Genomic DNA, 63,163 nt, shown 5'->3' with positions numbered 1-63,163 from the left:
CATCTCTGCAGAAGTCCAAGTCAGAGGCAAGTTTCCTGCAGTGTCCCCCTGAGGGCCAGCACTGACACAGCCTCCCTTGGAGCTCGTTAGAGCCGAACACTGGAGGCAGTGAGGACAAGGAGACAAAGGCAGTGTGAAGGTGACACTGAGGTGTAGGAAAACTGGATGTGTGTCAGCAAGCACAAGGGTCAGGCCTTGACCCATGTTCCCTAGGAAGGAGATCCTTTCCCTTTACAGGTTGCTCAGGGCTCTTTGTGGGGCAGTAGGAGATGGGGATGTGCATTGCCAAGTGCAGGAGAATATTATGACCCCTGACTTGTATGTGGTTGGAGGTGAGGAGGCAATGGGGCCCTGGTGCTTTAACAATAAGCTGTGCCCTCATAGGCCTCAGTGGCAGAGACAACAGCCATAGCCATGGACACACAGACCTGCATCCTGTTGGGACTTTCAGCCTTGGTAGAGCTCTTGCTCCTCTCCACACCAGGCTGTCCTAGGGACTTTCAGACTTGTACCTCTTTCCCTGTTGGCTGTAGAACCCTCTCTGAGTGCTGTCACACCACATCTGAGCTAAGCCTGACAAATCACATTTTCTTGGTGGCCATGCTCCTCAGAAGGCAGCTCTGTAGGAAGCTGGCCTGGTTCCACTGCTCGTATGGCATCCCTCATGGTGCCCAGGCTCTCCTCCTCCTGGGCGCTGCTCACTCGGCAGGGTCCCAGTCTGCCCTGATGTGTAGGGTTCCTCTTCCTCGGCTACAGGAGTAGCTTCTCCTCCTTGTAAATGCCAAGAGGTTTTTGTCGTCAAATTCATGCATGTTCTCAAGCTTCCCCTGCACAGAAGCTCCATTCTGTCAGCTGTTAATATCTGCAGGCAGATGGCTCACACTGACTGTGCTGTCTCTCACAAGATAATGTACTTAGTGCATGCTTTACCTCCGTTTTTAACAGCAAGACCAGTTGTTCCCCTGGTACTCTGCCTTCTGAGCTGGTAGATAAGGACCTTGAACAGAATGAAGCTCTCATAATCCATGAGGAAATGGTTAGAGAATTCCTTTGATGTACGCAAGTTTAGGGGGCTAGATGTGCTCTACTCTTGGTACTGAGGGAGCTGGCTGAAGTGCTCTCCAAGCTGCTTTCCATCATTGATCAGCAGTCCTGGCTACCAGAGAAGGTCCCAGTAGACTGGTGACTAGCAAATGTGACAGCCATCTACAAGAAGGGGCAGAAGGAGGATCCAGGGAACTACGGACCTGTCAGTCTGACTTGTTGTGAGGGAAACTCATGGAGAAGATTATCTTGTGTACCATCACACAACACTTTCAGGACAACCAGTTAATGAGGCCCAGTCAGCATGGGTTTTTCAAAGCCAGGTCCTGCTTGACAAATCCGATCTCCTTCTAAGACAAGGTGATGTGCTCAGTGAACAAGGGAAAGGCTGTGGATGTGGTCTACCTAGACCTCAGCAAGGCTTTTGAAACTGTTTCCCACAGCATTCTCCCAGAGAAACTGGCTGCTCAAGGCCTCATGGATGTACAATTCATTGGGCTAAAAACGGGCTGGGTGTCCAGGTCCAAAGTGTCGTGGTGAATGCATCCAAAGGCAATTGCAGGCCAGTCACTAGTGGCGTCCCCCAGGGCCCAGTACTAGGGCCAGCTGTCTTCAATATCTTCAACACGGATCTGGACAAGGGGATCGAGTGCACCCTCAGTAAGTTTGCAGGTTATGACAAGTTCAGAGAGAGTGTTGATCTGCTCGAGAGTAGGAGGGCTCTGCAGAGGGATCTGGATAGGCTGCACCCATGGGATGAGGCCAACTGTGTGAAGTTCACAAGGCTAAGTGCTGGGTCCTGCACTTGGTGAACAACAACCCCATGTAATTCCACAGGCTGGGGGAAGAGCATGTGGAGAGCTGCCAAGCAGAAAGGGCCCTGGGGATAGTGGTAGATAGTCGGTCAAATATGAGCCAGCAGTGTTATCAGGTAGCCAAGAAGGCCAATAGCATCCTGGCTTCTACCAGGAATACTGTGGTCAGCAGGAGTATGGAAGTGATTGTCCCTCTGTACTCAGTCCAGGTAAGCTCACACCTCAACTACTGCATTCAGCTCTGGGACGCCGAGCAAAAGAAGGGCACAGGTCTATTCGAATGAGTTCAGAGGAGGGCCACAAGGATGATCAATGGGCTGGAGCACCTCTCCTATGAAGGCAGGCTGAGGGAGTTGGGGTTGTTCAGCCTGGAGAAGAGAAGGCTCCAGGGAGACCTTACAGTGGCCTTCCAGTGCCTAAAGGGGCCGACAGGAATGCTGGGGAGCAGCTTTCACAGCGTCATTGCAGCATCACCTCAGCGTCATCACAGCGTCATCAAAGACTCATCACAGCATCATCACACTGTCATAACAGAATCTTTGCAATATCATCGCAGCATCATCAGAGCATCATCGCAGCATCATCACAGCATCATCAGAGCATCATCACAGCATAATCAGAACATCATCACAGCATTATCAGAGCATCATAGCAGCATAATTGCAGCATAACTGCAGCATCATCACAGCGTCATCACAGCACCATCGCAGCATCATCACAGCATCATCGCAGAATAATTGCAGCGTCATCACAGCATCATCTCAGTATCATTACAGAATCATCACAGCTTCATCACAGTGTCATCACAGCATCATCACAGCTACATCGCTGCATCATCATCCAGCCTCATCCCAGCATTCCCAGACAGCTCCTCCTTGTGGCCTCTGATCTGATCACATACCTGTCACCTCACATGCCTCTTCCATTGCCATGGGACTGCTGCAGGACCTCACAGTCCCTGCCCTGCCCCACGGAGACAAACAACTGAAGTTAGGGGTAGGAGTGAGGTTGAAGCTGAGATGTGCTGTGTGCATGGTGGAGAGCTTAGGGAATTAGGTGTTCAGAGTAACATTTAGGGATTAGAGGTCACCTTCTAGGGTTAAGGGAATGGTAGGGCTTTGAGGGAAGGATTGGTGTTCTTCTCAAGATGCCTGCTCAATTTATAGGGGAAGATCAAGCTTTGGAGATTGGAGATTTGTTTAGTTCTTGACTGGGGGCTAGGGTGAAGGCTGGCGTTATAATCCTTGGTTAGGCTTAATCATCCTTTTGCTCAGCCTTCTAGTAGAAGGGTTTGACATCTGCCTTTTCTAAGTCCTCAGCAATGACTTTGATCTATTTGTCCTTTCCAAGGTCTTTGAGATAGGTCTTATGACGATGTCAGCAGCTGTACCAGCACCTCTCTCGCCCTTCTGAAACCAACTCTAAGCAACCTGAGGACTGGCCAGGGGGATGGTGAAATTTTGGGAAAGGGCTTGGTTAAAATCTCTGAGGAGAGCCTTTATGAGTTTCACATGGTCAATGATGGCAGTGTCATAGATAATCATAGAAACATGGGATCATAGAATCATAGAATGGTTTGGCTTGGAGGGGACCTAAAGATCTTCTTGTTCCACGCCCCCTGCTGTGGGCAGGGACACTTTGCACTAGACCGGGTTCCTCAAAACTCATTCCAACCTGTCCTTGAACACTTCCAGGGATGGGACGTTCACAGCTTTTCCAGAAAACCTGTTCCAGTGCCTCATCATCCTCAGAGGAAAGAATTTCTTCCATACATGTAATTTAAACCTACCCTCTTCTAGTTTAATATCATTTCTCCTTGTCCCATCACTACACCAACAAAGACTGTCTCCCCAGCTTTCCAGTAGGTCCTCTCTAAGCACTGGAAGGTTGCACTAAGGTTTCTCCGGTGCTGAGTAGTACCAGTTCTCTCAGCACGCCTTCATAGCAGAAGTGCTCCAGCCCCTTGATCGCCTTTGTGGCCCTCCTCTGGACCTCTTCAAATAATTCCATGTACTCAAACTGTCGCGTTAAACCACAGCAGTCTTTTTGGCACCCAGTGTGGGGCACAAAGGGTTGAGATAAGGACAGATCTTACCACAGAGTGTTAAAGTTAAATTGTTATAAGCATTAGACCAGTTTAATAGTTGCTGATCACAAGGTCGACATTTTGGATCTCAGGTCTGTTGGGCTTGTTTTCAGAAATGTGTTGTATAGCACATTACTTACTGCACGTGTTCCCATTGTGCTCTTTATCATTTCTGGGTCTGGTATAAAGTTATTTTGCTATGTTGTGTAACACTGGCTTATGAGTCTATAAAATTACTAGTCAGGTGACAAATCTGTTCTTTGTACTGAGCATTGCCATCACCTCCATACCTCAGGAACCATCACTCAGAAACTATTAAGAATTACACTCTTGATCTTTTTGCTTTAGGGAGCCAATCCATGAGGAGAAACGGGAGAGACACTTCTCCACTTATGCATTCTCTCTTTCTCCTTCACCTCCCCCTTCTCCTCCAGGCTAATTACACTAGCTCTACAAAGCTTTGGATACCCATGTGATGGTCCTACTGTGATGTCTCCAGAATATCTTTCAGCTATTGTTTATGGATAAACAACTCTTGAAGAATGCCTTCCTGAGACCTGCCGCAAGGCAGGAGACTTAGGATTGGCAGGGAGCATTGGAGGATCTGGGCAGGCACCTAGAGCAGTGGGCACCTCCAGTGCTTTGGAACTTCCCCCCTGAGCACGTGCAGAATCCTTAAAAATTGCAGAAGTGCTTGAAAAGGAGAGGTTATCACCTCGGCAATTCCAAAGGGAATTCCAAAGGGAGCCTCAGTCAGTGCTGCTCCAAGCCTGGTACAGGCCCTGCAGCTACTCCAACACCTCTGACATGTCCCGCAGCCACTCCAGCCACTGTGACAGGCCCCAGGTCTAGTCTGGGGCCTAGACCAGACCCCCCAGGTCTGCTCTTGCTAGGCCAGAACACCAACCTTTGCCAGGATCCATTGCCTCTACATGCAGGAGAAAACAATGGGTGTGAAAATCAGGCTCATAAGAATGGAAAAGAACTACTGCCCAGAAAAGAAAGGAGGGAGAAGAATGTTGATCTATGAAACCTTAACATAAACTTCCCCATGAGAGGGTACTTCCAAGATCCAAAAGGGTACAGGTGGAGTTTTGGGATAGCTGCCTTGGAGACAGAGGATGTTAAAGAGTTGTCTCCCTCACCCAGTCCCTGGGAGGACCCTTCCATTTATGCAGTGGTTGAAGGTCAAAGAAGAGCAGGTGCAGATGGTTAATGCAATGTTCTACCAGTTGGGGACAGGCTGGAGATCAGTCAGGAATGAGCAATTGCACTGTGTATAGCTTGCTTTGTACATAACGATAATAGTAATAAAAATAATTGCTATTATTATTCCTCTTCCCCTTCAGTACTTCAAACTGCCCTTACTACAACACATAAGCATTTGGGGCTGGGGGGTGTTGGTGTGAGCTAACAGCTGTGTGGTGCTGAGCTGTCTGCGAGGTTAAAGCACATCATGTTTGACAACCATACTCTAACAGTAGAAATAACATTTCTAAAAGTCATCTCTCCTGTGTTCAGAGAAGGCCAGTCGGTGATGAATTCAGTCTGCTTCAGACACCACACCCCAGCAGAGACCCTGCTGCTTTTGGGAGCTGTCAGCCCTGAGGCCTTGGGGACACCTCAAGGGAGCCCAAGGGCACAGAGCAACCTATGCCACAGTCGGGTGCTGTGCTGCTGAGCTGGGCCAGGCTCCTGAGCCCAAGGGGAGCTCCTGACAAGAGGCATCGCTGTAGAGAGACAGCTGTGCCCAGGAGCAGCTCCTCTGCACAGCGCAGCAGGGCTGGGGGCTTTGACCACAGGTCAGAGGAGAGAAGGAGAGAGGGCTTGGAGGCACTGAGGAGCGCAACAACAGAGGGCAGAGTGTGGCAGGACACATCTGCAGGCTCTTGACACCGTGAGGCTCTGGCAGCAGGGCACTGCAGATCGGGTTGCCAGAGTGGTCTTCTGCAGCTGGCACATCTGATGGCTGATAGCATCTGTCAGGATGACTTTTACTCTACATTTAATGTGGAATAGAATGTGCTATACACAATGGCATTTATAAAAGGGCATTTCCAGAGGAAAACTGAGGCTTGGTTAATCTGAAGAGGAAGGCTTTTTTAGTTTCTGTGCTTTCCGAATCTTGCAGTGCAGTGGAAGCATGGATGGGGTCTGTGAGCATGGACAGGGAGATGTGGGGACATAGAACCATCTCCAAGCAGAGAAATAGGAAGGCAGCAGGGACTTGGGCAGGTGGTGAGAGGGAGCTGCTGCCACAAATGCTGTGCGAGGGAGGGCTCAGGCACCTACCTGCAACCCCCTTCACGGCAGGAGCATTCCCTGGGACACACCGTGCTCTCCTCTCCCTCCAGCACAGCCTCTGCCCTGGTGTCCCCAGCAGGAGCTGCCTCATCTGCAGGCAGAGCTGCAGCACAGGAGGGTCTGCTGAGTGTCCGTCTGTCCCTCCCTGGCTTTGCCTCCCCTGGCAGCAGCACGCTGGCATTCCTCCTGGCTTCTCCAGCTGGCCGTGCTGCTGCTGGTCTTGTTCCCAGGCTGGCTGGGGATGGGGGTTTCACATGCCCATTCCATGAGCCCTAGGAGTGTTTGGCTGGAAGAGGAGTATGGGGACAGGATGAGGGGTGTGGAGATGGGCACTTTGTGCCTGGATTCCTCTACTCTCAGCAGTATTCAGGTTCTTCTCAGGTCAACCTCTGAGTACAACTTTCCTGCAACACTCACACGGTGGCTGAGACCAGTATTGATGGACAGATTATCTGTCCTCACTAAAGGACACTGCACTATAGGGCCAGTCCCTTTTTCCCTTAGGATGCACAACATTTCCAATTATGTGCCGGAGAAATGCCCGGGATTTCTGTTTTAGAAAAACTCAGCAGGTGTGGTAGGTCAGTAACAACAAAAAATCTGACCCTATAAAATGAAAATTAAAAAAAATCATATATATATATCTGCTGTTAAGTTGGTAACCGGGGAGCAACACTGGGGCAAGGTTCTTTATTATCAGGAGTGAAGTGAGTCTGAGATTGCCCCATGTTCCACCTTACCTCTGGCTATTGGGCATAACTGACTCTTGCATTGAATACAGAGGAGTCCCCTGCTCCCGGGGATACCCTCAGGCATCAGGAAGAACTCAGGAAAGATACCTACCAAATGTCTTCCTGGAAATGGACAATTTTCTGGCAATTCTAAATGAGAAATGGGATGAGTTTTTCTCTGATGAATCTGTTGTACATTGTTACTATTCTTTCTCTTCTTTGTTCAGGATCACATCCCCAGAAAAGCAGATGTCCAACAGAAGCACCATCTCCGAGTTCCTCCTGCTGGCATTCACAGACACGCGCAAGCTGCAGCTCCTGCACTTCGCGCTCTTCCTGGGCATCTACCTGGCTGCCCTCCTGGGCAACGGCCTCATCCTCAGCGCCGTAGCCTGCCACCACCGCCTCCACACCCCCATGTACTTCTTCCTGCTCAACCTCGCCCTCCTCGACCTGGGATCCATCTCTACCACTATTCCTAAAGCCACGGCCAATGCCCTCTGGGACACCAGGACCATCTCCTATCAAGGATGTGCTGCACAAGTCTTCTTTTTTGTCTTCTTCTTTGGTTCAGAGTTTTCCCTTCTCACTATCATGGCCTATGACCGCTATGTTGCCATCTGCAAGCCCCTGCACTACGGGAGCCTCCTGGGCAGCAGAGCTTGTGCCCAGATGGCAGCAGCTGCCTGGGGCAGTGGCTTTCTCAATGCTGTCCTGCACACGGCCACTACATTTTCCCTGCCCCTTTGCCAAGGCAATGCTGTGGACCAGTTCTTCTGTGAAATCCCCCACATCCTCAAGCTCTCCTGCTCAGATGCCTACCTCAGGGAAATCTGGGCACTTGTGTTTAGCGTTTCTTTAGTCCTTGGTTGCTTTATTTTCATTTTGGTGTCCTATGTGCAGATCTTCATTGTGGTGCTGAGGATGCCCTCTGAGCAGGGCAAGCACAAAGCCTTTTCCACGTGCCTCCCTCACCTGGCCGTGGTATCCCTTTTTGTCAGCACTGTCATGTTTGCCTACCTGAAGCCCTCCTCCATTTCCCCTGCATCCTTGGACATGGTGGTGTCATTTCTGTACTCGGTGGTGCCTCCAACAGTGAATCCCCTCATCTATAGCATGAGGAACCAGGAGCTCAAGGATGGCTTGAAGAGGCTGATGACTGGAGATGTTTCACAATCAAAAACATAGCCCATTTTTTTCTGCATATGACCCACAATACATTGCATGCTCAAGGTTTGTTCTATTATCTTTTTTTGTCATTTTTCTTACTCTGCAGGGCATCACCACCAGCTCAGAACTATGGGTTGCATGGGAAGAAGGTTCAGCAATGGCTGGCCAGTCCACTGCTCATTGCTCATCTCATAAAGGCTCCCTGGGAAGTAGGATGTCCAGGAGAAGAGCAGGGCCCCCTGAGGGTTCATGGGAGATGTATAAAAGGAATCCCATTGCTGCTGGTGCCAGCAGGCATATCATACACACAGAGAGAGATGAACAGGAGTGAGCACAAATGCCATCAGCCATTCCTACAAGTCTCATGAAGGCCGGTGGGGCAGACAGTGTCACAAGGTTAAGTAACATTCCTTGGGAAGGCACCTGAATCCAGCTCTGAGATGTGCTTCCTTGAAGCAAGGTCCCTGTGACCACTCCTCATGCCGTGGGGCATCTCAGAGAAGGGCAGAGCAGGGCAAAGCACTGCAGGGCTGAGGTGTCTCCCAGCCTCTGGCAGTGGCTGCAGGAGCCAGACGGACACTGCAGACACTGCAGTGCACTGTGCGTGGTGTGCAAGGCAGACTCGTGTCTCGCAACAGTCCTGTGTGTATGAGGAGCGTGGGAGGCCAGCTCAGATGTGGACACCTCACAGAGCGCTGTCGTTGCCCTGTGTGACTCCAGAACCAACCCCCAGTGTCTCTGTGAGATTTCTGTAACCTCCCTCTCACAGGTTCATTACAGATACCCCTCTCTGCTATGTCACACTACCCTGCCTTTCTGGACCAGGCCATCAAGCGTTTGGATCAGAGAGATTTCTGGGGACTTGGAAAAAGCAGACAGCAAACTCGTCTTCAGGAAGGACAAGAAAAAGGACTGGGAGATTTGCAGTTGTCACCTCTGCCCATGGGAACGTGATGGAGAAAGTCCTGCCGCAGGTGAAGCAGTAGGGGAGGGGAGAGAAGGGAATGTGGTGAACCTGGATTTGGCAAGGCCTTTGCCATAGTCTCCTGGAGTCTCCCTTTAGCCACATTGCTGATATTCACACTGAAGAAGGGGATGAAGTTGGGGGGGGGGAGAAGTTGGCTGGACATTAGTGATACCAAGTCCTCCTGCCAGCTAGTTACCAGCAGCATCCTTCAGTCATGGGCACTTGGGCCAACACTGTTGACCCTTTTCTATCTCCCTTTATGATGTCATGGAGCACATTTCCCAGTCTTGATCTTTTCAACATGAGTTATTCTTTAATTCAGTGACTTCTTCCCTTGGAGTTCTGCTTGAAGAGTGGGAGGTGGAGGAAGAAGGAAAAAAAAAAAAAAAAGTTGGGAAATGTCTTTTGGTAAATGTTTGCATAAGACTATTCACAGAAAAAGCCTACTTTGGTAGATAATACTTGTCCACAGTGCTGTCAATAATAAATAAAATAAATAAATAAACAAATAAAATAATAATAATAAAAAACCTATGAGACTAAATCAAGAGAATTCATAGAAAAATAAAAAGCTGGTGGTGTTGCCATAAAAGACTCTTTCAGCTGTTACTTAGAGACCTTTTATGCACAGGTTCCCATTTTTTCCTAGACCTACTTTCGTGGCTGGTTTCCATTCTCTATTCAGAGGTGGCCACTGCCTCCAGGATGCCCTGGGGTAGCCAAGGAACGCAGATGGGACAAGTGACGTGAGGGAGCACTTTTGGAGCGCAAGCTGAGGGGCATGAACTGAGGCTGGGCCCTACAGGGGCTGTACAGGGCTGCTAAGCACAGAATCATAGAACTGCTCATGTTGGAAGGGACCTTAAAGATCCTATGTGGTTCCATAAGGTTCACAAACACTCAAATCTCAAGCCTGTGCCACACTGTTGCTGCCCTAGGCCTTTTACTTCAGACGTAGGCCTTTTCCTGCAGCATATACCACATTCATCATGGCACAAAAATGCTGTTTCTATACCAGTGATCTGGAGTCTCCTTCATGTTAGGCCACATTTCAGTGTCCTTCGTGCTGCTGGCAGGATTTTGTCTCATGGATGAACTGGATCACAGAATCCCAGAATCATCTAGGCTGGAAGAGACCTCCAAGATCACCTAGTCCAACCTCTGACCTACCACTAACAAGTCCTCCACTAAACCATATCACAAAGGATCACTAAGTATTCTGAAACTCAATATCATGCTTTTATTATTGTTATTGTTATTGTTATTGTTATTACTGTTATTACTGTTATTATTACTTTGCCTCTGAAGCACAATCACAGAATCAGAGAATCATACAACAGTTGAGTTGGAAAACACCTCGACAATCATCTAGTTCCAACCCCCCTGCCAGAGGCAGGGACACCACCCCCTAGATCAGGTTCCTCAGGGCCTCATCTAACGTGGCCTTGAACACCCCCAAGGATGGAACATCCACAGACTCAGCCACAGTATTCCACACCCCGAAAGGCAAGTCATCAAGCCCCAGAGACTTGTACTTTTTGAGCTTCATCAGGTGGCCTCAAACCTTCTCTTCACTTACAACAGGTGGGAATTTGCACCCCCAGCCTCCATCTATGGGTTCAGGGAATGAAAGACTTGGGAAGCCTGACTGGCAGGGAAGACTGAGGCAAAGATGTTGTTGAGTCCATCAGCCTTCTCCATGTCTGTCATTACCAGTTCACCCTTCTCATCCATCAGAGGGGGTACAATCTCCTTGGCCTTCCTTTTCTGAGCAAGGTACCTACAGGATCTCTTCCTGTTATTCTTTTCATCCCCTGCTAAGCTCAGTTCCATCCGTGCCTTGGTTTTCCTTATCCCATCCCTGCACATCCAAAACTGAAACATGTGAGAGGGCCTGGGAAAAGTAACCCTGGATCCACAGAAGCCACTTGGGAAACAAAACTTGTAGGTAGGAAGCGTGATTTTGTGGAGGTGCAGAGCTGATGGGCACATTGTGCAGGATGTGCCTAAAGACCTTTGTGTCCTTTTCCCTCCTGACTACAATGCTACTTCCTTCTCAGGAATGGAGGAGCCAACAGAGGTGAGACAGATACACTGAGATGTTAAATGTCATCAGAAAGCTGATCCCAACAAGATATGGGGAGGTCAGGAGCAGCAGTGAGATTATGGGGTGGGAAGAAGAGCATGGCCAGCAGAAATTAATCATTTCATAGAGGTAAGAGCATTCATGCAATGATGGTAGTGCCGTAACACTGACTTAAAACAGTCACATATGGCCCTTAACTTACTTGAAACAGTAATTTTATTCCCCAACCTAAATACTAATATAATACGCTGAAATGAAGCAGTTTTCTCTCTTGATTACCCTAATCTCTCCCGTTAACACTAACATTAAAATGCTCTATTTAACCCTAGACTTCTTAGCAGACCTAAAACATCCCTAAACCACAGAGCTTGTCCATACCTTAACCACAGACCTGACACCACAAGCAGTACACCAAACACTCTCACTAAAACTTTGCTTAATCTCTAACCCAGAAAGTGAAAAAGAGGTACCGAGGAGACGAGAGTGAGCTCAGCTCTGTCTCGGGATCTCATGGCCCAGCAGGAGGAATGTGACTGTGGCAGGGACTGTGAGGTCACTTCTGTCTCTGCACATGATAGGGCAGCAGCAGGAACGTGTCACAGAAAGGGACTGTGAGGTCACTTGTGTCTGGAGGTGGCAGGTCACCCTTGACTTCTCCCTGGGAGCTGCACTTTTGGGCTGACATCTGGCAGTGGCCCTGCATGGCCAGCAGAAGGCACCTGCTTGGCATGCTGACTGGGGGATCCCCTCTGCCTCCAGAGCCAGGAGGACCCAGACTGAAAGAAGGCCCCAAGATGGGTTGTCCTGTCCCTTCTGCTTGAGTGCATGAGTGGGCAGGAGCAGGCACAAGGCTTGGCTGTGTGTAGCCAAGAAGCTGCAAGGCCAGCAGCAAGCCCCTGGCTTGGAAGCTGCTGCTGAGTATCTATGATGTGACTTTAGCTTAGTTTTTCAAGGAACAGCCAGTGAGGTTTGATGAGACGTTGGTGAAATAATGGAAATGCTGGGATGAGAGCAAGAACAGAGATGGGTGACTGCAGACTTCAAGGAAATAGGACAAAGTGTGGGACAGCGTATTAAAACGTGCAGAGGAGAAGGCAGAGTGCTGGCAAGAATGGAAGGACCCAACAGCCCTGTCATTTTGGTTGGAGCTTATGAGAAGACGACTTATAGTCATTGTAGTGCAGCCTCTTTGCTTCCTTGCAACCCTGTGCAGAGGCAGGGTGGTGTCATACCAGTGTTCTTCTCATGGCATCACACTGCCCACCACATTCCTCAGACCTCCAGGAAAAGTCCTGAGCCAGACAGGGGGGTGCAGGATCTCCCCTCACAGTGGCTGGGGTCAGGCCTTGGCTCTTCTGCTTCACCAAAACCAAGAAATACCTTTCTCAGCACAGTGCTTTGCCTGTCTGTAACTATGGCCTCCAATTATCTGCCCTAACACGTCCCTGGGGAGGCCTTGTTAGTAACAGCCTTCAGTGGGGCCCATTAATACTCCAAGTCACTTCAGCTTTTCCTTTTGAGTTTGCTTTTTCGCTCACTTGCATCATTCTCCTCTCAGTACCGAAGTTTCATTGACTCAGCACCAAAATACACCATGGAACTCATTAAAACACAGAAACTCCTAAGGAGCCATGTCTCTCCCACCACTTTCTTCAAGTATTCAAGACTTGTTCAGCTAACTGGAGACCTTTCATGTTGTAGTTAAGGGGGAAGATTGCAAAGAGCATCTAATAAAAATCTTTCTTCATTTTAAAGGCTGAATTTTGTTGTGTTTCAGTTTAGAACATCATTCTCCTATAGGTATTGGTCTAGGTTTTGACCTTTGAAGCCCTGCTTAGGTGGGAAGAGCAGGGTTTTTCCTATTTCAAAACAAACAACAGGAAATCATGCTGCAATTTTCAAAACAGCAAAGCTCAAGTTCCTTATTTTGTTGCCTCCAGTGATGTTTACCTTCCCAAAAGGATGACTGTACATGATGTATTTTTCAGTGATTAGTAGGAAATTTCAGATAATTGTGTTAATATTAATCCATATCATACTAATTCAATGATAAATGATGAGTGTTTTGCTAAGGAAAGCATTAGAAAGACTGCTGAGAGATGGGTGAGCTTGAACTCACTGAAACTCAAAGCAGCAACTGGGTTGGTGAGAGCGGTCTGAATGAATAAAGAGTAAGGGGAGGGCAAACTAGGAGAACCATGGGAAATGCATGGGTCTAGACAGGCAGGTGAAAAAGGGGACATTCATCTGTCTAACCGTAAGCAACCAGGGAAAACCTCCTGTGGCTCTGTTGCATTTGAGGCACTTCCTTGGACTGGCAGATGTCAGAAAAGACCTGCAGGAGGCCGGAGCCCTTTGGGAAAATCAGGTGGAGCCAGGTGGAGTTCCCAGGGCACCTCTACTGCCAGCAGTGGTCTTTGTTCCTGTAACTGCAGCCCAGTCCAGCACAGGAAACCCCTTCAAAAACAAACCTCTTCTTCAGTGGGTTCCTTGGATTGACCTAGATTTGAAATGGCCACTGGAAACCTGAGATACTCTCCCTTATTCCTACTAGACACGTGAACATCCGTTTACATTCCTGGGTCATCTTTAGCAAACTCAGGCTGATAAACTCAAGTATAGCATGCTTCAAGTAGCTTAGCCAGAACCCATCAGCTTGCCCCACTTTGGAAATGGTCTCCATCCAACTAAGGTTTGAAAGTGAAAAATGTGAAATGACCCATCAGGTCAATGTGCAGAGTAAGGGAAGGTCACACGCATTGTGCTGGAGTAGTGTGGTGGTTTTACCATGCTAGGCAGCTAAACACCACAACCGCTCTCTCACTCCCCCTCCTTAGATGAGGAGGGGAAGAATAAGTAAAGAACAACTTATGGGTTGAGATGAGGATAATTTAATTAAAGGGAAATAACAATAATAATTGTTATTATTAAAGAAATATTATTATGAACTAAACTGCTTAACTAAAGGGAAAAAAAAAAGGAAAAAGGGAAAAAGGAGGGGAAAAGGGAAAAAAGGAAAACAAACAAATAAAACAAATAAAGGCTATGTGGAAGTGCAGAGGAAAGAAATTACTCTCTACTTCCCACATATCTGTGATGCTTGACCACGTCCTTGAAGCAAGGCCCCAACGCACGTAGCTGGTGTTGGAGAGGAGGAATGATGTTTTCCCAACGAGAGCCCGACCCGACCCTCTTCTTCCTGTTTCCACCTTTTATTGCTGAACCCAGTACAAGTAGCAGAAGGCAAAAGCATTGCATCGTGCCTCAGAATAATCAAGGAGACCTAATCCAGTTCATCCATGAGAATGTTATAAATGGCTCAGGATTCAAATTAGGATTAAATAAAAAAATAGGATTTATTGAAAGAATATAAAGGAATAGAGGTAAGCAAACAGCGCTGGGTGCACCGGGAGTCTCCGCTCCACCAGGACGCACACCAGCCACATCAAGTAGCTGATTTTTATGCTCCTAGACTAATACATATTCATTACTACTTCTAAAAAAATAGATTATTATAATTAGCTTCCGGGGTGCAGTCCCTCCTACTGGAGCATGCGCAGTCTCCTCTGGGGGTCTCCTCTGGGGGTCTCTAGGGGTCTTTCATGCTGAAGGCTCGTAGTCTTCCTCTCCCCTTTGTACTCACTTGGCACCATACCAAGTTTATAGAACATTCCCTGCAGGTCTTGTCTCCCAGCCGTCCTTCAGCTTCTTTTTCCTTCCTCTTAATCTCTCGGCTCCCCTAACCAGATACCAAAGGTCTGCATAGTATCCCATAACAGTCACTAGTTGTTATCAGTTGTTCTGAAACCCCCAGACATCAAACACAAACAGCTTTCTTATTGACACTTCACGAGTAATTAAAACATTCTTCCCCAGCCATTCACAGACACATCTATAGCAGTGTTAAGTTAATCTCGAAGAAGACAGGAAAAAAGGCTGTAACTGTTAGAAATAGAAGTCTGGAATAACAAAAGCAAACAGGTTCATAAATTTAAGGAGTATTTTCTGAAGACTTGATAAATTGACTAGAATGAGGGGGAGATTGGGACACACTGCATCTGTGGTTCAAGAATTAAATTGCCAGTGCAGGGCCCAGAGGCAGACAGGATTCAAACAGAATTGTTCTTTATGGACACGAATTGTTAAAACATTCCTCACAAGAATAAGCAGAGTGAAGGATGTTGAGTTTTGTCCTAACATGAGGAAGGATGTGCATCACTGGTGAAGGAACACTCTTTCTGTGCCACCATCAATGCAAGTTATACAAGAACTATATCAAATAAAGGAAACCTGTTCCACACTGGCTCTGTCACACCATGGGACAGGGGAGGGACATTTTTCAGTTTCAGCCTCTTTTTCAGAGAAGCTTTGCCCTCTCCCTGCTCACCAAGGGGCAGATCCTGTCCCTGGATTCTCCATGAGCACCTTGTAGGTCCTGGCAGGCTGCGTGGAAGGGACGAATGCCCTGGGCCCCCTTCCTGCTCTGCCCAGGCCAGCAAGGGCCCAGAGCGGCCTCCTCGCCCCTGCCCCTGCAGCTCTGGGCTCCCTTTATGCAGCCCTGGCTCTGCAGCACCAAGCCCTGCTGGGAGCCCTCCCCTGCATGCTGCCACTGCTCCCTGACGCTGCTGTTGCCCTCTGTCGGGCACTGCCCAGCCCAGCCCAGCCCCTGCCCACCTCTCCCCACCTCCCTGCCCTCTCCCCAGCTGTGGTGGTTTTACCGTGCTGAGCAGCTAAACCCCACACCAGCACAGCAGCCCAGGCTGAGCTGGCCCCAGGGCAGTGCCCACCACAGGCTGCTGCAGGGCTCTGGGCATGGCCACCACAGCCGCAGCCCCTCAAAGGCACCGCAGCTGCTGGCACAAAGGCGGCTCTGGGCCTCCCCAGCAGCCCCCGCACTGGGGCCAGGCACGGCTCAGGAGATGGAGGTCCGTGAAGCTGCAGGAGCCCTGCTCTCTTGCCTGGGAGATCCCCAGCACACAGTGCCTATGCCCCGCAGGGCCAGCCCCACTCCCCCGGCTAGCACAAGAGGCCTGGCCCAGCCACAGAGCAGCTCCAGATACTGATCCAGGATGCCATTTGCCATCAGACTAAGCACCACGGGGACAGTCCCAGGCCAGTCAAGGCCAGTTATTGTTTGCTGAGCCATGTGCAGCCAAGAAGGGAGCTCCCAGTCCAGCACTACACTGAGCACTCTGAGATTCTGATCCACGGTGAAGCCCCGAAAAGCAAGAGGCCTGTTCATGCAGCAGTTCCTTGGGTATATTCCTTCCACCAGCTTTGGAAGAGCTGTGCAATGAAAGAGATACCACTGAACAGACAACAAGATTGTCAGCAAGATACATGAGATCTCAAGACTTAGTTGAATGTGAAAGCACAAGAGAACAATGAGGTAGCCAAAGGGAGCAGCAGTGACAAGGCCAAGTCCTGCTACTGGCCATGGCCATGGCTCCAGGGAAGCAGCAGCCCCAACCCAAAGGCAGCAGAGAGGCAGAGCCCAGCGGGCAGTGAGTCTTTTGGCCCTGAGCCTCTCCTGCGTGCTGGGGCTGCTCCCTCAGAATCAGAGGAGATGGGAAGAGAGGGATACTGAGTCCAATGGATTTATGCTGTCTTCTTTATTGTCTATACTTACAGAGGAAGTCTAGTTTAATTACAGAATTTCTATTTCTATTTCTAGGTTGGAAGAGACCTCAAGATCATTGAGTCCAACCTCTGACCTAACACTAACAGTCCCCACTAAACCATATCCCTAAGCTCTACATCTAAACGTCTTTTGAAGACTTCCAGGGATGGTGACTCCACCACTTCCCTGGGCAGCCTGTTCCAATGCCTCACAACCCTTTCAGTGAAGAAGTTCTTCCTAACATCTAACCTAAAACTCCCCTGGCTCAACTTAAGCCCATTCCCCCTCGTCCTGTCACCAGGCACGTGGGAGAACAGGCCAACCCCCACCTAGCTACAGCCTCCCTTGAGGTACCTATAGAGAGCGATAAGGTCGCCCCTGAGCCTCCTCTTCTCCAGGCTGAACAAGCCCAGCTCCCTCAGCCGCTCCTAGTAGGGCTTGTTCTCCAGGCCCCTCACCAGCTTCATCGCCCTTCTCTGGACTCGCTCGAGCACCTCGATGTCCTTCTTGTAGCGAGGGGCCCAAAACTGAACACAGTACTCGAGGTACGGCCTCACCAGAGCTGAGAACAGGGGGACGATCACCTCCCTAGCCCTGCTGGTCACACTGTTTCTGATACAAGCCAGGATGCCATTGGCCTTCTTGGCCACCTGAGCACACTGCTGGCTCATATTCAGCCGACTATCAACCATCACTCCCAGGTCCTTCTCTGCCTGGCAGCTCTCCAACCATTCCTCTCCCAGCCTGTAGCTCTGCTTGGGGTTATTGCGCCCCAGGTGCAGGACCCGGCACTTGGCCTTGTTGAACTTCATGCAGTTGACCTCAGCCCATCGGTGCAGCCTATCCAGATCCTCCTGCAGAGCTTTCCTACCCTCAAGCAGATCGACACATGCACCTAACTTGGTGTCATCTGCGAACTTACTGAGGGTGCACTCAATGCCCTCGTCCAGATCATCAATGAAGATATTAAAGAGGACCGGCCGCAGCACCGAGCCCTGGGGGATGCCACTAGTGACTGGCCTCCAACTGGACTTGACTCCATTCACCACGACTCTTTGGGCCCGGCTATCCAGCCGGTTTCTAACCCAACGAAGCGTGCGCCAGTCCCACTGAGTACAAAAGTGACACCACCAAGTCCAGAGATGGGGAAGAGATGGAAGCAGGCTTCAGGTAGGCAAACATGGAAGTGCTGAGAAAGAGGAAGACAATGGCCAGGTGAGGGAGGCACGTGGAAAAGGCTTTGTGCCAGCCCTGTTCAGAGGGTATCCTCAGCACTGCCCTGAAGATTTGCACATAGGACAGCACAATGAAAACAAAACAACTAAAGGCTAAAGAAATACTAAAACACAAGTGCCCCAACAAGTGCTCCCCCAGCTCCAGAGGTGGTAGGAAGAGATGGCAGCTCAGACCAATGAATTTCTTCTGGATTCCTTATTGTGTTTATCTACACAGGAAGCCTGGTTCTATAGGTAAATCTTTAAGAAGTAGGAGGTTAAGATTAATATTATTTATACCTGAAACAATAGCTAATGAAAATGACAACACAGACAAATAAAAAGAAAAAAAAAGTATCTTAAAGTTTTTAAAAAATAGGTGTTTCTGATTATAAGCTTATTGTTATAGTCAAAGAAGCTGAAGAATATGTATTCAATCAGTGTCCTCACTGCAACCGTTAGTTCCAGGTTCCTCACGTTTTAGATGAGTGGGTTCACTGCTGGAGGCACTGGCGATGGGAACAGACTGCAGTAGAGACTAATGAAATTGTCCCCGTTTCATTATTGATTTATTTAAACAAGAATATTGACTGTAAAGGTATTTGAAATTATTGACTTCATAATAATAATAATAAAATAATAATTAGGAGGCTTAGAATAACATTAAATCAAAGCCACAAATTATAGGAAATAATAATAAAGAAAATTACTTTCAAGAATTTGCATTAAGAGTGTTTGCAGAAATCCTATTAGTATTTTAAGCACATTATTAATACTGAAGGAAGAGATATAAAATAGTTTCCTCACTGCATGTTTGAGCTCCTGGTTCCTCATGCTGTAAATGAGGGGATTCACTGCTGGAGGCAACAGTGAGTATAGAACAGCCACCACCAGGTCCAGGGATGGAGAAGAGATGGAGGGGGGCTTCAGGTAGGCAAATATGGCAGTGCTGACAAACAGGGAGACCACGGCAAGGTGAGGGAGGCACGTGGAAAAGGCTTTGTGCCGGCCCTGCTCAGAGGGCATCCTCAGCACTGCCCTGAAGATCTGCACATAGGACAGCACAATGAAAACAAAGCAACCAACGGCTAAAGAAATACTAAAGACAAGTGCCCTGACTTCCCTGAGGTAGGCATCTGAGCAGGAGAGCTTGAGGATCTGTGGGACTTCACAGAAGAATTGGTCCACAGCATTGCCTCGACAGAGGGGCAGGGAAAATGTAGTGGCCGTGTGCAGGACAGCATTGAGAAAGCCACTGCCCCAGGCAGCTGCTGCCATCTGGGCACAAGCTCTGCTGCCCAGGAGGCTCCCGTAGTGCAGGGGCTTGCAGATGGCAACGTAGCGGTCATAGGCCATGACAGTGAGAAGGGAATACTCTGCTCCAACCAAGAAAGCAAAGAGAACGAGTTGGGCAGCACAGCCTTGATAGGAGATGGCCCTGGTGTCCCAGAGGGCATTGGCCATGGCTTTGGGTAGAGTGGTGGAGATGCAGCCCAGGTCCAGGAGGGCGAGGTTGAGCAGGAAGAAGTACATGGGGGTGTGGAGGCGGTGGTGGCAGGCTACGGCACTGAGGATGAGGCCGTTGCCCAGGAGGGCAGCCAGGTAGATGCCCAGGAAGAGCGTGAAGTGCAGGAGCTGCAGCTCACGCGTGTCTGCGAATGCCAGCAGGAGGAACTCGCTCACTGAGCTGCTGTTGGGCATTTGCTTGTTTTGTGTATGTTGTCCTGCTAAAGGAACAGAAATAGAGTGATAATATATCACGATTATCTGAGAAAAAAACATTTCATTTTTCAGTTAAACCTCTCAAAGCATTTTCCGAACTGCATGTAGACAATTGGCAGATCCCTTTCCTTCATTGGTTTCAGTTGTTCTCTGCTGGTGTGTCCTTGAGCTGCAGGGTAATTGCACTAAGGAGGTTCTCCTGAGAAGAACCTGGACACTGCTGAGAGCAGAGGAATCCAGGCTCAAAGTGCCCATCTGCACACCCCTCACCCTGGCCCCATACCCCCCTTTCCCCAAGCACATTGAATGCCAGCGTGCTGCTGCCAGGGGAGGCAAGGCCAGGGAGGGACAGACGGACACTCAGCAGACCCTCCTGTGCTGCAGCTCTGCCTGCAGATAAGGCAGCTCCTGCTGGGGACAGCGGGGGCTTGAGGGCAGAGGCTGTGCTGGTAGGAGAGTAGAACAGGTGGTGTCCCAGGGAAGGCGCCTGCTGTGCAGGGGGTTGTGGGGAGGTGCCTGAGCCCTCCCTCACACAGCATTTGTGGCAGCAGCTCCCTCTCACCGCCTGCCCAAGTCCCTGCTGCCTCCCTGCTGGGAGATGGTTCTATGTCCCCACATCTCCTCCCTGTCCATGCTCACAGACCCCATCCATGCTTCCACTGCACTGCAAGATTCGGAAAGCACAGAAACTATAAAATCCTTCCTCTTCAGATTAACCAAGCCTCAGATTTCCTCTGGAAATGCCCTTTTTTAAATGCCATTGTGTATAGCACATTCTATTCCACATTAAATGTAGAGTAAAAGCCATCCTCACAGATGCTATCAGCCATCAGATGTGCCAGCTGTAGAAGACCCCTCTGGCAACCCCACCTGCATCGCCCTGCTGCCAGAGCCTCACGGTGTCAAGAGCCTGCAGATGTGTCCTGCCACACGCTGCCCTCTGTTGTTGCGCTCCTCAGTGCTTCCAAGCCCTCTCTCCTTCTCTCCTCTGACCTGTGGTCAAAGCCTCCAGCCCTGCTGCGCTGTGCAGAGGAGCTGCTCCTGGGCACAGCTGTCTCTCTACAGCGATGCCTCTTGCCAGGAGCTCCCCTTGGGCTCAGGAGCCCGGCCCAGCTCAGCAGCACAGCACCCGACCATGGCATCGCTTGCTCTGTGCCCTTGGGCTCCCTCGAGCTGTCCCTCAGGGCTGACACCTCCCCAAGGCAGCAGGGTCTCTGCTGGGGTGTGCTCATTGAGGCAGACTGAACTGATCATCTACTGCTCCTCTCTGAACACAAGATTTTTAGAAGTGTGATTTGCGCTGTTGGACTGTGGTTGTCAAATATGATGTGCTTTAACCTGGCGGGCAGCTCAGCACCACACAGCTGTTAGCTCACACCAACCCCCCCACATGCTTATCGGTTGAGGTCAGGGCAGTTGAAAGGACTGAAATGGTAGAGAAAGAATTATAATAGCAATTATTTTTAGTACTATTATTGTTATGTACACAGCAAGCTATGCACAGTGCAATTGATCATTACTGACTGATGTCCAGCCTGTCCCCAACTGGTAGAACATTCTGGTAACCATCTACACCTTCTTTGACCTTCAACAAGTCCACAAATGGAAGTGTCCTCCCAGGGACTGGGCAAGGTAGACAGCTCTTTAACATCCTCTCTCTTGAAGGCAGCTATCCCGAAACTCCAGCTGTACCCTTTTGGATCTTGGAAGTACCTTCTCGTGGGGAAGTCTATGTCAAGGTTTCATAGATCAACATTCCTCTCCCTCCTTTCTTTTCCGGGCAGTAGTTCTCTTCCATTCTCAGGAGCCTGATTTTCACACCCTCTGTTTTCTCCTGCATGTAGAGGCAACGGATCCTGGCAAAGGTTGGTGCTCTGGCCTAGCAAGAGCAGACCTGAGGGGTCTGGTCTAGTCTGGGGCCTGTCACAGTGGCTGGAGTGGCTGTGGGACATGTCAGAGGTGTTGGAGTAGCTGCAGGGCCTGTCCCAGGGGTTGGAGTGACACTGACTGAGGCTCCCTTTGGAATTCCCTTTGGAATTGCCAAGGTGATAACCCCTCCTTTTCAAGTACTTCTGCAGTTTTTAAGGATTCTGCATGTGCTCAGGGGGGAAGTTCCAAAGCACTGGAGGTGCCCACTGCTCTAGGTGCCTGCCCAGATCCTCCCATGCTCCCTGCCACTCCTAAGTCTCCTGCCTTGGGGCAGGTCTCTGGAGGGCATTCTTCAAGAGCTGTTTATCCTTAAACAAAAGTTGAAACACATTCAGGAGACATCACAGTAGGACCATCCCATGGATATTCTGAGCTTTGTAGAGGTAGTGTAATTACCCTAGAGGAGAAGGGGGAGGTGTAGAAGTGGAGAAGTGTACATCCCTTTTCCTCCCGTAGATTGGCTCCCTGAAGCAAAATGGTCAAGAGTGTAATTCTTAATAGTTTCTGAGTGATGGTTCCTGAGGTATGGAGGTGATGGCAATGCTCAGTACAAAGAACAGATTTGTCACATGACCAATAATTTTATAGACTCATAAGGTAGTGTTACACAACATAGCAAAATATCTTTAAACCAGCCCCAGAGATGACAAACAGCACAATGGGAACACAGGCAGTAAATAATGTGCTATACAACGCATTTCTGAATGAAAGCCCAACAGACCTGAGATCCAAAATGTCGACCTTGTGATCAGCAACTATTAAAATAGTCTAATGATTATAACAATTTAACTTTAGCACTTTGTGGTAAGATCTGTACTTAACTCAACCCTTTGTGCCCCACACCGTGTGCCAAAAAGACTGCTGTGGTTTAACGCAGCAGTTAGAGTACATGGAATTATTTGAAGAGGTCCAGAGGAGGGTCACAAAGGTGATCAAGGGGCTGGAGCACTTCTGCTATGAAGGCGTGCTGAGAGAACTGGTACTACTCAGCACCCGAGAAACCTTAGAGTAACCTACCAGTGCTTAGAGAGGACCTACAGGAAAGCTGGGGAGACAGTCTTTGTCTGGGGGTGTAGTGATGGGACAAGGAGTAATGACTTTAAACTAAAAGAGGGCAGGTTTAAATTAGATATATGGAAGAAATTCTTTCCTCTTAGGATGGTGAGGCATTGGAACAGGTTTCCTGGAAAAGCTGTGAATGTCCCATCCCTGGAAGTGTTCAAGAACAGATTGAAATGAGTTTTGAGCAACCAGGTCTAGTAGGAGGATAGTTGGAATAAGAGGATCTTTAAGGTCCCTTCCAACCCAAACCATTCTATGACTCTATGATCCCATGTTTCTATGATTACCTGTGACACTGCTACCATTGCCCTTGTGAAGCCCATAATGTCTCTCCTCAGAGATTTTAACCAAGATTTTTGGTTAGTCCAGCTGGCATCCTCTTACAAGTGGTGTCTCCCAGGGGTTGGTACTGCGACCTGTCTTGTTTAATATCATTATTGATGACCTAGATGAGGGGATTGAGTGTACCCTCAGTAAGTCTGCAGATGACACCCAGTTGGGAGGTAGTGTTGATCTGTCTGAGGATCTGTAGGTGGCCCTTCAGAGGGACCTGGATAGGCTGGATTGCTGGGTTGAGGTGAATGGGATGAGGTTCAACAAGGCCAAGTGCAGGGTCCTGCACTTTGGCCACAATAACTCCATGCAACGCTATAGGCTTGGGGCAGAGTGGCTAGAAAAATGTGAAGAAGAAAAGGACCTGGGAATGTTGAAGGATGCTCAGCTGAACATGAGCCAGCCGTGTGCCTAGGTGGCCAAGAAGACCAAGGGTATTCTGGCCTGTATTAGAAATAGATCAGCCAGCAGGAGCAGGGAGGTGATCATCATCCTGTACTCGACTCTGGTGAGGCCACACCTCGAGCACTGTGTTCAGTTTTGGGCCACTCATTACAAGAAGGACATCGAGGTCCTGGAACATATCCAGAGAAGGGTAACCAAACTGTTGAGGGGGCTAGAGCACAGGTCTTATGAGAAGAGGCTAAGGGAACTGAGATTATTTACTTTGGCGAAGAGGAGGCTCAGGGGAGACCTCATTGCACTCTACAACTTCCTGAAGAGAGGTTGTGATGAGGTGGGGGTCAGCCTCTTCTCTCAGATAACTAATGATAGGACTTGAGGAAAAGGCCACAAGTCGTGCCTGGGGATGTTTAGATTAGATATCACAAAAAAACTTTTTCTCTGAAAGAGTAGTCAGGAACTGGAATGGTCTGCTCAGGGAGGTGGTGGACTCACTGACCATCACAGTGTTCAAGAAGCACCAGGACAAGGTGCTAGGAGATATGGCTTAGTAGCTTAGTGGGTAGTATTAGTGATAGGAAGGTTGGACTAAATGGTCTTGTAGGTCCTTTCCAAATCTGTGTTTTTATGATTTCTATGACTCTATCATAGGGCAAGGGAAATGGTTTTAAACTTCAAGAGGGTAGATTTAGAGTAGATAGTCAGATGAAATTCTTGACTTGGAGGTGAGGCACTGGCACTTGTGCTGTGGGTCGAGAGGTCACCCAGAGGGAGTTTGGATCAGCCCATGCCCTTGTGTTTGAAGGAACAGCTGGTGAGAGTGGAGAGGCAGCAGTGAAATCATGGGAACACCAGAGTGAGAGCAAGGTGGGGAAGAGAAGTGTCTGTCTGCAGCCTTCAGAAAAGTGTGCGACAGCATAGGAAAGTGTGCAGAGGAGAAGGCAGAGGGCTCTGACAAGAATGGAAGGCTTCAGCAGCATTGATATCTTTGTCCCCTTGGCCATGGCTTATGACAAGACGTATTATACTCATGGCATTGGGACCATGTATTCTTCTTTCAACCCTGTGCAAACACCGGGAGGTGTCATATCACTGCCCTTCACATGATATTGTGGACATCACCCCCTACCCCACAGACCCCAGGAAGAGTGAGACATGGGGATGCTGGGGGTGAAGGATCTCCCCTCCCAGTGGCTGGGGTCAGGCCTTCACCTTCTGATTCACCAAAACAAACCAAGAGTTTCTCAGCACAGTGCCTTTGCCTCTCTGTAATCATGGCTTCCAGTCATCTGCCCTAACAATTCCCACAGGAGGCTTTGTGAGTAACCGAATAAAATAGGCAACAGAGTATTGAGTATTCTAATACTACAGAATAGTGTAGCCAACAGAGGTGAGACAGGTACTCTGATATAATAACAGCCATCAGAAAGCTGATCCCAGTTAGGTGACTGATATGGGGAGGTCAGGAGTAGCCTGGCCAGGAGAAATGTGAGATTTGGGGGAGGGAAGAGGAAGGGAAGAGGAGCTCGGAAGCTTACCTTTGTAGAGGTAAGAGGGTTCATGTAATGTTGATGCTGCTGTAACACTGACTTCAGTCTTCCAAGGCCTGTAAACAATAACAATAATCCCTCAACCTAAACATTAGTCCAACAATCTGACAGGAATCCACTGTTGTAAAGCAGAACTCAAAATATCACCTCAAGAAAAACTCAGTGCAGAGCCCCTGTCCCTTACATTTACACTCTTGCTCACCCTGATCCCTGCCCTTAACACTACCATTAAATGCTCTATTTATCTCTAGACTTCTTGCCAGACCTAAACAAAACCCTAAACCATAATGCTTGCCCATACCTTGACCACAGAGCTGACAACACAAACAGAACACCAAACCTTTCAACTAAAACTTTGTTTACTCTCTAAACCAGAAAGGTAAGCCCCAGTGCATAGAGGACAACAGAGAGGTGAGCTCTGCCTCAGGATCTCCTGCCCCAGCAGCAGGAATGTGACTGGGGCAGGGACTGTGAGGTCACTTCTGTCTCTGCACGTGATAGGGCAGCAGCAGGAACGTGTCATGGAAAGGGACTGTGAGGTCACTTGTGTCTGGGGGTGGCAGGTTAGCCTTGACATAGACCTGGGATTTGTACTTTTGGGCTGCCAGGTGCCAGTGGCCCTGCTAGGCCAGCAGAAGGCACCTGCTTGGCATGCTGACTGGGGGATCCTCTCTGCCTCCAGACCCAGGACGACCCAGGCAGAAAGAAGGCCCCCATATGGGTTGTCCTGTCCCTTCTGCTTGAGTCCATGAGTGGGCAGCAGCAGGCACAAGGCTTGGCTGTGTCTCCACAAGAAGCTGCAAGGCCAGCAGCAGGCCCCTGGCTTGGAAAACGCTGCTGAGGTGACTTGTGTCTGGTTGGCTGAGAGGCCGCAAGGAGCCTGCTGGGTTGGGATGCCTACTTCAGGAGGGGTTTCCACCCTGATGGAGCTGTCAGTGGTGGAAGGAAAGAGAAGGAGAGGAGAAACAACCATGAAGCGTTCCCTGGAATGTTGGCACTGGCCATGAGGAGGAAGAAATGTCCAGGGGAACAACTGGTCTTGCTGCTAGAGTCTGAGGCAAAGAAGGAATTAAGTACCTCAGCCTTTACCTTATCTATAGATAATCACCAGACTTCCCCCACGTCTAATAAAGGATGATGATTCTCCGTAATCCTCCTTATCATTTCCATAAGCAGTTTTTTATTGTCTTTGACATAAATACACGGATTGAGCTCCAGCTGGGCTTTGGCCCTTCTAATTTTGACCTGCACAGCCCCATAACATTCAGGACACAGCTCCAGACAAACTGACAGCATGCATGAGAAGAAAGCACAGCAAATGTGGAACCTGACAGCCTCCCATCCCCTACCTTCTGTGACTGTGTTGCAATTCCATTCAACTGGTTACTCATGAATTATCCAAATATCCCTGCAACTCTTGCTGCTGCTGCTGTCTGGTCAGAGATAGCACAATCACAGAAAATTTGAATTGTCTGCCTGCAGACATAAAGAGCTGACAGAATGGAGCATCAGTGTGGGCAAACCTCAAGAAGCTGCAGGATTTTGCCTAAAGAAGCCTCTTGACATTTACAAGAAGAGCCCAGTCCTGCAACAGAGGAAGAGGAACCCCACACAGGAGGGCAAACTGGGACCCTGCTAAGTGAGCAGTTCTCAAGAAGGAGGAGGGCCAGGGCACCACAAGGGATGCCATACAAGCAATGGTGCCTCTTCACCAGGAAGCAGGCCAGCTTCCTACAGAGCTGCCTTGTGAGATATTTGTGTCCATGGCTATGGCTATTGTCTCTGCCACTAAAGCCTTTGAGGAGAAAGCTAATCACTAAAGCAACAGAGCCTAATTAACTCCTTGCCCACCCATGAACCAGGCAGGGGTCATACCATTCTCCTGCACTTGGCCATGCACATCCCCATCTCCTACTGCCCCACAAAGAGTCCTGAGCAAGGTGTGACTGCTAAGGATCTCCCTTCCCAGGGGACATGGGTCAAGGCCAGGCCCTTGTGCTTGGTGACACAAACACATCCAGTTTTCCTCCACATCAGTGTCACCTTCACATTGCCTTTGTCTCCTTGTCCTCACTGCCTCCAGGGTTCTGCTCTAACGAGCTCCAAGGGAGGCTGTGTCAGTGCTGGCCCTCAGGGGGACACTGCAGGAAACTTGCCTCTGACTTGCACTTCTGGAGAGATGTCTTCAATTGTCTCTGAGTGCCTGAGGTTCGTGGGCTCATCAGCAAAGCCCCCAGAAGGGTGATTGCAGTGCCTTGGGCTGGTGCTGTGCTGCTGAGCTGGGCCGGGCTCGTGGGACAGAGAGAGCTCGTGGCAAGAGGGCCCTGGTGCAGAGAGACAGCTGTGCCCAGGAGCAGCTCCTCTGCACAGCACAGCAGGGCTGGGGGCACTGCCTGCAGAGACAGAGTGCTTAAAGGCAGGCAGAAGTGGCAGGATGCACGGAGCTCACTGGGGGAGAACACTACCCAGCCCTGAACCTGGTAAGTCTCTGGCTGGAGGGCAATGCAACTGCAGTTCCTGGAGAAAGGAGAAGCCGGGGGTACAGACAGAGGCGCCCAGGGCTGTGGTGCAGAGCAGGGCCCCTGCACTCAGCCTGCCTGGGAGCCCAGGGGCTTGGGCAGAGGAAGGTCAGAGCAGGGGCTGCCTGCAAAGAGAAGGCACTTTCTGCGCTCTCTGTCTGCCTCTTCCTGCTCTGATTGTGGGGCAGGCTCTGTGTTAACAGAGCGGTTGGATTTGCACAGGTGACTGAGCTTCTACTGCCTTCAACTGAGACATGAACAGTTTAGTGACGAACCTGAGAATATCCCTTCTCTTCTCTCTGCTTACACACTGCACCAGGGCTTTTCTGAGCCGTTCTTTAGGACCTGCAGACCAGGGGGATGTGTTTTTTCAGCACAACCTCTGTGTTCATCCATCCCCCAGCTGAGTGCTGCAAGCAGCCAGCAGCTGGGCAGCAGGGGATGGACAGAGCAGCCCTCCCGGATGTGCCCTCTGGTTAAGGTGTGCCTCCACAGCAATGACATTAACCATTTCACTGGATTAGAGGTGTCCCACTGGGAGCTGATGGACAGAAGTGGCTGCTGTGTACAGGACATTCAGCAAGCACAAAGAAGGGCTCCAGACAAGGAGATAGACAAAAGTCCTCTTGGAAACAGGGAATGTAAGGCTTTTACTGGGAATTTTGTTCAGAAACTTTACTCATAACAGTCTATACATGTATATTTTCTTTCATTTCGTAGGGTCTATGTCCAAAGTCAGCAAATGCCTAACATCAGCTCTGTGAGCGAGTTCCTCCTGCTGGCATTCGCAGACACGCACGAGCTGCAGCTCCTGCACTTCGCGCTCTTCCTGGGCATCTACCTGGCTGCCCTCCTGGGCAACGGCCTCATCCTCAGCGCCGTAGCCTGCCACCACCGCCTCCACACCCCCATGTACTTCTTCCTCCTCAACCTCGCCCTCCTCGACCTGGGCTGCATCTCCACCACTCTGCCCAAAGCCATGGCCAATGCCCTCTGGGACACCAGGGCCATCTCGTATCAAGGATGTGCTGCACAGGTCTTTTTGTTTGTCTTCTTGATTGCATCAGAATTTTATCTTCTCACCGTCATGGCCTATGACCGCTACGTTGCCATCTGCAAGCCCCTGCACTACGGGAGCCTCCTGGGCAGCAGAGCTTGTGCCCAGATGGCAGCAGCTGCCTGGGGCAGTGGCTTTCTCAATGCTGTCCTGCACACAGCCAACACATTTTCCTTGCCCCTCTGCCAAGGCAATGCTGTGGACCAGTTCTTCTGTGAAATCCCCCACATCCTCAAGCTCTCTTGCTCAGACTCAGACTATTTCAGGGAAGTTGGGCTCATTGCCTTTAGCTTCTGTTTAGGTGTTGGTTGTTTTATTTTCATTGTGGTGTCCTATATTCAGATCTTCAGGACTGTGTTGATGATGCCCTCTGAGCAGGGCAAGCACAAGGCCTTTTCCACGTGCCTCCCTCACCTGGCCGTGGTCCCCCTGTCTATCAGCACTGCCACATTTGCCCACCTGAAGCCCCCCTCCATCTACTCCACACACGTGGACGTGGTGGTGACAGTTCTTTACTCGGTGATACCTCCAGCAGTGAACCCACTCATCTACAGCATGAGGAACCAGGAACTCAAGCATGCACTGAAGAAGCTATTCCAGTTGTCTTCCAGAAGCAGTTAGCTACAGCTCTTCTGTTACAATGGGAAAAAGTCACAAAAAAAAAAAAAATAATGCCATAGAATCATAGAATATTCTGAATCATAGAATCATGGAATATCCTGAGTTGGAAGGGACTCATAAGGATCATCAAGTCCAGGTCTACCCAAAAATTCAGACCATATGACTAAGGGCACAGTCCAAATGCTTATTAAACTCTGACAGGCTTGGTGCAGTGACTACGTCCCTGGGGAGCCTGTTCCAGTGTGCGACCACCGTATAAGTGAAGAACTTCTTCCTGATGTCCACCCTAAACTTCCCCTGCCTCAGCTTGATGCCATTCCCTTGGGTTCCATCACTGTTGATTACGGAGAATAGATCGGCTCCTGCCCCTCTGCTCCTCCTCATGAGGAAGTTGTAGACTGCAATGAGGTCCCCCCTCAGCCTCCTCTTCTCCAGGCTGAACAGGCCCAGTGCCCTCAGCCGCTCCTCATACGTCTTCCCCTCTAGGCCCTTCACCATCTTCATCGCCCTCCCCTGGACACTCTCCAACAGTTTAATGTCCTTCTTGTACTGTGGTGCCCAGAACTACACACAGTACTCAAGGTGAGGTCACACCAGGGCAAAGTAGAGCAGTACAATCTCCTCCCTCGACCGACTAGCAATGCCGTGCTTGATGCACCCCAGGATACGATTGGTCCTCCTGGATGCCATGGCACACTGCTGGCTCATATTCAACCTCCTTTCAACCACAACACGTAGATCCCTCTCTGTGGGGATGTTCTCCAGCATCTCATCGCCCAGTCTGTATGTATAGCCAGGGTTGCCCCATCCCAGGTGCAGGACCCAGCACTTGTCTTTGTTAAACTTCATGTGGTTGGTGATTGCCCAGCTCTCCAATCAGTCCAGGTCTCTCTGCAAGGCCTTTCTATCCTCAGCAGAATCTGCAATTTTTCCAAGTCTGGTGTCGTCGGCAAATTTGCTCAGAACACCTTCTAGTCCTACCTCCAAATCATGTATAAAGACATTGAAGAGGACTAGCACTAAAATGGAGTCTTGGGGGACCCCACTGGTGACGATCCACCAGCCTGATGTGGCCCTATTTACCACAGCTCTTTGTGCCCTACCCTTCAGCCAATTGCTCACCCGTTGCATGATGTTTTTGTTAAGTTCTATGCTGGACATTTTGTCCAGTAGGGTCCTTTGAGAAACTGTGTCAAAAGCCTTACTGAAATCCAAAAAGATCACATCAGCTGGTTTCCCTTGATCGACTAGATGGGTGATATTCTCATAAAAGGAAATCAAATTTGTCAAACAGGACCTACCCCTCATGAACCCATGTTGGCTGGGACCAGTGACTGCTTTGTCTCCCAGGTGCGCTTCAATAACTCCTAGGATAATCTCCATAATTTTACAAGGAACTGATGTGAGACTGACAGGCCTGTAGTTGACAGGGTCTTCTTTCTTGCCCTTCTTGAAAACTGGGACAACGTTTGCCAGCTTCCAATCTACTGGGACCTCTCCAGATTCCCAAGACCATTGAAAAATTATTGAGAGAGGTCATGCGATGACATCAGCCAGCTCTTTAAGCACCCTGGGATGGATCCCATCTGGACCCATGGACTTGTATGGATCCGGGTGGAGCAGGAAATTCTGCACACGCTCAAGGTCTGTTGGGAGTTTGTCATTCACATTGGCATGGTTCTCCAGTTCAGGGCACCCAGGGTCCCAAAGCCCATCATCAGCATTGAAGGCAGAGGTGAAGAAAGCATTAAACGTCTCTGCTTTGCCTATGTCCTCGTCTGTGAGGAGACCTTGCCCGTCAAGTAAAGGACCTATGTTTTCTTTGGTTCTCCTTTTTTTTGTTCACATATCTAAAAAAACATCTTGAATTGTCTCCCACAGATGTGGCCAGCTTCAACTCTAGTTGAGCTTTGGCCACACAAATTTTTTCCCTACGAACGCGAACAGTGTCCCTGGATTCCTTCCACATTGCCTGACCCTGATTCCAGCAGCCATACAATTTCTTGTTATGCCTAAGCTCCAGAAGATCCCTGGTCAGCCAGGCCGGCCTTCTGCACTGCCTGCTTGACCTCCAATATTTTGGAATTCCCTGATCATGTGCTTTTAGGAGGCAGTGCTTAAAGGCTGTCCAACACTGATGGATGCCAAAACCTTCAAAAGCAGCTTCCCAGGGGCCTTGCTGACTAGTTCCCTGAGCAGCCTGAAGTCTGCTTTCCCCACATCCAGGGCTGAAGTTTTGGTGGCAGTTTTCCTTCTGTCACCAAAAAAGTTTAAACTCAACTGCTTCATGGTCTCTATGACTAAGACGGCCACCAATTGCCACGTCTTCCACAAGACCCTCTCTGTTTTCCAGCAACAGATCAAGGAAGGCACCTTTCCTGGTTGGCTTTCTTAGCACCTGCACCAAGAAGTTATCATCTAGGTGCTTTAAGAACCTTCTGGACCTGCTCGTGTTGGCTGTGTGATATACCCAATTAACTTCTGGCAAGTTGAATTCCCCCATAAGGACAAGGGTAGTTGATCTCAAGGTATGTCTTAGTTCCTCAAAGAATAATTCATCGGTGTCATCATCCTGGTTGGGTGGTCTGTAATAGACTCCCACGATGACATCCCCTTCATTTGTTCATCCCTTAATCCTTACTCAGAGGCTCTCAACTTTGCCATCCCCAACTTGAAGCTCCCTACAGTCTAGCCCCTCCTTCACATACATCACCACCACCCCCACCTCCTCACCTGCCCTGCCTGTCCCTCCTGAAGAGCCTGGAGCCATCTATTGCAGCACACCAGCCATAGGACTCATCCCCCCAGGTTTTGCTTATGCCAATGATGTCGTAGCTGTGGGACTGGGCCAAGACTTCTAACTCATCCATTTTATTCCTCATACTGCATGCATCTGTGTAGAAGCACTTCAAATGCACTTCATTGCATGCAGCACCTTGTGGAGCTGACCGAAAGGCCTCACTGGCACACAGTCCCTCTGATTCTAGTGCACCATCACCAGCTCATCACCAGCATGCCTGGTTTTATCCCTTTCCCCCTTCGACTCTAGTTTAAAGCCCTATCTATCAGCCCTGGCAACTCCTGAGCCAAAATCCTTACCCCTCTCTGAGAGAGGCGCATCCCATCTGGTGCCAGTGGAACCGGTGTCACATAGACCTTCCTGTGATTGGAAAAAAACAAAGTTCTGTCGGTTGCACCAGTCCCGAAGCCATGTATTAATGTGATGAGTCTGTTTGTCAGCATTGATCCCCCCTTATCGGAAGGACAGAGGCAAACACAACCTGTGCCCTTGATCCTTTAAGTAGTCTCCCCAAAGTTCTAAAGTCCCTTTTGATTGCTCTCAGGCTTCTCTTTGCTACCTTTTCATTTCCAGCCTGAAAGACCAGTAACAGGTAGTAGCCGGTGGGCTGTACCATGCACTTAACTTTCTTAGCAATGTCTCTTCTCCGTGAGAAATCTGTGGGTTGGGCCCAGTTGTCATATTGGGCCCTCTGTCCCTTTCAGAAGGGAGTCCCCCATGATGATAACCCTATAAGCCCTAAGAAAAAGGGATGGAAAAATCTACCGCTGTTCTAGAGGCACAGATGCATGAAGTGCCAGGAAAAATATTGGCAAAAAGGTGTTCTGTGAACATTGTTTCTCCAGTTTCCAGCAGATAGTCCTCCAGACACACTAATGAATACTATGAGCAGGACTAGAGGGATCCTGCCTCAAGCCAGGGGGAGAAAACAGACAATTGTGTGCTATTCGACTTCAAGGATTTAATGGCTGGCACATCAGGCCCACAGCAGAATCAGGCTCTAGTGGACAGCGGTGCACAGTGTACTGTGATGTCATCAAGGGCCAGAAGCCATTTGTATTTCTGGAGTGACAGGGGGATCCCAGCAGTTAACAGTACTGGAGGCTGAAGTGAGTCTCACAGGGAAAGAGTGGCAAAAGCATCCCACTGAGACTATCCTGGAGCCTTTGTGCATCCTTGGCATAGACTGCTTCAAAGAGGGTACTTCCAAGACCCAAATTTCACTGGTGGGTTTTTGTCATAGCTGCCTGGGAGATGGAGGACATTAACCAGTTGTGTCTACCTTGCCCACTCTTTCACAGGACCCTTCTGCTCTGGAGGTGCTGATAGCCAATGAGAAGCAGGTGCCAATCACTACCAGCCGTGCACCTGAGGCAGTATTACACTAACAGAGACTCCCTGATTCCCCTGCATGAGCTGGTTCATCAACTGGAGAGCCAAGGACTGATCAATAAGACTCTCTCACCCTTTAATAGTCCCATATGGACAGTGCAAAATTCTAATGGTGAGTCAAAGATAACGATGGACTTCTGTGGCCTGAATCAAGTCCCACCACCACTGAGTGCTGCTGTGCCGGGTATGCTAGAACTTCATTCAATATGAACTGGAGTCAAAGGCAGTCAAGTGCTATGCCACAATTAATATTCCTAATGCATTTTTGTCCATCCCTTTCACAGCAGTACACATGCCACACTTTGCTTTCACATGGAGGGGTGTCCTGCCCACCTGGAATCAACTGCGCCAGGGCTGGAAACACAGCCCTACCATTTGCCATGGGCTGACCCAGAGTGCTCAAGAACACAGGGAAGCTCCTGAACAACTCCAGCATGCTGGTGTCATCATCACATGGGGCACCACAGCAGAAGAAGTATTTGAGAAAGGGAAGCAAATGTTCCGAATCCTTCTGAAAGCTTGTATTGCATTTCAACCCATTGTCTTTTTAGAGATGGTTGCGAGATGACAGCCATGTGGTGCCGAGCTGCCTGCCAGGTTAAAGCACATCATATTTGACAACCACAGTTTAAAAGCACTAATCACCCTTTCAAAAGTCATTTCCCCTGTGTTCAGAGAAGGGCAGTTGGTGATGTGTTCAGTGTGCTTCAAACACCACACCTCAGCAGAGACCCTGCTGCCTTGGGGAGCTGTCAGCCCTGAGGCCTTGGGGACACCTTGAGGGAGCCCAAGGGCACAGAGCAAGCGATGCCATGGTCGGGTGCTGCGCTGCTGAGCTGGGCTGGGCTCCTGGGCACAAGGGGAGCTCCTGGCAAGCGCTGCAGAGAGACAACTGTGCCCAGGAGCAGCTCCTCTGCACAGTGCAGCAGGGCTGGGGGCTCTGACCGCAGCTGGCACACAGAGAGGAGAGAAGGAGAGAGGGCTTGGAGGCACTGAGGAGCGCAACAACAGAGGGCAGCGTGTGGCAGGACACATCTGCAGGCTCTTGACACTGTGAGGCTCTGGCAGCAGGGCCATGCAGGTGGGGTTGCCAGAGGGGTCTTCTACAGCTGGCACATCCAATGGCTGATAGTATCTGTCAGGGTGGGCCTCACTCTACTTGTAATTTGGACTAGGAGATACTTTAGAGAATGGCATTTATGAATGGGCATTTCAGGAGGAAGACTGTGGCTTGGTTAGTCTGAAGAGGAAGGCTTTTTTGGATTCTCTGCTTTAAGATTCTTGCAGTGGAGTGGAATCTGAGTGAGTCTCAGCACACAGCTTGTGCGATGGGGTCTGTTAGCATGGACAGGGAAGAGATGTGGGGACAGAGAACCAGTTCCCAGCAAGGACATGGGCAGGCGGTGAGAGGCAGCTCCTGCCACAAATGCTGTGTGAGGGAGGGCTCAGGCACCTCCCTGGGACAATCGCTGCTCTTCTCTCCCACCAGCACAGGGCAGCTGAGACCAGAACGGATGGACAGACTGGCTGTGCTCTCTGTAGTACACTCTGCACTAGAGGAATAGTATCTGCGACTCTGAGGGTCCACAAGGTTTCACTTGTACTGCACCAGGAATGACAGTATGGAAAAAAGAAATTGCCACAGAGCTTCTTTGCTGCTAGGGGACTTGGGAGCAGCAATTTGTTCATATCAAGAGTTAAAATAATCTGAGAATACCCCGTGTTCCTCTTTACTTTTTTTTATAGGTAAGGACTGTTAACTACACTGCCCACAACAGAGTCTCCTGATCCCAGGGACACCCTCAGGCAACATCAGTCAGAGCTCATGAAATGGACCTGACTAAAGTCTGCTTAATAGGTTGAAATTGAATCAGATATCAACAGATAATTTTGTTGTATTTTCTTACTGCCTTTTCCCTCCTTGGAAGAAACCCATGGCCACAACCAGCAAACGCCCAACATCAGCTCTGTGAGTGAGTTCCTCCTGCTGGCATTCGCAGACATGCACGAGCTGCAGCTCCTGCACTTCGCGCTCTTCCTGGGCATCTACCTGGCTGCCCTCCTGGGCAACGGCCTCATCCTCAGCGCCGTAGCCTGCGACCACCACCTCCACACCCCCATGTACTTCTTCCTCCTCAACCTTGCCCTCCTCGACCTCGGATCCATCTCCACCACTCTGCCCAAATCCATGGCCAATGCCCTTTGGGACAACAGGGCCATCTCCTATAAAGGCTGTGCTGCACACGTCTTTCCGTTTGTCTTCTTTATCACAGCAGAGTATTTCCTCCTCACCGTCATGGCCTACGACCGCTACGTTGCCATCTGCAAGCCCCTGCACTACGGGAGCCTCGTGGGCAGCAGAGCTTGTGCCCAGATGGCAGCAGCTGCCTGGGGCAGTGGCTTTCTCAATGCTGTCCTGCACACGGCCAGCACATTCTCCCTGCCCTTCTGCCAAGGCAATGTCCTTGAACAGTTCTTCTGTGAGGTCCCCCAGATCCTCAAGCTCTCCTGCTCAGATGCCTACCTCAGGGAAGTTGTACTTATTGCATTTAGCTTTTGTTTAGGCTTTGGTTGTTTTGTTTTTATTGTGGTGTCCTATGTGCAGATCTTCAGGGCAGTGCTGAGGATGCCCTCTGAGCAGGGCAAGCACAAAACCTTTTCCATGTGCCTTCCTCACCTGGCCGTGGTCTCCCTGTTTGTCAGCACTATCATGTTTGCCTACCTGAAGCCCCCCTCATTCTCCTCCCCATCCCTGGACCTTGCAGTATCTTTTCTGTACTCCATGTTACCTCCAGCACTGAACCCCCTCATCTACAGCATGAGGAACCAGGAGCTCAAGGATGCACTGAGGAAATTGTTTGAATACATATTTCTTTAAAAAAAAATAATGTGCCTTTACGTTCTGAGTTTATCTCAGAAACAGTTAGGAAAGCAATTTGGTTTTATTTTTCTTGATAAATATGTTCTCCAAGTTGTGGTGTCGATTTAATTAATGTCATGTTAGCCTCCTACCTGTTCATTTATCTCTTTACTTTTCATAATTATCTCATGTATATCTAAAGCCAGGCTTTCTGTGTAGCTATAGACAATAAAGAAGCAAGCAGAAATTCATAGGTCTCAGCTGCAGTGCATTCCCATCTCCTTTGAGAGACGTTATTTTAAAAAAAAAATAGCAAAACTATTTGTGACAGTGATGCTTGATCACTTCCTTGAAACAGGGCCTCAATAGATAGAGCTTATTTTGAGGAGGACAGTCGTTTTCATAACGGGAGCCCACCTCTCCCCTCTCCTTCCATTTTCCACCTTCTATTGCTGAGTGTGACATCATATGGTATGGAATATCTCTGTGGCTGGTTTAAGTTAGTTGCCCTGGTGATGTCCCCTCTCTGTCTCTTGTGCACCCGCAGCCTGCTGGCTCTTTGGGGAGGGAGGATTAGAGGGATTCCTGATGCTATGACAGTACTGCTCAGCAGTAGACAAAACACAACCGTGATACCAGTGCTGTTCTAGCTACTCAAGCAGAGCACAGCACTGTGTGGGCTTCTACAGGAAAAGTTAACTCCATCCCAGCCAGGCCCAGTACGCTCACATATTGAAAACACAGCACCACAGGGGCTGCTCTGCAGAGAATTACTTCGTCACAGTCAGAGCCAGTGCAGGGCCACACACTGGACAAGAAGGCTCCCTCTGAGCTCTGTGAGGAGTCTGGAAGGTCCTAATAAGCAGCAGGAAGACTGAAGAAGACCAAGGCCCATCTGAAGGTTGGCTTATTCCCACCTGGGAGGCAGTGCTGGGCAGTGGGAAAGGCTATGAGAAAGACATGTGAGAAGACCATGAGAAACAAGGAAATATCACTGCCATTGCCCCAGGCCTGCAAAAAATCACTCACCAGACTTCTTTTCTGGGGCTGTGTGAGCCCAGGAGAGAGCAGTGAATGGAGCCCACGGAGCGTGAGCCTGTCTGAGGTGGACTGAGCAGAGCTCAAGTGCTCAATCTGGTGTGAGCAGGCAGAGGAGAGCTCTGCAGCCCCAGGGCACACAAAAGCCCCAGCAAAGAAGCCTGGTGAGGGATTCCTTGCAGCCCTGGGGCAATGGCAGTGACCCCATGAGCTGGGTCTGCCTCCCAGCCTGCCCAGCATGGCCCTGCAGAGTGTCCCCATGCCCCAGGCACCACAGCCCCCTCGCTCAGCAGAGCACCACTGCCAGCTGGGACTGGGGCTGGGGCTTGGAGGGTGCTTCCCCTGAATGTCAGCTTCAGTCTCATGGCTTCTGGATAAAAACATGATCTTCACTGTGCACTAGGAGCTGAGAGATCGCCAACAGGCATGAGGCTGGAACATTGCTTGCAAGGTCCCTCCTGCCCTAGCACCTCCCAGAACTGGCACGGAACTGGCTCCTGTGTGTCAGAGAGGCTGGGAGCCCAGCAGGTGTGCCATGAGCTTGGAGGATCACAACCAGATCACTTCTACCTGGGCAGGTCCTGGCCCAAAAAGGGGGTGTTTTGTAGGTGTGGCATTATAAGCTCAGTGGTGCCTCAGAAACACTAAGTCCAGCAGGAAGTGAATGGCTGTTAAATAGCATGTGAGGTGACTGCTTTCTGAAGTAGCTGACAGGTCACCCTTGACTCCTGGCTGGGATCTGTGCCTTTAGGCTCACATCTGCCAGTGTCCATGGTTTGGGCAGCAGAAGGCACTTGCTGTGCATGTAGTTTCTGAGATCGGCTCCTTCTAAGTACCTGGTAGGCCCCATAGTGGAATAAGTCTTGGGTAGGGGTTGTCATGTCAGAGGTGTCAGCTTTTGCCTGAAGTCATCCTTTAGGACTGCTTTCAGTTTTCGACACAGAGGGGGCCACTGCCTCCAAGACGCTTGCGGCAAACTGAACCATGCATGAGGGTTTGGAAAAAGATAGCCTGGGTGCAAAGAAGCCATTCCATATCTAAAAGTTGGAGGCAGGAAACAAAATTTTGGGGTGGTACAAGAGCTGCTGGGCACATTGTGCATGGTTTACCTACAGCCTTTGTGTTCTTCACCATCCTGACTTAGGTGCCACGTCAATCTCAAGAAAGGAGTAGCCAAAAGATATGAGACAGATACTCTGAGATCATGAAAGCCATCAGAAAGCTGCCCCTAAGAAAATGACTGATATGGGGAAGTCAGGAGAAGCCTGGCCAGGAGAGATGTGAGATTTGAGGGAGGGAAAAGGAGTTTGGCCAGCAGAAATTAATGATTTCTGTGAGGTTCGAACATTCAGGCAATGTTAATTTTGCTGTAACGCTGACTTAAAATAGTCATGTAAAGCCCTTGCACTACTTTAATCACTGACATTAATTGTCAATTCTAAATGCTACTCCACACCCTGACAGGAATCCACTACTCTTATGCCTGACCTCAAAGTACCCCTTCAAGCCAAAACTCAGCCCATAGCCCCTTTTCCTTATCTTTACTCTCTTGCTCATCCTGATCTGATCAGCTTGTGGGCCACAAGGAGGAGATTGGTGGGAATGCTCTGAGGAGCTCAGCTCTGCCTCAGCATCTCCTGTCCCAGGAGGAGGATCATAACTGTGGCAGGGACTGTGAGGTCACTTCTGTCTCTGCACTTGATATGGCAGCAGCAGGAACGTGTCACAGAAAGGGACTGTGAGGTCACTTGTGTCTGGAGGTGGCAGGTCAGCCTTGCTTTCTCCCTGGGATCTGGACTTTTGAGCTGACGTCTGGCAGTGGCCCTGCTAGGCCAGCAGAAGGCACCTGCTTGGCATGCTGACAGTTGGCATTGCTTCCTTGCAACACTGTGCAGGGCTGCGGAGGTGTCAAAATGAAGTTCTTCTAGTAGCATCACAGTACCCACCACATCCCACAGACCCCAAGACTAGCCCTGAGCCAGACATGGGTGTGCAGGGTCTCCTCTCCCAGTGGCCGTGGTCAGGCCTTGGCCCTTCAGCTTCATTAAAACCAACCAAGATTTTTCTCAGCACAGTGCTTTGCCTGTCTGTAACCATGGCCTCCAATTTTCTGCCCTAACAAGGCCCTGGGGAGGCTTTGTTAGTAACAGCCCTCAGTAGGGCCCATTAATACTCCAAGTCACTTCAGCTTTTCCTTCTGACTTTAGCTTCTCAAGTGGTTACATCACTCTCCTCTCAGTACCTCAACTGAGTACAGGGGGACAATCACTTCCCTGGACCTGCTGGCCACACTGCTTCTTATGCAAGCCAGGATGCTGTTGGTCTTCTTGGCCACCTGAGCACACTACTGGCCCATATTCAGCCGACTATCAACCAGTACTCCCATGTCCTTCTCTGCCAGGCAGCTCTCCAACTACTCATCTCCCAGCCTGTAGCTCTGTTTGGGGTTGTTGAGCCCCAGGTGAAAAACCCGGCACTAGAACCCCAGAAAACAGAAGAGCAGGGAGCAACCTCTTGGCTATGTTCCTGGCAGCAGCTTTGGAGAGGCGTCCAGGCTTCTGGGTTTGCCCAGAGCAAGACCCTCCTGTTACTGTGGTGCTATCCGGGAGGCCAGCTGTAACCCAGGGCTGCACAGTGCCTGCTGCTGTCTGCAGTCACAGGGATGCCACTGCAGAGAGAACAGGACTGTCACCAAGGCCTATGAGATCTGACAGCTTATCCGAATAAAAGAGCACAGGAGAACACACTGAAAGCCAAAAGAGAGCAGCAGTGACAAGGCCACGTCCTGCTGCTGGCCATGGCCATGGCTCCAGAGAAGCAACAGCCCCCACCCAAACTCCATGTAGCAGCTGGGCTCTTGGCCCTGAGCCCCTCCTGTGTGCTGGGGCTGCTACCCCAACTCCAGAGGGGATGGAAAGAGATGGCAGCTGATAAAATGTAGTTCTGATGGTTTTTTTTGTTTTGTTTTGTTTTTGTTTTTTATTTATTATGTTTCTCTACATAACCTGCTTCTTTCAATAATTAGATGACTGGGTCACTATAAATGAAAAAATAGAAATAAGAAAATCAGGTAGCAGGTTAAGGATAACATAATATAAATCAAAAGAAAAAAAATGTAGAAAATATTTATAGAGAAATATAGTAACAAAAATTTTCCTCACAGTTCCTGAAATAATCATGGAACTCACAAACATTATTGATTGCAAAGAAGCATGTATCCAAACAGTTTCCTTACTGCATCCTTGAACTCCTGGTTCCTCATGCTGTAGATGAGGGGGTTCACTGATGAAGGAACAACTGAGTAGAGAACTGACACAATAAGATCCATGGATGGGGAAGAGAGGGAGGGGGGCTTCAGATAGGCAAACATGGCAGTGCTGACAAAGAGGGAGACCACAGCCAGGTGAGGGAGGCACATGGAAAAGGCTTTGTGCCGGCCCTGAGAAGAGGGCATCCTCAGCACAGCCCTGAAGATCTGCACATAGGAGAAAACAATGAAAACAAAACAACCAAAGCATAAAGAAACAGTAAGAACAAGTGCCCCAGCTTCCCTGAGGTAGGCATCTGAACAGGAGAGCTTGAGGATCTGGGGGATTTCACAGAAGAACTGGTCCACAGCATTGCCTTGGCAGAGGGGCAGGGAAAATGTGTTGGCCGTGTGCAGGACAGCACTGAGAAAGCCACTGCCCCAGGCAGCTGCTGCCATCTGGGCACAAGCTCTGCTGCCCACGAGGCTCCCGTAGTGCAGGGGCTTGCAGATGGCAACGTAGCGGTCATAGGCCATGACAGTGAGAAGGGAATACTCTGCTCCAACCAAGAAAGCAAAGAGAAAGAGTTGGGCAGCACACCCTTGATAGGAGATGGCCCTGTTGTCCCAGAGGGCATTGGCCATGGCTTTGGGCAGAGTGGTGGAGATGGATCCCAGGTCGAGGAGGGCGAGGTTGAGGAGGAAGAAGTACATGGGGGTGTGGAGGCGGTGGTCACAGGATACGGCACTGAGGATGAGGCCGTTGCCCAGGAGGGCAGCCAGGTAGATGCCCAGGAAGAGCGTGAAGTGCAGGAGCTGCAGCTCGCGCGTGTCTGCGAATGCCAGCAGGAGGAACTCGCTCACAGAGCTGATGTTGGGCATTTGCTGACTTTGGACATAGAGCCTGCGAAATGAAAGAAAATATAAAGTATAAACTCTTATGAGTAAAGTCTCTGACTAAAATTCCCAGTAAAAGCCTTACATTACCCGTTTCCAAGAGGACCTTTGTCTATCTCCTTGTCTGGAGTCCTGCTTTCTGCTTGCTGAGCGTCCTGTACACAGCAACCACTTCTGCCCATCAGTCCCCAGTGGGACATCTCTAATCCAGTGAAATGGTTAATGTCGTTGCTGTGGAGGCACACCTTAACCAGAGGGCACATCCGGGAGGGCTGCTCTGTCCATCCCCTGCTGCCCAGCTGCTGGCTGCTTGCAGCACTCACCTGCGGGATGGATGCACACAGAGGTTGTGCTGAAAAACCACATCCCCTTGTCTGCAAGTCCTAAAGAACAGCTCAGAAAAGCCCTAGTGCAGTCTGTAAGCAGAGAGAAGAGAAGGGATATTCTCAGGTGCATCACTAACTTGTTTGTGTCTCAATTCAATGGAATAGGAAGCTCAGTCACCAGTTCAAATCCAACTACGCCAATAACATAGAGGCTGCCCCACTACCCTGTTAATATAGAGCCTACCCCACAATCAGAGCAGGAAGAGGCAGGCAGAGAGTGCAGAAAGTGCCTTCTCTTTGCAGGCAGCTTCTGCCCTGCCCTTCTTCTGCCCAAGCCCCTGGGCAGCTTGCCAGGCAGGCTGAGTGCTGAGCCTGGCAAGCAGCACAGGCCCTGCCCTGGCACACAGCCCCTGGGGCACAGCAGGGACCCTGCTCTGCACCACAGCCCTGGGCACCCCTGCCTGCACCCCCGTCTTCTCCTTCCTCCAGGACCTGCAGCTGCATTGCCCTCCATCCAGAGATTTACTGTGTTCAGGGCTGGGAAATGTTCTCCCCCAGTGAGCTCTGTGCATCCTGCCACTTCTGCCTGCCTTTAAGCACTCTGTCTCTGCAGGCAGTGCCCCCAGCCCTGCTGCGCTGTGCAGAGGAGCTGCTCCTGGGCACAGCTGTCTCTCTGCACCAAGGCCCTCTTGCCACGAGCTCTCTCTGTCCCACGAGCCTGGCCCAGCTCAGCAGCACAGCACCAGCCCAAGGCACTGCAATCACCCCTCTGGGGGCTTTGCTGATGAGCCCACGAACCTCAGGCACTCCGAGACAATTGAAGACATCTCTCCTGAAGTCCAAGTCAGAGGCAAGTTTCCTGCAGTGTCCCATTGAGGGCCAGCACTGACACAGGCTCCCTTGGAGCTCGTTAGAGCAGAACCCTGGAGGCAGTGAGGACAAGGAGTCAAAGGCAATGTGAAGGTGACACTGATGTGTGGAGAAACTGGATGTGTGTCACCAAGCACAAGGGCGCAGACAATAATGAATGATTTAAAATTTTAAAAGACAGAAAATGAAGATAAAATATTAATAATAACAATAACTATAATAATATTAATAATAATATGTACAAGGCAAGTGATGCACCATGCAATTGTTGAGAAACCCCTCACCGATGTTCAACCTGTCTCTGAGCATTAGTCCCACTCACCCTGGTCAGCCGGCATCGGGATCTCTTATGCATGTCCCTTGACCTTAATTTCTTTTCGTGCAAAATCAGCTCTCGGAGGAATTTGGAGTATTTTCTTCCCTTTCTCTAATACTCCCTCTGCTGTGTCACCCCACCCAGTAATGCCATCGATGTAGTGCAGGTGCTCAGGAGCTTCCTCCTCTTCCAGGGCAGTCTGAATCATGCTGCTGGCATGGCAGCACTCAGCATTGCGGGACTTCATTCAGGCCACGCTAGGCCTCTGTTAGTGCACTCGGTTGCTGCTATACTGACTCAGGTGCACAGTTGTGGTAGGGATTGGCACCAGCTGTCCTTCAGCCCTCATCAACACCACAACAGAAGGGTCCTGTGAGAGACCAAGGCAAGGCAGACAACAGTATAATGTCCTCTGTCTCCAAGGCAGCTATGCCAAAAGCCCACCGGTACCCTTTTGGGTCCCTGAAATATCTATCTTCTCCTGAAGCAGTCTCTTCCAAGGATGCACAGAGTCTCTGGGCCAGTGCCAATGGGGTGCTTTTGCCACTCCTTCCCACTTAGACACACTTCAGCCTCCAGTACAGTTCAGAGTTGGGATCCCCCTGTCACTGCAGACATACAAATGGGTTCGACCCTCTTAGCTTGATGGCATTAGGGTTCACTGTGCAGTGGTGCCCACTAGCTCCTGATACTTCTGTGGGTCTGATGTGCAAAGCCATCGAATCCCCACAGTCCAATAAACCCGACTGTCCCCTTCCTCCCCCTGGCTGGAGGCACAGCCCCTCTAGTCCTGCTCATAGTATTCAGTACTGTGTCTGCAGGACAGCCCGCTGGAAATTGGAGCAGCAGTTCTCTAAGAACCCCTTTTAGTGATTGTTTTTCCTTGCCATTCACATACTCGTGCCTCTAGATTTTCCATCCCACTTTCTCATGTGCTCTCCATGGTCACACAGGTAAAACCACAGGGTGGCACATAGTGTGTACCCACCATATCTCCTTTCCTGCCCTCTAATTCCAGGGAGGGGTGCTGTTTCTCCCAGCACCACAGCAGCATAGGGATAGGGATCGCGTGATTAGTCATAAGAGCGTGATGCTCTTATGACTTCTTTCTCTTCGTCCTCCTACTCATATGATGGCCCAGCTTTTCTGAAGCCTGCCTTGTCTTCTGACTAACTGACTTTCACATCCATTAGTTTTTCTTGCATAGAGGAGCAAGTGATACAGACAGAGCTTGGTTTTCTGGCTCAGACACAGGGCCCAGAAAAAGAGCTGGAGTTGCTGCAGGGCATTTTGCAGATGCTGTAGTAGCTGCAGGGTCTGTCAGAGGGGTTGGAGTGACTGCAGGGCTTTTCACAGAGGCTGGAGTGGCATTGATTGTTTTTGAAGGGGTTTTGCCCCGTTTTGTCTTTGAAGGGGTTTGACGTGCTGGGCACAGATGCAGTTACGGGGATAAAGACCACTGCTGGCAGTGGCATTGTGTTTCAAAGGCTGGGCTACATCCATCTGGAAACACCTGTGAGCTTGAAGATGATAGAATCTCCTGTGGTGAGGTGCCACTACTGCAGGGGGAGAGGGGAAGGAGTGTAAGACATGTGGGACCTCCAGACAGAGTGGTGAGTGCAGAGCAGTAAGTGTGTTCTGGGCATTAAGAAGGCCTGAAAGAGCATAGCATGGCCTTGCTGAAGGTGAGGACCTTGAGGTTTGATGTGAGGGGAGCAGGGGAAAGAGGATGTGGAGTTCAGTTCTGGGATAGAGGGACAGAGGAATTCTGTCTTCTGGCAAAGACAGAAGCAGGTTTGGATCCAGGACATCCTAGGTGACTGAGGATTATTAACAGGACTTAAAAGAAGCTAGAAGAGTTTGGAGGGATCTCCCAGGCTTTGGCAAAAACCCAGGCAACCACAGCTTTGAGTTAGAAAGAACAGGCAGGGATGTCATAGAAACATTGAGTGGCTGGGGTTGGAAGTGACCTTAAAAATCCTCTAGTTCTGACTCCCTGCCATGGGCAGGGATGCCACCCACTAGATCAGGTTGCCCTGAGCCTCTTCTAACCTGGTCTCAAACACCTCCGGGGATGGGTATAGTGGGTTTACGTGGCAATGTTACCTGGGGGGCTGCAGGGGTGGCTTCTGTGAGAAGAATCCAGATGCCCCATGTGAGATAAGGGCTGGTTTCAGCCAGCTCCAAGGGGACCTGCTCCTGAGAGCCAAGCCAATAAACGATGTTTGAGCCTTTGTGAGGGCAGATTAAAGAAAGGGGAAAACAAACAAACAAACAAAAAATGCTGCTCAACAGCAGCTAGGAGAGCGAGGAGTAAGAAACAGTCTTTCAGACACCAAGGTCAGTGCAGCAGGAGGGCAGGAGGTGCTCCAGGCACGTAGCAGCAGTTCTGCTGTGGCCTGTGGAGAGGCCTCTCGTGGAGCAGGTGGACGTGGCCTGGAGGAGGCTGCGGCCCATGGAGAACCCCCGCAGGAGCAAGCCCTGGACCCGAGCTGCAGCCCGTGGAAAGGAGCCCACATGGAGCAGGGGGTCTGAGGGGATCTGCCGCCTGTGGGGTACCCGTGCTGGAGCAGTTTGCTTCTGGGGGATGGACCCTGTGGTACGGAGACATGTGGGAGCAGTTCCTGAAGAGCTGCTGCCTGTGGGCAGCCCCCATGGGCTCAGTTTGGGAAGGACGGCATCCTGTTGGAGGGACCCCACATGGAGCAGAGGCAGAGAGTGATTGTGAAGGAACATCGGAGACGAAGTGCTACAGACTGACCGCAACCACTAGTGGCCATTCCCCTGCAATGCTCGAGGGAAGGAGGTGGAAGAAGGTGGATAGGGGGAAGTTGTTTTTATTTTGTTTTCTTTGATTCTCAATCCTATAGCTTGCTAGTAATAGGCAGTAAATTTAACTAATTTCCCTATGCTGAGTCTGTTTTTCCCTTGATGATAACTGTAAACTAATCTCCTGGTCCTTACCTCAACCCTTGAGCCCTTTTATTCATATTTTCTTCCTGTTTACCATTGAGGAAGGGGATTGGGGAGTCAGATAGCAGTTGTGGTGGAGCTCAGCTGCTCACCTGAGCAAAACAACCAAATGAAGCAGAAGAAGAAGGGCAATGTCATGATTGTGAAACAAATCAAGGCATCAGTTTCCTCAAGACATCCTTGAGCTCCTGGTTCCTCATGCTGTAGATGAGGGGGTTCACTGCTGGAGGCACCACCGAGTAGAGAAATGAAATCACCAGGTCAAGGGATGGGGAAGAGATTGAGGGGGGTTTCAGGTGGGCAAACATGATGGTGCTGACAAACAGGGAGACCACGGCCAGGTGAGGGAGGCACATAGAAAAGGCTTTGTGCCGACCCTGCTCAGAGGGAATCCTCAGCACTGCCCTGAAGATCTGAACATAGGACAACACAATGAAAACAAAACATCCAGTGGTTAAAGAGGCACTAAACATGAGAAGCTGACCTTCCCTGAAGTGGACAGCTGAGCAGGAGAGCTTGAGGATCTGGGGGACCTCACAGAAGAACTGCTCCACAGCATTGCCGTGGCAGAGGGGCAGGGAAAATGTAGTGGCCGTGTGTAGGACAGCATGGAGAAAGCCACTGCCCCAGGCAGCTGCTGCCATCTGGGCACAAGCTCTGCTGCCCAGGAGGCTCCCGTAGTGCAGGGGCTTGCAGATGGCAACGTAGCGGTCGTAGGCCATGACTGTGAGAAGGTAATATTCTGCTCCAACCAAGAAAGCAAAGAGAAAGAGTTGGGCAGCACAGCCTTGATAGGAGATGGCCCTGGTGTCCCAGAGGGCATTGGCCATGGCTTTGGGCAGAGTGGTGGAGATGCAGCCCAGGTCCAGGAGGGCGAGGTTGAGGAGGAAGAAGTACATGGGGGTGTGCAGGCGGTGGTCGCAGGCTACGGCGCTGAGTATGAGGCCGTTGCCCAGGAGGGCAGCCAGGTAGATGCCCAGGAAGAGCGCGAAGTGCAGGAGCTGCAGCTCGCGTGTGTCTGCGAATGCCAGCAGCAGGAACTCAGTGATGGTGCTTCTGTTGGACATCTGCTTTTTTCAGGATGTGATCCTGAAAAAAGAAGAGGATGAGAGTAATAAAGTACAAGAAATGTATCAGAGGAAAACGAATGCTCTTTCTCATTTAAAATCATCACCTATATTGTGACATTTGGCAGATCCCTTTCATGCATCCTGATTCATTCTGCCTGACGGTGTCTGTTGGAACAGGGGGCTCTACTGTGGGCAGTGCAGGAGTCAGCCCTGTCCTACAGCAAGAGGTGAAGAGGAACATGTGGTAATGTTGGTTTCACTTCCTTCTTGTTCACAAAATGCTTTGCCCCAGTATCGCTCCCAGTTCACCAAACTGCAGAGCAGAGCTGTGGAGCCTTATTTATTTATTGATTGATAGATTGATTGATTGATTTGATTTTTTTGTTTCCTCTGTCCCACCACTCCTGAGGAGTGTTTCCAAGTCACAAACCCTGGCTATTTGTGCTGAACTCAAAGGGAATCCTTGTAGATCATTATCAGAGAAAAAGGGACTGTCACTTTAGTGCACGGTGTTCTCCTTCAGGCCAGTCTGTCCACCAAGTGTGGTTTCAGCTGCATTGTGAGAGCTGCAGGAAAGTTCTATTCACATGTTTGACTGAAAAGAACAAAGATCCTGCTGAGAGCAGAGGAATCCAGGCTCACAGTGCCCATCTGCACACCCCTCACCCTGTCCCTCCACCCAAGCACACCAAGGGCTCACGCCATGGGCATGTGAAACCCCCATCCCCAGCCAGCCTGCAAACAAGACCAGCAGCAGCACGGCCAGCTGGAGAAGCCAGGAGGAATGCCAGCGTGCTGCTGCCAGGGGAGGCAAGGCCAGGGAGGGACAGACGGACACTCAGCAGACCCTCCTGTGCTGCAGCTCTGCCTGCAGATAAGGCAGCTCCTTCTGGGGACACCGGGGGCTTGAGGGCAGAGGCTGTGCTGGAGGGAGAGGAGAGCAGGGGGTGTCCCAGGGAAGGCGTCTGCCCTGCAGGGGATGGCAGGGAGGTGCCTGAGCCCTCCCTCGCACAGCATTTCTGGCAGCAGCTCCCTCTCACTGCCTGCCCATGTCCCTACTTGTTTCTATGTCCCTGCTGGGAGCCGGTTCTCTGTCCCCACATCCCCACCCTGTCCATGCTCAGAGACCCCATCCCACAAGCTGTGTGCTTCCTGAGTACAGGACATCACAGGGGTTGCAGCTCCTGAAGACCTGACAAGCCCTGAGGAGACAACAAACATTGTTGTTTCAGTCTTCAGGCTGAGGTGCCTGAAGGGATTTGATCAGGTTAATTGCTGCCATATTGATCTCTCCCTGCAATACTCTTGGAGTCTCAGTCTCCTGTAAAATCCAGACAATTCATTGTCATGAACCCTGCCTTCCTTCCACACCAAGAATCTGAAAGCACAGAATCCAAGCAAGTCTTCCATTTCAGATAAACAAAGCCTTGATCTTCCTGCTAAAATTCCCCCTCAAAAATACCATTCTCTAAAGCATCTTCTATGCCACATTACAGGTAGAATAAGACACATCCTCACAGATGCAATCAGCCATCAGATGTGCCATCTGTAGAAGACCCCTCTGGCAACCCCACCTGCTGCCAGAGCCTCACGGTGTCAGGAGCCTGCAGATGTGTCCTGCCACACGCTGCCCTCTGTTGTTGCGCTCCTCAGTGCCTCCAAGCCCTCTCTCCTTCTCTCCTCTCTGTGTGCCAGCTGCGGTCAGAGCCCCCAGCCCTGCTGCGCTGTGCAGAGGAGCTGCTCCTGGGCACAGCTGTCTCTCTGCACCACGGCCCTCTTGCCACGAGCTCTCTCTGTCCCATGAGCCCGGCCCAACTCAGCAGCACAGCACCAGCCCAAGGCACTGCAATCACCCCTCTGGGGGCTTTGCTGATGAGCCCAGAAACCTCAGTCACTTAGAGACAATTGAAGACATCTCTCCAGAAGTCCAAGTCAGAGGCAAGTTTCCTGCAGTGTCCCATTGAGGGCCAGCACTGACACAGCCTCCCGTGGAGCTCGTTAGAGCAGAACCCTGGAGGCAGTGAGGACAAGGAGACAAAGGCAATGTGAAGGTGACACTGAGGTGTAGGAAAACTGGATGTGTGTCACCAAGAAAAAGGGCCAGGCCTTGACCCCAAGCGCTTGGGAAGTGAGATCCTTTCCCTTGACAGGTTGGTCAGGGCTCTTTGTGGGGCAGTAGGAGATGGGGATGTGCATTGCCAAGTGCAGGAAAATGGTACGACCCCTGCCTGCTTCATGGGTGGGGGCGAGGAGGCAATGAGGCTCTGGTGCTTTAACAATCAGCTGTCTCCTCTTAGGCCTCAGTGGCTTAGACAGCAGCCATAACCATGGACACAAAGACTTTGGTCCTGTTGGGGACTTTCAGCATTTCCAGTGTCCTTGCTCTTCGCTGAACCAGTTTGAGCAAGCACCACTACTCGTACAGCATCCCTCATGGAGGCTGTTCACAAATCTATGGAGCTGGATGGGATATAGCCGAGGGTACTGAGGGAGCTGGCAGAAGTGCTCACCAAGCTGCCTTCCATCATTTATCAACAGTCCTGGCTATCAGAGGTGTTCCCAGTCAGCTGGTGACTAGCAAATGTGATGCTCACCTACAAAGTGGCTGGAAGGAGGATAGTGGAACTACAAGCCTGTCAGTCTGAACTCGGTCCTGGGGAAGCTCTTGGAGCAGATTATCTTGAATTCCATCACACAACGCTTCCAGAACAAACAGGTGATCAGGCCCAGCCAGCATGGGTTTGTCAAAGGCAGGTCAAATATGTCTTGGCAAATCAGATCTCAAGGTGTGACAAGGTGATGCTCTCAGTGGATGAGGGAAAGGCTGTGGATGTGCTCTACCTAGGCCGCAGTAAGGCTTTTCCATCTTTTCCCACAACATTCTCCAGAGAAACTGGCTGCTCAAGGCTTGGACAGGTGTACGCTTTGTGGGGTTAAAAACTGGCCCAAATTCATGGTAAATGCAAATAAATGCAGATGGAGGCCTGTCCTTAGTGTCCCCCAGGGCCCCGTACTGTGGCCAGGTCTCTTCAATATCTCCATCAATGATGTGGATGAGGGGATCGAGTGCACCCTCAGTAAGTTTGCAGATGACACCAAGTTTGGAGTGAATGTTGATCTGTTAGGAGGGCTTGTGAGGCCACAGCTCGAGTACTGTGCTCAGCTCTGGGGCCCCAATAAGGATGTGTATCTGTTAGAAGGAGTCCAGAGGAGGGCCATGAGGACAATCAATGGGCTGCAGCACTTTTCCTAGGAACATGCTGAGGAAGATGGGTTTGTTCAGCCTGGACAAGAGAAGGCTCTGGGGAGACCTTAAAGAGCCCTTCCAGTACCAATAGGGGGCCTACAGCTGGGGAGGGACTCTTCATCAGTGTCATGATAGGACGAGAGGTAATGGTTTTAAACTGAAAGAGGGTAGATTTAGATTAGCTATTAGAAAGAAGTTCTTGACTTAGAGGGTGGTAAGGCAGCGGAACAGGCTGCCCAGGGAAGCCGTGGATGCCCTATCCCTGGAAGTATTCAAGGCTAGGTTGGATGGGGCTTTGAGCTACCTGGTCTAGTGGAAGCCGACTCGATGGTGGGGCAGAGTGAGAAGCAGAGAAAGCCTTGATGCTGTGCAAACACTGCACAGGAACAGCGACTACAGCCGTGGGCAACCAACGGTGCTCTGGTCACATATCAAAAACAGCACCACAGGGGCTGATCTGCTGAGGAACTCTGTCCCAGCCAGAATCAGTGTCCCCACAATGGACAAGAAGCTCTGGAAAGAGCCAGGAAAGTGCTAATAAGCACCAGGACAATTGAGGAAGCCCAAAGGCCCTTCTGAAGGGCCACTGAGTGCCACCTGAGAGACAGTGCTGGGCAGTGGGGAGGGCTAGGAGAAACAATTTTGTGAAGTTTGTGAGAAACATAGAAATATCACTGCCATTGCCCTATGGCTCCAAAAAATCACTCGCAAGACTCCTCTGTCAGGGCTGTGTGAGCCCAGGGGACAGCAGTGAATAGAGTCTGCAGAGCATGAGCCTGTCCTATGTGGACTGAGCAGAGCTCAAGTGCTCAATCTGGTGTGAGCAGGCAGAGGAGAGCTCTGCAGCCCCAGGGCACGCAGCAGCCCCATCAAAGGAGCCTGGCGAGTGATTCCTTGCAGCCCTGGGGCAATGGCAGTGACCCCACGAGCTGGGTCTGCCTCCCAGCCTGCCCAGCACAGCCCTGCAGAGTGCCCCCTAGCCCCTGGAACCCTGGACCCCTCCCTATGCAGAGAAGCACCGCCACCTGGGGCTGGGGCTGGGGCTGGGGCCGGAGCTGGGACTGGGGCTGGGGCTGGGACTGGGGCTTCCACTGAGTGTCTTCTAGGCCAGTTGCAGATACACAGCTTCTGGATGTGAGTGTGATCTTTGCTCTGAGCACTCTGAGCAAGGAGCTCAGAGACCACCAACAGGCATGCGGTTGGAGCGTTGCCTGCAAGGTCTCTCCTGCCTGAGTACCTTACAGGACTGGCATGGAACTGGCTCCTGAGCATCAGAGAGGCTGGGTGCCCATCAGCAGTGCTGCAAGAATCACAGCCAAATTACTTGTAGATGGGCAGGTCCTGGGCCAAAAACAGGGTGTTTTGTAGGTATGAGGTCAGTCATGCTTCAGAAATTCCTAATCCAGTCCTAAGTGAATGTCCATAAAGAGGATTGTGAGTTGAGTTCTTTCTGAAGTAGCCGACAGGTCATCCCTTGAGTCCTGGCTGAGATCTCTGCCATTAGGCTCACATCTGCCAGTGCCTGTGACAGGCCAGCAGAAGACATGTGCTTTGCACTGTAGGCTGTGAGATTCACTCTTCCAAAGTACCTGGTAGGCCCCTGTCCTGGTTTCAGTTAGAACAGAATTAATTTCCTTCCTAGTAGCTGGTGGAATGCTGTGTTTTGGCTTAGGATGAGAAGAGTGCTGATAACACCCCGATGTTTTAATTGTTGCAGAGCAGTGCTTATACCAAGCCAAGGACATCTCAGCCTTTCGCTCTGTCCTGCCAACAGGCAGGCTGGGGGTGCAGTAAGAGCTGGGAGGGGACAGACCCAGGACAGGTGACCCAAACTAGCCAAAGGGGTATTCCATACCATCTGACGTCAGGCTAAACAATACATAGGGGTGGTTAGCCGGGGGGAGGGGGCCGGACTGCTCGGGGTTAGGCTGGTCATGGGTCAGCGGGTGGTGAGCAATTGCATTGTGCATCACTTGTTTGTACATATTATTATTATTTTCCTATTATCACCATTGTAACATTATTGTTAATATTGTTATTATTATTTTGTTATTATTATTTTCCTGTCTTATTAAACTGTCTTTATCTCAACTCACGGGCTTCACTTTCCATTTCTCTCCCCCGTCCCAGAGAGGGAGGGGGAAGGGTGAGCGAACGGCTGCGTGGTGTTTAGCTGCCAGCCAGGTTAAACCACGACACCATGGAGGCAGCGGCGGCTGTGCTGCTTCTCTCTGGCATTCTTTTTATAAGAGGTTTATCTTGCAATGCAAAAAAGACTATTCGTCCCCAGATCGGTGTTATAACTATGTTTCTGGATAACATTCCGTGGGGTTGCCACGTTCTACGGATTACTAATGACGGTTTAGCTCTATTGTAGTGCAGGAGTGCAGAGACGCAAATTACACTTCCAAATGACCACCAGCAGGCTCTTTCACAAACAGCTTCTAAGGTTGCAGCTGGCACTGCCTGCAGCCATATAGCAGACGTTACACTCTCTTTCCTAACTAGTAATCATGTGTCTCATCCAGTTGTGGTGAATGGTCAGTGGCAAAAAGAAAAGGAGGATGCCACTGACACTAACAGCATGGGTAATAGGAGTAGTATAAGTGGCACAGGTGACGGTGCGGGGCGCTCTGCCTGCTGCTCGCCTTCACCTGACTGTGCACTGCTGCCGACGGTGCTAGAGTAAAATGTGAAGACTGCTCAGATGGCAGTGATGAGAGTGCTTGTGTGAAGAAGATGTGTGCTGAATCTGACTTTGTGTGCAACAGTGGTCAGTGTGTGCCAAACAGATGGCAGTGTGATGGGGACCCGGATTGTGAAGATGGGTCTGACGAAAGTGCTGAGCTGTGTCATATGAGAACAGTGTCATGGAAATGTGATGGTGAAAAAGACTGTGACAGTGGAGAAGATGAAGAGAATTGTGGCAATGTGACAGAGATCCTTATTGTAAGGATGGAAGTGATGAAATTAACTGCCCTTCCTGGACCTGCAGGCCAGACCAGTTCAGATGTGAAGATGGGAACTGTGTCCATGGGAGTAGGCAGTGCAGTGGTGTGAGAGACTGTCTGGATGGCACTGATGAAGCAAACTGTAACAATGTTATTCAGTGCCTGGGACCTGGCAAATTCAAGTGCAGAAGTGGAGAATGCATAGATATCAATAAAGTGTTTAACCAGCAGAGAGACTGCAAGGACTGGGGTAATGAGCCCCTGAAGGAATGCAACATAAATGAATGTGACTGTCCAGCTGGGAAACTGTGGAGATAGTGATGAATGCCAAAACCCTGGTATCTGTAGTCAAATCGGTATCAACCTGAAAGGCTATCAGATGAATCCTGCTACAGGAACCTGGAAAGGGCCATACGGCAAAGCAAATTACATAACCATTGCTTAACTTGTCAGAAGATAAAAAAGAAAGTGTTTCAACAAGCAGCCATGGGAGGGAAGAATCACTGAACCCCCGATGTGAGGGACTGTACCTTGTTTTACTGACTACTGAAACAGCTGTGAGAACTGCAGAAAGGGACCCACGCATCCAGAATAAAAGGACCAGTAACTACTGAAACTTGGAGGGTTGAGTCCGCTCCTGGGAAACTGAAACTCAAACTAAGGAAGAACTAATGTTCTGGCAACGAGGCTCTGCATGAATTAAGGATGCCAAATAAAGGGGATAAGCCTAAAGGGAGAAAAGAGAGAAGGCAAGCCCGGGGCAGGACCCTCCACTGCGGTGTGTATGGTCTACCGAGGGAGGCAACCCCTATGGGTATTGACTGCCGAGTGAGAGGGCCTCGACCGGACTTCTCCCACACTAAGATCAGGTTGTCCCGAGAAAATAACATAAAAAAACTCTTTTTTTTAAACCTATATAAAATTGTGATTCGTTTTACAGGAGCTGGATCACCCTGACAGGCCGAACGGTAACACAAGCCTGAATTGACCCTGAAAGCGGGCCTAACTCCTTGACTGAAGGCTTTTGCCTACTATGATCCAGCTACGTGAGCAGAAGACAGATCCTGGGGCTATAGGACCCCAGTATATATACTTAATAGAATAATTAGGTTATTAGCTGTAATAGAAATAGTTATAAAGATGAGAACTGCTTTGTATCAAAATTGCCTAGCTTTGGATTATTTACTAGCACAAGAAGGAGAAGTCTGTGGAAAATTTAGCTTTAGTAATTGCTGTTTAAAGATTGATAAAAAGGGTGTTTCTTCCTAGTAGCTGATAGAATGTTATGTTCTGGTTTAGGATGAGAAGAATGTTAATAATATGCTGATGTTTAAATTGTTTTTAATTGTTACAGAGCAGTGCTTACACCAAGCCAAGGACCAAGCCAAATTCAGCTTCTCACTGTCCTGTCAGCAGGCAGACTGGGAGGAGGGCCGGACTGCTCGGGGTTAGGTTGGGCATCGGACAGCAGGTGGTGAGCAATTGCATTGTGCATCACTTGTTTCGTACACATTATTACTAGTAGTACTATTATCATCATTATTGTTATTATTATTGTTATTATTTTCTTGTTTTTATCTCAACTCACAGGCTTCACTTTCCCATTTCTCTCTCCCATCCCAGAGAAGGAGGGGGGGGAGGTGAGCGAGCAAACACAAACCTGGAAGGATATGGAATGGGATTTATTTTCATGGCTGCCTGGTGGACCATGGGTTAAAAGAGTGTTATTTTTATTGTCATGTGGTGTAATTATGTTATTGTATATCCCTTGTATGATACCTTGCCTTACGTTATTAATACACCGGGTGATAAATAGTACATTGGTAATAACTTCATTAAAAAAGGAAGGGGATATGTCAATTATGATGTTTAAGAATTGGACCCTCCAAGAACGGACTGATGAAATCCAGTTATTAATGACAGAAGAGACACAAATTGTTGATATTAAAAAGAAGATAAGGGATTGTGAGGAATGTTTTAACAATTCGTATCCATAAAGAACAGTCCTGTCTGCCTCTGGGCCCTGCACTGGCAATTTAATTCTTGAACCACAGATGCAGTGTGTCCCAGTCTCCCCCTCATTCTAGTCAATTTATCAAGTCTTCAGAAAATACTCCTCAAATTTATGAACCTGTTTGCCTTTGTTATTCCGGACTTCTATGTCTAACAGTTACAGCCTTTTTTTTTGTCTTCTTCAAGATTAACTTAACACTGCTATAGGTGTGACTGTCCCTGTGAATGGCTGGTGAGGAATGTTTTAATTACTGGTGAAGTGTCAATAAGAAAGCTATTTGTGTTTGTATGAAGTCTTTGATGTCTGGGAGTTTCAGAACAACTGATAACAACTAGTGACTGTTATGGGATACTATGCAGGCCTCTGATATCTGGCCAGGTGGCCAAGAGACTAAGAAGAAGAAGAAAAAAGAAGCTGAAGGACGGCTGGGAGACAAGACCTGCAGGGGATGTTCTATAAACTTGATACGGTGCCAAGGGAGTACAAAGGGGAAGGACGAGAAAAAAAACTTGGAGAGGAAGACTACGAGCCTTCAGCATGAAAGACCCCTAGAGACCCCCAGAGGGACCACCGGAGACTGATGCACATGCTCCGGGACTGGACCCCGGAAGCTAATTATAATAATCTGGATTTTTATAAGTAGTAATGAATATGTATTAGTCTAGGAGCATAAAAATCAGCTACTTGATGTAACTGGTGTGCGTCCTGGTGGAGCAGAGACTCCCGGTGCACCCAGCACTGTTTGCTTACCTCTATTCTTTTAATAAATCCTATTTTTTTATTTAATCCTGTTTTGAAGATTGAGCCATTTCTAACACTGGGAAGTAGCTGTGTTGGATGTTCATGGTGGGCAGTGAGCTGGGCAGGAGGCAGCCATGTGCCCTGGGAGCACAGGAGGGAAGGCTGAGGGACACCTGACCGCAGCCTGCCAGGAGCTGCAGGGATGTCAGGAAGAGCCCCCGCAGGGCCAGGCTGTGCCCTGTGATGTGCAGGGAGCCCTCCTCTTGCCACTCTGCATGCGCTGGCTGCAGCAGAGGGGACCCCCAGCCAGCCCCTGCATGGGGTATGGGGCTCTGCCACCCGCCTGGCCCCGGGTTTGACTCCTTGTCTCTGCTGGACCCCACCTTCCACACTCAGATGTGTCCCTTGGCTGTCGGCTCCCTTTCCACTGCCCTGTGGGAATACCAAGCCGGGGCGGACAGATTACCATTAGGCGTGCTGGTGCTTGTGTAATTCACATGGGTGATGGCACAAATGCTGGTTCCTTCAGCAGTGGTGCACATCCTTCTTCATGTTAGGCCAAACTCAACATCCTTCTCTCTGCTTTTCCTCATGGATGAACTGGATTAGGTCTCCTTGATTATTCTGAGGCACAATGCAATGCTTTTTGCCTTCTGCTACTCCAGCACAATATGTGTGACTTTCCCTTACTCTGCACATTGACCTGCAGGGTCATTCCATATTTGTTGCTTTCAAAATGTTAGTTGGACGGGGGCCATTTCCAAAGTGGGGCAAGCTGATGTGTTCTGCCTCAGCCATTTGAAGCATGCTATACTTGAGTTTTTCAGCCTGAGTTTGCTAAAGATGACCCAGGAAGGTCATCAACAGATGTTCAAGTGTCTAGTTTAAGTAAGGGAGAGTATCTCAGGTTTCCAGTGGCCATTTCAAATCTAGGTCAATCCAAGGAACCCACTGAAGAAGAGGTTTGTCTTTGAAGGGGTGTTGCTGTGCTGGGCTGGGCTGCAGTTACAGGGACAAAGACCACTGCTGGCAGTGGAGGTGCCCTGGGAACTCCACTTGGCTCCACCTGATTTTCCTAAAGGGCTCTGGCATCCTGCAGGTCTTTTCTGACATCTGCCAGTCCAGGCAAGTGCCTCAAACACAACAGGGCCACTGGAGATTTTCCCTGGTTGCTTATGGTCAGACAGCAAAGCTCTGCCAGAATACCCAGTATTTTTTTCAGTACTTGAATAATAAAGCAACAACTCATCAGCTCAAAAGACTCAATCCTTTCTGTAAAATGTCTCATGTGAAGTGTTATTTCTATCATGAAAAAATGTGATTTTTCAGGATGTATATTCATCCCAGGAGAAGAAATACTGGTGTTCACCTGTAGTTGCATTGGCATTGCTTTTCTATCATGGTGTGCTCCCTCTCTCATCTTCCAGGCACAAAACTCATCTTGATTACATAGACCCTGCTGAATTTCCCCTTTCCAGCTGCCTGTCTGGACCTATGCACTTCCCATCATTCTCCTGGTTTGCCCTCCTCTTACCGTTTAATCATTCAGACCACTCTCAGTGACCCAGTTGCTGCTTGGAGTTTCAGTGAGTTCAAGGTCGCCCATCTCTCAGCAGTCTGTCTAATGGTTTCCTTAGTAAGACCCTCCTCGTTTATCATTGAATTAGTATGATATGGATTAATATTAACACAATTACTTAAAATTTCCTATTAATCACTGTAAAATACATCATGTACAGTCATCCTTTTGGGAAGGTAAACATCACGGGAGGCAACAAAATAAGGAACTTGAACTTTTTTTTTTTTTTTTTTTTGAAAATTGGAGCATGATTTCCTGTTGTTTGTTTTGAAATAGGAAAACCCCTGCTCTTCCCACCTAAACAGGGCTTTAAAGGAGAAACCCTAGACCAATATAACCAGGAGAATGATGCTCTAAACTGAAACAGAACAAAATTCAGCCTTTAAAATGAAGAAAGATTTTTATTAGATGCTCCTTGAAATCTTCCCCCTTAACTACAACATGAAAGCTCTCCAATTAGCTGATCAAGTCTTGAAGACTTGAAGAAAATGTTGGGAGAGACATGGCTCCTTAGGAGTTTCTGTGTTTTAATGAGTTCCATGGTGTATTTTGGTGCTGAGTCAATGAAACTTGGGTACTGAGCGGAGAATGATGCAACTGAGCAAAAAAGCAAACTCAAAAGGAAAAGCTGAAGTGACTTGGAGTATTAATGGGCCCCACTGAGAGCTGTTACTAACAAAGCCTCCCCAGGGACTGCTTAGGGCAGATAATTGGAGGCCATGATTAGACAGGCAAAGCACTGTGCTGAGAGAAGTCTTGGTTGATTTTGGTGAAGACAAGGCCCAAGGCCTGACCCCAGCCACTGCGAGGAGAGATCCTGCACCCCCCTGTCCGGCTCAGGACTTTTCCTGGAGGTCTGATGAATGTGGTGGGCAGTGTGACGCCACAAGAGGAAAACTGGTATGACACCACCCTGCCTCTGCACAGGGTTGCAAGGAAGCAAAGCGGCTGCACTGCAATGACTATATCTTGTTTTCTCAAAAGCTGTAGCCAAAGCTCAGGACTGTTGGAGCCTTCCCTTTTTACCAGCAACCTCTGTCTTTTCCTCTGCACGCTTTCCTATGCTGTCCCACACTTTGTCCTGTTTCCTGGAAGTCTGCAGACACCCATCTCTATTCACCACCTTGCTCTCATCCCAGCATTTCCATCATTTCACCAATGTCTCATCAACCCTCACCAGCTGTTCCTTGAAAAACGAAGCTAAAGTCACATCATAGATACTCACCAGCACCTTCCAAGCCATGGGTCTGGTGCTGGCCTTGCAGCTTCTTGGCTAGATACAGCCAAGCCTTGTGCCTCCTGCTGCCCACTCATGGACTCAAGCAGAAGGGACAGGACAACCCATGTTGGGGCCTTCTTTCTGCCTGGGTCCTCCTGGCTCTGGAGGCAGAGGGGATCCCCCAGTCAGCATGCCAAGCAGGTGCCTTCTGCTGGCCTAGCAGGGCCACTGCCAGCTGTCAGCCCAAAAGTGCAGCTCCCAGGGAGAAGTCAAGGCTGACCTGCCACCTCCAGACACTAGTGACCTCCCAGTCCCTTTGTGTGACACGTTCCTGCTGCTGCCCTATCAACTGCAGAGACAGAAGTGCCCTTTTGTCGGGGCTGCTGCGTGCCCTGGGGCTGCAGAGCTCTCCTCTGTGTACTCACACCAGACTGAGCACTTGAGCTCTGGTCAGGCCACATGGGACATAACATGGTGCTCAGCAGTATATATTGGGGTCATCTTTCCAAGACAAGGTATCGGTTTCTCAGAGACTGGCAGCACAGTGGTCTGCTTATGGGAATAGCGAAGTTACTACATATTCCTCATGTTTGGGGTAGGAATTTCTTTTTCTTTTATTTTCCATTTCCTTTCCCTTCGTTATGTGTCTATCTCTCTGTGAGTTTATATGTTCATTCCCCTCTCTCTCTAGATGAATTTCCTCCTCTCCCTTCAGAGGAGGAAGAAGCAGACAGCTTATGCATGTGTAGTTTCTGGTGGAGGTGAGCAAGGAGGAGGCTCTTTATGGTGCAAGGAGATAGAAGTCCGTGAAGCTGCAGGAGCCCTGCTCTCCTGCCTGGCAGATCCCCAGCACACAGTGCCTGTTCCCCGCAGGGCCAGCCCCGCTCCCCAGGCCAGCACAAGAGGCCTGGCCCAGCCACAGAGCAGCCTGCCCCGAGCAGGGGCCTGCACAAAGAGTTTTCCTTTTGCCCTTTACCCATCAGTGCAGGCCCAGCAATGCTGCCCTGCTCTTCCCCAGGGCCATTCCTGCTCCCAGACAGCCTTGTCCAGGGCAGTGTGTCTGTGCTAGCCTGGCTGGCCATTGCTGCTTTTTTCCCTGTGCTCCCTCAGGGCCCCAAGCTGGTGGTGCTGCTGTGAGAGCCAGGGGCTGTGGTCCCCTGGGACACCCGGGGGTCTCCCCTTTGCCTGTGCTGCTCAGGCTGGGCAGCAGACCTACGTCCCTGGGGATCTCTGCTGCTGAGCCCCTTTCCACATGCCCTGATGGCTCAGCAGCACAGGGCAGTGCTGGGCAGGGCCATGGGGTGTCTCTAAGGGCACAAAAGGCAGGTGAGACCTGCACCAGACCTCGCCCATAACACTTCAAAATGGTTATCCTCAATTACTCTTCAGTCTTATGGGCCTTTGTCTGCTGGCTCTTCACCACCTCTTGTGGCATTGCAGAGCCCTCCTTTAGCCCATGGACTCCTCAGATTCCCCTTTTCCTTTAACAGACCTTTTTTTGGATGGTCACTCATTTTATGAGGTTCTAATCACTTCATCTGAGGACCTAGTCCCTGCAGATTACCTGACATCTCCTGGAAGCTCCAGATTCCTCTCCAGGCTGGAATCTGCCATCTGCCCCGCTGCAGGGGGTGCAGTCCCATGCAGATATATTTAAGATCAGTTGTCATCTCCTTAGGCAAGTTCTGTCATAATGGAAGCTCTTAGTGCTGCCCTTGTTTCCTCAGGGGCCACCCTGGGACTTTCAGCCTGTGTCTTTCACTCCATGAAGAACCCCCAGAATAGAGAAGAGCAGAGAACAGCCCCTTGGTGTCCAGGCTCCTGGGTTTGCCTTCAGCAGCCCCTTTTGTTACTGTGGTGCTAGCAGGAAGGTGGCTGTGACCCAGGGCTGTGCAGTACCTCCTGCTGTCTGCAGGGATCAGGATGCCCTGCAGAGAAAACAGGACTGTCATCGAGGCATATGAGAGCTCAAGACTAACAGATACAAGAGCACAAGAGAACAATGTGGAAGCCAAAGGGAGCAGCAGTGAAAAGGCCATGTCCTGCTGCTGGCCATGGCCATGGCTCCAGGGAAGCAGCAGACCCGACCCGAAGGCAGCACACAGGCAGAGCCCAGCGGGCACTGAGGGGCAGCCCCGAGGGCCACCAGGGCTGCTCCTGCATGTGGCAGCTGGGCTCTTGGCCCTGAGCCCCTCCTGCATGCTGGGGCTGCTCCCCCAGCTCCAGAGGGGATGGGAAGAGAGGGATACTGAGACCATTGAATTTATTCTGTCTTCTTTATTGTCTATACCTACAAAGGAAGCCTAGTTCAGTAGGTTAAATGGAAGATGTAGTCAAAGTAAAAAAATTACTAAATAAATTAAAGCAATATCAAAAATTATGAAAATAACAAAAACAAAAAATGATATGAAAATCTCTCATCTCAGTTTCTCAAATAGAATGGTAGTGTTTAGAGGATTATTATTATTATTATTATATGATAATAATACTAAGTATAAAAATGGTATGATACAAATCACAATAATGTTAACAACACTGATGCTTAAGAAGCACATATAGAAACAATTTCCTCACTGCAACCTTGAGTTCCTGGTTCCTCATGCTGTAAGTGAGGGGGTTCACTGCTGGAGGTACCACTGACTACAAAAGTGACACCACCAAGTCCAGAGATGGGGAAGAGATGGAAGCGGGCTTCAGGTAGGCAAACATGGAAGTGCTGAGAAAGAGGAAGACCATGGCCAGGTGAGGGAGGCACGTGGAAAAGGCTTTGTGCCGGCCCTGTTCAGAGGGCATCCTCAGCACTGCCCTGAAGGTCTGAAAATAGGACAGCACAATGAAAACAAAACAAACAAATGCTAAAGAAACACTAAACACAAGGATGCCAATTTCCCTGAGATAGGCATCTGAGCAGGAGAGCTTGAGGATGTGGGGGATTTCACAGAAGAACTGGTCCACAGCATTGCCTTGGCAGAGGGGCAGGGAAAATGTAGTGGCCGTGTGCAGGACAGCATTGAGAAAACCACTGCCCCAGGCAGCTGCTGCCATCTGGGCACAAGCTCTGCTGCCCACGAGGCTCCCGTAGTGCAGGGGCTTGCAGATGGCAATGTAGCGGTCATAGGCCATGATGGTGAGAAGGGAAAACTCTGCTCCAGCCAAGAAGACAAAAAAGAAGACCTGTGCAGCACATCCTTGATAGGAGATGGCCCTGGTGTCCCAGAGGGCATTGGCCATGGCTTTGGGCAGAGTGGTGGAGATGAAACCCAGGTCAAGGAGGGCGAGGTTGAGGAGGAAGAAGTACATGGGGGTGTGGAGGCGGTGGTCGCAGGAGATGGGGATGTGCATGGCCAAGTGCAGGAGAATGGTACGACCCCTGCATGGTTCATGGGAGGGGATGAGGAGGCAATGAGGCCCTGGTGCTTTAACGATCAGCTGTCTCCTAATCTGTGTCAGTGGCAGAGACAACAGCCATAGCCATGGGCACAAAGACCTGGGTCCTGCTGGGACTTGGAACCTTGTCATAGCCCTTGCTCCTCTCCTAACCAGGATGGCCTAGAGAATCCCAGACCTGTACCTCTTTACTGGTAGTTGTAGACACTTGTCCTTGTGGTGTCATACCGGATCTGAGCTGAGTCTGATAACTCAGATCTTTTTGGTGGCCATGCTCCTCGTAAGGCAGCTCTGTGTGAAGTTGGCCTGGTTCCTGCTGAGCAGGCACCACTGCTTGTATGGAATCCCTCATGGTGCCCAGGCCCTCCTTGTCCTGTGTACTCAGCAGTGTCCCAGTCTGCTCTGATGTGTGGCGTTACTCTCCCTCTCGTTCAGGACTGGGCTCCTCTCCTTGTAAATGTCTAGAGGTTTCTTTAGACAAAATCCTGTAGTTTCTCAAGCTCCCACCACACTGATGCTCCGTTCTGTCAGCTGTTCATGTCTGCAGGCAGACAAGAAAGTTCAGCCTTCATGTGATTGTGCTGTCTCTGACAAGACAGCAGCATTGGGAGGTACAGGGGACACAGAATCACACACAGAATCACACAGAATTGTCTAGTTTGGAAGAGACCTCAAGATGATCGAGTCCAACCTCTGACCTAACACTAACAAGTCCTCCACTAAATCAACATTTGGATAATACAGGAGTAACCAGTTGAATGGAACTGCAACACAGTCACAGAAAGGTAATGAGTGGAAGGCTGCCAGATTCTACTTTTTCTGTTCTTCATTCTCATGCATGCTGTCAGTTTCTCGGGAGTTGTGTCCTAAATATTATGGGGTTGTGCAGAACAAAGTTAGAAAGGCCAAAGTCCAGCTGGAGCTTAATCAATCCATTCCTGTCAAAGACAATAAACACTGCTTATATAAATACTTTAAATAAAAGAAGATTAAGAATCATAATA

The 63,163-nt window shown here is 49.9% G+C and overlaps 5 protein-coding genes across 5 annotated transcripts; 3 read left to right on the top strand and 2 right to left on the bottom strand.

Moving 5' to 3' along the window:
* Positions 1 to 7,229: 7,229 nt before the first annotated feature.
* Positions 7,230 to 8,168, top strand: LOC311216228 (olfactory receptor 14C36-like; the record flags this gene model as incomplete). The annotated part of the gene is made up of 1 exon (XM_084297775.1): positions 7,230 to 8,168. One exon carries the CDS (start codon positions 7,230 to 7,232, stop codon positions 8,166 to 8,168), a length of 939 nt encoding a protein of 312 aa, XP_084153901.1.
* Positions 8,169 to 10,525: 2,357 nt separating this feature from the next.
* On the bottom strand, positions 10,526 to 19,738 carry LOC311216227 (olfactory receptor 14C36-like; the record flags this gene model as incomplete). The annotated part of the gene is made up of 2 exons (XM_084297774.1): positions 10,526 to 10,561; positions 18,803 to 19,738. 2 exons carry the CDS (start codon positions 19,736 to 19,738, stop codon positions 10,526 to 10,528), a joined length of 972 nt encoding a protein of 323 aa, XP_084153900.1.
* An 8,558-nt stretch (positions 19,739 to 28,296) lies between these two features.
* On the top strand, positions 28,297 to 29,232 carry LOC311216226 (olfactory receptor 14C36-like; the record flags this gene model as incomplete). Its single annotated transcript, XM_084297773.1, has 1 exon — positions 28,297 to 29,232. The coding sequence occupies one exon, from the start codon at positions 28,297 to 28,299 to the stop codon at positions 29,230 to 29,232; it is 936 nt and encodes a 311-aa protein (XP_084153899.1).
* Positions 29,233 to 31,528: 2,296 nt separating this feature from the next.
* LOC311216225 (olfactory receptor 14C36-like) lies at positions 31,529 to 36,302 on the top strand (the record flags this gene model as incomplete). Its single annotated transcript, XM_084297772.1, has 2 exons — positions 31,529 to 31,613; positions 35,353 to 36,302. The coding sequence occupies 2 exons, from the start codon at positions 31,529 to 31,531 to the stop codon at positions 36,300 to 36,302; spliced, it is 1,035 nt and encodes a 344-aa protein (XP_084153898.1).
* A 4,213-nt stretch (positions 36,303 to 40,515) lies between these two features.
* LOC311216224 (uncharacterized protein) lies at positions 40,516 to 47,018 on the bottom strand (the record flags this gene model as incomplete). The annotated part of the gene is made up of 4 exons (XM_084297771.1): positions 40,516 to 41,473; positions 41,557 to 41,697; positions 41,790 to 41,840; positions 46,111 to 47,018. 4 exons carry the CDS (start codon positions 47,016 to 47,018, stop codon positions 40,516 to 40,518), a joined length of 2,058 nt encoding a protein of 685 aa, XP_084153897.1.
* Between the last annotated feature and the right edge of the window lie 16,145 nt (positions 47,019 to 63,163).

Source organism: Netta rufina (assembly GCF_964035555.1).
Source record: "Netta rufina genome assembly, chromosome: 18".
Lineage (NCBI taxonomy): Eukaryota > Metazoa > Chordata > Aves > Anseriformes > Anatidae > Netta > Netta rufina.
Note: the sequence above shows the minus strand (reverse complement) of the source record. Positions and strands in the feature narration are given on the sequence as shown.